This window comes from Dendrobium catenatum, unplaced genomic scaffold (assembly GCF_001605985.2).
Source record: "Dendrobium catenatum unplaced genomic scaffold, ASM160598v2 fragScaff_scaffold_883, whole genome shotgun sequence".
In the NCBI taxonomy this organism is placed as follows: domain Eukaryota; kingdom Viridiplantae; phylum Streptophyta; class Magnoliopsida; order Asparagales; family Orchidaceae; genus Dendrobium; species Dendrobium catenatum.
This window is the reverse complement of record NW_021319345.1, coordinates 444,532-514,331: the sequence shown is the minus strand read 5'-3', so window position 1 is coordinate 514,331 and position 69,800 is coordinate 444,532. Positions and strand designations below refer to the sequence as shown.

The 69,800-nt window shown below is 33.4% G+C and overlaps 5 protein-coding genes across 5 annotated transcripts; 3 read left to right on the top strand and 2 right to left on the bottom strand.

The window, feature by feature from the left end:
• Positions 1-8,802: 8,802 nt before the first annotated feature.
• LOC110104057 (lactoylglutathione lyase GLX1) lies at positions 8,803-13,259 on the bottom strand. Its single transcript, XM_020833003.2, has 8 exons — positions 13,090-13,259; positions 12,865-12,989; positions 12,622-12,686; positions 12,317-12,529; positions 10,455-10,502; positions 10,089-10,196; positions 9,829-9,981; positions 8,803-9,029 (listed from the first exon to the last, which is right to left on the bottom strand). The coding sequence occupies exons 1-8, from the start codon at positions 13,212-13,214 to the stop codon at positions 8,985-8,987; spliced, it is 882 nt and encodes a 293-aa protein (XP_020688662.1). The 5' UTR covers positions 13,215-13,259; the 3' UTR covers positions 8,803-8,984.
• A 6,772-nt stretch (positions 13,260-20,031) lies between these two features.
• On the top strand, positions 20,032-26,253 carry LOC110104055 (aminomethyltransferase, mitochondrial). The gene is made up of 3 exons (XM_020833000.2): positions 20,032-20,734; positions 22,018-22,136; positions 25,495-26,253. Exons 1-3 carry the CDS (start codon positions 20,174-20,176, stop codon positions 26,039-26,041), a joined length of 1,227 nt encoding a protein of 408 aa, XP_020688659.1. The 5' UTR covers positions 20,032-20,173; the 3' UTR covers positions 26,042-26,253.
• Positions 26,254-30,035: 3,782 nt separating this feature from the next.
• LOC110104058 (autophagy-related protein 8C) lies at positions 30,036-33,262 on the top strand. The gene is made up of 6 exons (XM_020833005.2): positions 30,036-30,194; positions 30,304-30,356; positions 31,564-31,619; positions 31,714-31,766; positions 32,737-32,855; positions 32,937-33,262. The coding sequence occupies exons 2-6, from the start codon at positions 30,320-30,322 to the stop codon at positions 33,032-33,034; spliced, it is 363 nt and encodes a 120-aa protein (XP_020688664.1). The 5' UTR covers positions 30,036-30,194; positions 30,304-30,319; the 3' UTR covers positions 33,035-33,262.
• An 8,331-nt stretch (positions 33,263-41,593) lies between these two features.
• LOC110104056 (protein translation factor SUI1 homolog 2) lies at positions 41,594-44,781 on the top strand. The gene is made up of 5 exons (XM_020833002.2): positions 41,594-41,755; positions 42,946-43,050; positions 43,414-43,619; positions 44,381-44,434; positions 44,527-44,781. Exons 2-5 carry the CDS (start codon positions 43,014-43,016, stop codon positions 44,569-44,571), a joined length of 342 nt encoding a protein of 113 aa, XP_020688661.1. The 5' UTR covers positions 41,594-41,755; positions 42,946-43,013; the 3' UTR covers positions 44,572-44,781.
• Positions 44,782-46,428: 1,647 nt separating this feature from the next.
• LOC110104059 (reactive Intermediate Deaminase A, chloroplastic) lies at positions 46,429-67,078 on the bottom strand. The gene is made up of 6 exons (XM_020833007.2): positions 66,844-67,078; positions 58,455-58,570; positions 58,291-58,335; positions 47,489-47,562; positions 47,352-47,401; positions 46,429-46,707 (listed from the first exon to the last, which is right to left on the bottom strand). The coding sequence occupies exons 1-6, from the start codon at positions 67,019-67,021 to the stop codon at positions 46,613-46,615; spliced, it is 558 nt and encodes a 185-aa protein (XP_020688666.1). The 5' UTR covers positions 67,022-67,078; the 3' UTR covers positions 46,429-46,612.
• Positions 67,079-69,800: the final 2,722 nt, after the last annotated feature.

The following is a 69,800-nucleotide window of genomic DNA, read 5'->3' as shown; positions in this document are numbered from 1 at the left end:
AGATTGCAATACAATTTTAAGGATGACCATGAATTCTTATCAAAATTTCATGTATCATCATAGTTGTAGAGCTCAAAGGTCATACCACCAACTAATTATTAAAAAATGCTATAATATTATTCTTTCATGGGAAAAGTATGCTCACCATAGTGGCAATTGTAAGCAATGTTAATAGGTCATTTATAATTCATCTTCCCATCATCCTCTGCATCACTTTAAAAAGGGAGTTATACCAACGATATTGATCAATAATAAGATTGCATACCCAACTAGCTATAGGGTTAACACAGGTGCATATTCATTTCTCCCAGCAGAGTAATATGGGATTTTGGAACACTACTATGTTTAATGGTAAGATTGCATACCCAATTTTTTATTGGGCGTATTTGCTAGATGCAACTTTAATTAATTTTAAACTTGTATAAAGATTTTGTTGTTATTTTTCAAGGCACCCTTAATATTCTTGTTTTAGATTTTGGTTCATGTCATTTCAGGCACTACTACTTATCTTAGGCTGTTTATTTACATTCTTAATGTTAAAGTTGTATTCTAATAGTTATACTATCAGACATTAGATGTTGATGTTGTATATCTCATTAACTTTAGTTTTATTCTGTTGTTCATCCTAACTTTGCTGCTTCAACATATGCTTTGACTTTTTCAACATCATGAGTAGTTGGTTTAAGATGCTTCTAAGAGGGAAAGGTGTATTTTTAACTTGTTTTTGTACAAGTTTGACAGGTACCTAACAGCTCTTGATAAGCACCCAGTGGTAACAAAGGCTTTGACATCTGCATTTCTTACTCTTATTGGGGATTTATCATGCCAGGTATTTTGATTTCCTTATATGTTTCTGTGTGAGAAATTGGCACTAGTGTCTTTTGCCCGAATCACAAATTGTGTTTCCTAGTTTTCATCATCATCATTTACCATAGTGTCTTGAGATTACTCATTGTTCTTCTCGTTGGTAATTTTTTATTTTGATATCAAACTTTATTGTCATTATTTGAATTTTTTTATAAAATTGTTCTATCCCATGAATATGGTGCTATTTCGGAATAAAGTGGTAGTGAGCATAACCATATGCTTGAAACTCTCACAAATGTAGTTTTGTGGAGGATTAGATGTACAATCTTTCTTTTAGATTTGCAGAGGGGATGCTTCCATATTGAGGATAGATGGGGTAATTTAGATCAAATCAATTAGCATGGTTCTTGTGTAAGACAAGGACCAAACATCTTTAATTAGTTTCACAAGTTAGAATAACATCAGAGCTAAACTTGAATTGATCGAACCACCTCTCAATGGTCTAGATTGGGTTGGTTTTCAGGTTTAATCTATTGGCTAAATTGGATTTACTGTGATATTCTTCCATATTACATTTATACCAATGTGTCTTATCATTATTAAGTTATTATAAGGTATGATAGATGACTCGTTCAGATTTTTCTCATTCTTGTTAGACATAGTCTTAGAAGTGTCATATTATGCATGTCTAAGTTTTGGCATTGCTATATATTATATGGTCATTCTCAGCTTGTTGGTTCATAAGGGTTGGATTTGCTCAAATATAGCAGCTATCAAACAACCTTTTGATAAGTATTGAAATACTTTAAAATGACAGATATCAAGAGTTGGGATCCCCTTTTGGTTAGTACCAATGCTCATCTTGTAAGAACTTTTGCTCTTCCTTGGCTTGGTCATCCTAATTTGTCAATCTATCTTATATGGCACTACCTTTCATAGACTCTCTCTCTCTCTCTTTCTCTCTCTCTTTTAGCATGAACATCATAAGCATTTTAAATATTTAGCATTGTTATGTAGAAGCTATTAATCAACTAGTATAAACATGCATCAAATGAATAGCATGACATGTAAAAGTTAATAATTTATCAGCCAATATTGCGACTTGAATTCTATTCGAAATTATAATAATCATCTTGAACATATGATCATATAAAATGTAATTGACTTGTTGATATAAACATAACTTGCTCAATATAAAACATAGTCTACTAACATACATACTCGGATCCAATTTAATCATAGGGATTAAAAGGCATTAAACTTTGGAATGCTTTGCTACTTATATTAGAGATAGAATCACATCGCCAACAATGAATGCGCTTTGAAATGGATTTATTTACTTCTATCACATCTAAATCTTTTACTTACAGCCTAATAAAAACATTGTTTTTCTCAATCTATATGAATTTTTAATTTAACACTCAAAACTAATTGAATAATTTAAAAATAATTACTCGTATACAATTTTTAGCCTATCAAACTTAATACAAATGCAATTCGTTGGAGAAATTATGGAAAATTAGAATTTTTAGTTTTTTACACAGAAGCAAGCCTTATATATATATATATATATATTAAATGTACATTAAAAAGTTTGGGGGAGGTGGCATGTGCCTCCCCCACAGTATAATATTTGCTACAATAAAATGTCCATGATTTTTTTAACTTAATCAAATAACATATATCAAATAAAGAAAAAAAATAGAATGATCCATTTTATTTAGAAGTTGTGCATAATAATTATAAATTTGATTGGAATATATTTCTCTCCAATATGTAAATCACAATATAGTTGACCAAATAAATTAAAAAACATCGTTTAAAAAGACTAATGACCAAAAGGTATAAAATAAAAAATGCATATTGACTTATTCCAATAGCAAACGATGATAAATCTATCCATGTTGTCTCGAATGAACTTTTGAATCAAAGAGATGGACAACCTATTTTTTGGTATATTATAGCAGATATGAATAACATGTATTTATGAAGAACATGTACGAGGAAGAAGAATTCAAGAAGTTAGTATCTTTCTTATAAATAGAATAGAGCTTGAGTTTCGGTTCTCTTTACTTACCCATTCATTTATATCATTGACATCCTTATGTGTATGAAAGAGCTTTGCATGCATGTAAAGCAAGATACCACATCGCTCATTCTATTAGCAATTAGATTCTCAATTTAGGATTGACTAGTATGCGACAATGTACAAGTGGTATCGGACTTCTTCCATCAACGACTCAAATCGGTACTACAAGAGTGCCTTTTCCAGTCCGTCTACATTTTTTTTTACTACACTTTATTTTCTAACTTCTCTCACCCACTCCAATTATTCAGAACTTCCTTTTTGAATTATTTGCAAACCTTATAATCAATGTCATTTATAATCAATGCCTATCTATATACCAGTGGTACTTCCCTTTATTACAACCAATATTTCATTAATTAAGTTTTACATATCAATTCCCTACTGCGTCACCGACTACTCATTAGTGGTCTTGTGCAGAATTGGAATAGCAACTTTATTTTCTATTGATTATTTATCTATTTGAGAAAAATCAATGAAAATCATCTACTATTTGTACTCTTATCTTAGAATAAATTTGATTGTAGAAATCACTTTTTGATTGTTAAAAAAGAAAAAAAAAATCTTGTTTTTTAAATTAAAATAACAATTTATTATATTTTCAACTTTTAATTTAGTTGCATATGCTAAAACCCCTTAATAATTTACTCCTCATTTTTGGAGTTTGTCATAAACTTCAATAGAGTCATCTACTGAAATAAAGCTAAGATAAGGTTAATGATGATTATATTCTGACATCCATATATTTTGCATCACATGAGAAATGATGGCCTGAATAGAGTAACGAATGGTAGAAAATATGCTAAATGGTTAGATAAAATTTGCATGGGGAGATTTAGAAGGAAATGAGTAAATGCAAGGTAATCTGGATAAAAGTTGTACAAAATGGTTTGTGAATAATAAGTCTAACACCTCTCAATATATATATGGATATAAAATGAGGAGTCATAAAAATGATCTTGAATAATTGGGATATGCTGAATATGATTATTATATTTTGACATCCATGTATTGACATGGAAAATAATGACCTTGAATGTACACCAGACTTCAAATGTAGCAACCAAAGGGATCTGCAACATATTGGAATTCCATTAATGAATATATCCTACTTAGCTCACATCTTCAAATTCAAATAATAGTCAATTGAAATCTGTAAGTGTTTCAATATAGTTTAGGGAGAACCAAACTGCCATATAACTAACCTTGTAAAAAACCAGTCAATACGCATCACTTCTGATGACTTCGATTGAGGATGAAATCTATGGACTTCTAAATTTATTTCAGTTTTAAAGCACTCTTATTGACCAGTTTTCTCATTCGCTAGTTGCTTTGAGTAGCAGCGTTATACTCATAATATAAAGAGGCACAACAAATGATTGGTGAAAGCTTTAAATAATTGAAGAGGGGAGTATAAGAAGTTTGGCACACATAGTAGGAGAAATTATTACGTGCGGTCGTTGGATGCCGTCCAGGGGCAAATCAGGACGTGCCATATATATCACTATTTTGCTCTACACTGGTGTTGTGTACCGGGTGATGTGGTGTATCCTGATTTGCCTTCGGATTGTCCGATAATTGCACGTAATAATTTCTTCATAGTAGGAGGTGAAACCTATTTAAAACCTTAATGGGAGAATGTCATGTGAAATATTATTTTCAATCGAAAATCTGACTATAACATTATCCTTGAATATTTATTTATAATAGAATATCCTATAATACAAGACTAATAACTAAACTAATCCTAAATTTTCATATGATTATACTGCCTGTGTCAATTAAAATCAAGATTAAACTACTAACAAAAGAAATATAATAATAATTCAATTAAACTACTATGACATTATAAATAATCCCTACTTATTCTATATATAAAATCGACCTTGTAATGAGACTATCAGGAAGACTGACTAAGCAGAAGAAGCCATTTATTTAATGAGAAATCTTTGATTAACTTATAAAGCGACTTCACGAATTTTATATAATGGTAAAAACTCTTATATTTGAGGGAAGCACTATGTGTAGTTCTTACATCTGATAAAGACTTGTATCTAGGTTAAACATTGTAGTTGATTAAAGATCTTGTATTTGAATAAAAAAGTTTATTTTTCTTTTAAAATCTTACATCTATAAGGGCCTTGATAAACTTTATATCTTGAACAATGTACTTGTAACTGAATGAAATATATTTTACTATTGTATTCTATGTATATCTTATAAAATATTGTATCTCATTAACAAAATATTTATTTTCTTTTTATAGTATTAATTAATAGGAGTGAGTTGAGGAACTTGGAGCTGTGGTGGGTGCTCGCATCCCCTAGAGTTGTAGTAAATCCCTTGATATTTTATATTATGTTGAAAATTTTGCCTCCACAAACAAATGCATAGTTATAATTTAATATTGATTATATGTAAAGATTAATTAGCAATAATTATGATAGTTACATATAATTAAAATATGATAAATAGAATAATATAATTATGATATTTACATATAATTAAAATATGATAAATAGATATCAATTATATTTATGGCAATGGCAGTTGCAGCGCCGTTGTTGCCCCGTCGCCACTGTCGCTGCCGTACGTTCGTGTCTGCCCGCGTTTGCTGCTGCTGGCGGTGTTGTCGAGCCGCTGCAGCTATCATTGTCGTTTTTGAGTCCGTGGGTCGGGTCAGGTCAGCCCTGTAACCCGCACGGGTCGGGTTCGGTTTGGCCTGTTTAGACCCTAGGTCAACTCGGGTTCAACCTGAACCCGACCTATCCCTTTGTAGAAAGACATTTTTATAGTATAATAATTATTAAAAATGATTGTCTTGTGAGATCATTGATAGCATATATTAAAAATGATATTGCAATGAATTTTGAGGTAGAATCAATAGTTGATGATTTTGATGCTATGAAGAAGCGTCGGACATAATTTAAGATGCTTTATCTTAATCATGGTTCTAATAAGATGACATTATCTGATACAGCCATTTTTCCTTTCAGGTTAATTGAAGCAGCTTTCTGACTGACCTACGATATATGCTTGCTATGTATGTGGCATATATTATTTACTTTTGCAAGAAGAGGAATATATTTGATGTCCTGTGGCCAGCCTTCTTCCTACTATTAACCTGCTGAAGTTACTGGAATTTTGCTGTTCTGTTGCATTTATTATGAACAAACGGATCATTCAGTTGGTGGACAAAAATATCTGTTTCTTTCGATTCATCCGAACTGGTATGTGCCTAATTGTTTCTCTTCACTCTTAAGGTATGCTACTAACTAATTAAACTCTATTCTCACTTCAACTTCTCAAACAGTCTTATTCATCACAATATTTGTTTTTTTTTTGTCCATATACATAATTAAAATAGATATTAATGCTTCGTTTGGGATGGTTTTTTTATTGCTTCTTAAAACAGCTTTTATATAGTAAGAAAGCCGTCCCAGATTTCGTTTGGGACAGCTTCTTTTTGTTGCTTTCTAAAACGGTTTTTAGTACAAAAATTTTGTACTAAAAAGTAGTTTTATGAAGTAGCAAATAAGCTGTCCCAAACGAAGCCTAAGTTTGATCTATAAGAGTAATTGAATGTCTTCATTGGCTTTCATTCCACTGAAAAGGATATAAATGCTATAATCCTACACGAGAAAAAGTATGTGTCTATTAATGTCACTTTCAATGAAAATAATTTTTATTTTATTGCCACTTATTATCTTAAGATAGAAATATCATTTACAAATGATGCATTTCTCATAGAAAATAATTATATTCCATATCTAAGCCACTCCTCTACAGATCAAGCTTATATCAAAACTAACTTCCAACTCAGAAATTACAAGTTTATTCAAGGAGAATGTTATCTTAATCGACAAAAGTTCAATCAATTGAATCAATCTGTGGCATTGAATTCATTGAGGGTTTTCTTATTGATTTTTAAAACAGTTTTTTTAGTACAAAGCTGATTTAAAAAGAAATATTCTATGAAGTTGATTTAGTACAAAGCTGATTTAGTACAAAGCTGTTTTTTTATTCTATGAAGTTCAATCAATTGAATCAATCTGTGGCATTGAATTCATTGAGGGTTTTCTTATTGATTTTTAAAACAATTTTTTAATATTTTTGTACAAAGCTGATAAAATATATATATATATATATATATATATAATTAAACACTCAATGAATTCTCTCAAAATCGTAATCCTATTTATTCTTGTAAAAACATCTTTTGAGTTAAGAGTGGAGTAAAGACCACAAAATTTTAAAATATCTTTATATTTCTTCCAATACTTTTATAAGAATATTTCACGTATACCATTTAAATTTTAAAATTTTTAAATTATTTAGAGCGAACTATTTAGACTTATTAAACATATTTTTAAAATAATCAACTCCGCTAAAAAAAAATTGTTGAATCCACAACTATTTAAATGCTTCGGGTAATTTTAAATTAATGGGAATATTTTGCAAAGTTTTTTCAACATTATCTACAATTTTATCTGAGCTTGTTTTGGAAATGTAATTTATATAATTATGAACTAATCTTTGTCACACTTAATCAAGTTGCTGACAGATTTACTATGAAAAAAACATCTTAATTATCGGCTAACAAGCTTTAGTAAAAATTATTTTTTATTAGATTCAGGCGTCAAGCTAGCTTAATTATAACCTGAAAATGGACGCATATAAAGGAGACACCTCCCTGCTAACTATCTGAAGTTACGAAATGTTGAGCAGGGCTTCTTGCAGCTGTGCGTTTGGAGAAATTAAAAAAAAAAAAAAACTGAAATGGCGATCGGCTTCAATGTAGAAGATGTGTGAGAGAAGAGCTGTCCGAATAGCGGAATTTGGCAAGGATGAAGAAGAAAAAAGCGTAATTTTCAGGTAATCGTAAGGGTAATTACGTATTTCTCATACCTTGAAATAGCGGGAAGCAGGGGAATGCGGGGGAAATATTATTAGGTGCGGAGTGCGCACCGTCCACACAAACATTGGATATCTAGCGGTACTCAGCGGTACCGAGTGCCGGTAACTAGCGCCGAACAATAGTTGTGCGGACGGTTCTTTCCGTCCGCACTCCGCACCTAATAATCTCTCAATGCGGGGGCTATTTTCGGACAAGAAAAGCAACTGCAATACGTGAAAATTTTAACAACGGAGCACGATCCCGTAACCTCAAACCACATTGTGGTTACGTTTCGAAACATACAGCAGGTAAAATTTGTCCCAAACGCATCCTTAATTGAGGTTACATATGTTACTGAACTTTTTTAATGCTTTACAAGATATGATTATAATCTAAATAGAGAAACAGCTAAAAAAACGAAAGAAAAAATGATATAATAAATTTTAAGAAGATACTATAGTTATTTAATTTTCAAAGGGTTTGAAGGTTCTACTTACAAAGAACAATTTCTAAATATTTATTTTCATATGTCGAAATTAATACATAATAATAATTATGTCTACACATATCGCCACATAAATCATATTAACATAAATTTAATAATAATTAAATATATTTTAAAAGTACTATAACAAAGTATCTATACACTATTAACCTCAATATATTTTGACAATTTAAAAAAAAAAATCTTTTACTTGAAATCACACCAAAATTTTGAAGTCCCAAAATATCCACCAAAGATTCATCAAAAGAACATAATGAGATTCACTATAGAAATTTCTCATGAGCAAGAAATTCACTAATTTTTATTAGATTTAAAGTAAAACAAACAAACCATCTAACAATGAATTTATGTGCTTTGTAACTTTTCTCAAATATAATGAATTTTTTTAGATTAAAATTACATAATATTTGAAACTTCTATCAAATATATTTATATTTACTTTAATATGTAAGAGCACCCCAAGTTTTAATGCCTAAACTAGTAATAATTTTGGTCAAACTCCAAAAATTCAGCCAAATCTAAGGATTGAAAAAACAGTAGTTCACAAAAAGAAGCAGCTTATAAGAGACAAACACAAACGATTCTTACAAAGTTGCAGAATATGAGCTTATTTGATAAGTCATCAAGCACACACCAGAATTATAAGAACAGTTACCGTAGCATTTTTGTTTATTGATTTTATGAACTCATTAGGCCTCGAGCTCCTTCAGAAAATCCGAATGATCCACAAAAACCTGAATTATAACATTCTATATGTTAGCATCGGTACTGTAAAACCTGCTGCAAAACAACTTTTATAAGACAAATTTTTAAAGAAAGAGAGGAAAATAAAGATTTTTTCGAAGTCTTTCCAATTCCAATAGTTGGGATAAGTGCAATGATAACAATGTTAATAGCGTAATTTTAAAAAATGGGGGGAAATGCTTCAATTGGCTAAAATAGAAAACCAGAATTCAGCCATAGGCAACAGTTTTGAAAATATTGCAATAAACACATGATATATAGCACAATGTTAGCAATTAACAATCTGATAGATCGGTCCAGCCGGTCCTACGGGACTCCTACGGGACTGGCTCGTTTGAAACGGCGGAAGTTCTCTGTCTCCTGTACACATGATTAGACCGCCCAAGTATGACAAACTGTTTAAAAAGTATTTTGAAGGGAGTTAGGAGGGAAATTTGAATGTAGAGACTATTTAGATATTTCCTTTTGGATTGTATGCATTAAAGAGTTTGTTTTCCTAGGCTTAGGGCATCTTGAATTTGGCGGGAAATTTGAGATCTCTTATGTTTTTGGGCTCTAGCGATGTCTAGAGATTTGGGAGAGATAGATCCTCCTCTCGAATAGAGGATCAATTATATCTTAGTATTTTCCCGTCTCCATTTCATCAAATAATACAAATTCTCTACTGTTTTTTCGGTTTTGCATGGATTTTTGTGGAGAAGTTTCGCTATTTTTCAAATATTGCAAGGAAATTCTTGATATCTACAAATGTTTCATATCAGAATCATGTAAACAGAATGAAGAACTCACCACTTTCCAGCCATCTGGATCGAGGAACGAGGTGACCTTGGTGTTAATTCCTGGAATTGGACCAGGTTGCCGGGTTATCTTTCCTCCAAGCTCTTTGGTCACCAACTCAACCACTTGAGCACTTTTATATACATCTTCAGTGCTAAGAGCAACCTGAAAAATGATTTAACAGAAGAAAAATATAATAAGAAATTCTGGAATTTGCAAACATATACTGGAATATGAATTTCTAAATCATAGAGCTAAAGATATAAATGTACCTGAGCATAAGCATTGCCTTTAGTGTACTCTGTCACATCATAATTGTATGTCAATTCAAGAACTGTGGTCTCATACTCATCAGCATAACCCATCATAGCAATGGTGTACTGAAATTCAATGCAAGAAGGAAGGGTCGTGATTGAATCATCAAAGAAATTGATTTAGGGGTGAAATATGATAAAGACAGTCATAATCTTCCCAACTATAGCAACCATTGATTAAGGCTTCGTTTGGAACAATTTTTTTAATGCTTCTTAAAGCGGCTTCCTAATATCAAAATTTAAACTTTTGTAATAAGAAGTTGTTTTAAGAAGCAGTAAGAGAGCCATCCCAAACGAAGCCTAAGAAGCATGAAAGTCACTTACCTTGTATGCTGCATTATCAGATTTCTTCAATAACTTCATCCCACAAGCCTGGTATGGTCATTTACAATATTAATTCAATTGAACTAAATAAATTTATAAAACTTGGCCAACAAACCACAGGAATGGTATTGCAGAAAAGTAAAGGAAATGTTACTCATAATAAAAAGAAATTCTAAAGTTGGCAAATTAATTTTATTTTCTTTTGTTTTTGTTGTCAAATTATTAGATGAGTTGTTTTAGATGGGAGGGATTGCTTATTAATGTTTTGTTAGACCAGTCCCCATTGGACCAGGCCAACCGGCCCTAGATAAGGGGACGGTTCAAATATATAGAAGGCGGACCAAAGGGGGTCTGCCTCCTTTGAATTAGCAGCCATTAGGGCTACCAACCATGGAAGGTGGGGCCCATGGGAATAATGGGCAATTAAGAGAGGGGAGGGGCGGCTAGGGTTAGAGAGGAGGGATTTGCTTTAAATAAATAAGAGATTAGGAGAATTAGGGCATGCATGATTATTGTTTTCTCTTGGAGTCTCTTAGTGGTTTTGGGCTCTAGATTCATCATCTAGAGATTGGAAGAGAACGATCCTCCTCTCGAATTGAGGATCAATTGTATCTTTGCTTGTTCTTGTTTTTGGTTTGATTCCTATAATACAATCTATTGCTTTTAGATTGTTTTCATTGGAGATTTTGAAGTTTTCTCGCTGTTTTCACCAATTATTATTAGGTTTGCTTTATATTTAGTATAGTGATTATTGTTAGGTTTGCTTGCGAACTCAAGTATTTCCCATTAGGGTTTTCCGAACTCAAGTATTTCCTATCATGCTTTATGACGAAGTAAACAATAATTTATGTGATGAATAATGATAAATTTGGATAATTTTAAAACAAAATATATTAAGGTACTTAATTTGGGGGTTTAGCTAAAATTGTTTGATTTAGTTATTGTTTTAAAATCATGAAATATGGGGATGAACTCATGCTCTTTAGTTTCAGTTCACCTCTTTTCTATATATTTTAACTAAGTACAAGAAAATCAATTAATTAATTTAACATAGATATATGTGTGTATATAGACTACAAGTGTTCTTGGGTATGTGGCAGCAGATTCTGCTTTTATGAATCTAATAATGGCTCTGGAGTCTGGATACAAGTCCTAAATCTCGAGGTCCGAGAATTTTAATTATTAAGAGATCAGTAGACCATTCAATGTTATGGTTATTTCCGCTTGACATTTGCTAGTATCGAGACTATATGCAATTGCCTTGGATTTTGAGTTTGTTGATTGGTGTCCTTGATACAAATCAACACCATGTGTTCATAATTGTTAGTCACATATGACAAAATGATATGTACCGTTGGAGAAATTATTCTGTGCGAACGTCGGACACAACTCCACATCCGGGAACGAATCAAGTGCAGCCATGTCAGTAATACCAAGCCGCGGTACCGCACAAAGGGGTGACATGGCACATTCTGGTTAGTCTCCGGACGGCATTCAACGTCCGCACATAATAATTTTTCGTACCGTTGAGTGAGTAAATAATTTTGTACTCCTGTTTTATGCTCTACATATATTATCTCCACCTAATAATTTCTCTAAAACAAGTGTAAGATGCAGGCACATGGAGAAAAGTAGAATGTCAATATAGTGCCAAGATATTGTTAAAATAAAATAAATCCAGAATGCATTTAATTTTGCAAGTGATGAACAATATTGGTTTTAAGAAGGATAACTAGACTTTCCAATGGAAACATCTGAAAGCACCTCTTCTGTAAATAGGCACAAATAACAACTAAAAAAGTTCATATTCTATGAAGTTTATCCTAAGCAAACATGCAGAAAAAAATATTTTAACATCATACCTTTTCATAAAACTGAATGGATCGATCAAGGTTCCCAACTCGCAGCATAACTTGGCAGAGAGGCTCAGGTGTGGGGCCCCTCTGAATTAGCTCAAAGATGTAGCCGTCTGGATCTTGAACAAAAGCAATTACAGTGGTTCCTCCCTTAACAGGACCTGGTTCACGTGTGATCTTGCCACCCTTGGCCCTGATATCCTCCACCAACTTGTAAATCTGGAACAACACCAAAATTTCTTCATAAATAATGCATATCTTGATTCAAATAAAAACTTTATATAAACATGACATGAACCATGTTGACATACATCTTCAGAGGCAATAGCAAAATGCCCAAATCCTGTGCCAATATCGTACTTATCTACTCCATAATCTATTTTTAAAAAAAAAATAGTAAGTAAAATGCAAGTAATAAATAACATACATCTAAGATTCAAATAAAAGAGTAAAAGATCGAGATTTCAGTAAGAGAAACATTGAAAATGAAAAAAGGTTTTTGAAGACAAATTATTTACACAGCAAGATTTCTTTAAAAAAATGATAAGCCATACTGTATGTCAATTCTACTACGAAATGGGAGTCTTCAGGACCAAATCCAAGAAAAGCATTTGAATATTTCTCTTCTGGAACATCTCTTTTCCTCAGTAATTTCATCCCAAAGCATTCAGTATAAAACCTAAGCAAACATCAAAGGTAAAAGTTATGGATTAACAAATACTAGTAGCTATACTCCAATACAAACTTATTAAGGTAACAATAATTGACGGAAAGCACACTTGATGGTTCGGTCCAAATCTCCAACACGATAAACAGCATGCAAGAATCTGCGCTTATCCTTTTTTGCCCATTCAAGCAAGCTTTCAATTTCGACACCCGTTTCAGTGACTTCCCCCGATGCCATCTCCAATTGCTCAAATTACAGTTCTGTCCACATGACAAGAAAACAGTTTATGATAATGTATTAAGAAATGCATAGGTTCATTTTCATGACAAAATGAATGATCAAACTCTCAGCTGTTGGAGTTTCACTACTACAATTGAAACTGAAAATCAGAAAATACAAAAGAAGCGATCAGAAATAGAAAAAAAATTATGGTAACAGTACCAATTTGAAGAGAAATTAATAGGTGTGGATGATGGATGTAGTGGAATACAAGAGTACATAGTTGTGTTTTTGGTGTGTATTTATAGCTATGTACTTCAGTATTCTGCACAGAGAAACCAAAAATGTCATCCACACCTAATAGTTTCTACAATTTGAGGAAGCTGTTAACTATGGTAGGTTTAATGATTTGTATAAGAAAATTGCCAACATACAAAAATGCTGAAGCAAGTCAGTTGGTTGTTCCTACACCATCCTTTGCCCAAAACATCCATTACTGATACACAATGGAATAATTCACCTCAAGTTTAAATAACTCACCTAGTTCTTTATAATCACACAACCAGAATAACTAAAAAAAGAATGTAAAGACACGAACAAGTGGATTCTTACAACTCTATCATAACCAAATTAGCACCATGAGCTTGAGTCAAGTCTAATTGGACTCGGCAAACATGGCTCCAAACCACAAACTTAAACCCATGGGCAAATATAACCACTAAAACATTGGTGTTCAATCACATGTAAATAATCCGATGTGGGACTATTTTAACTTACTCTACTTGCACTCTAAAATATCATGAATGTAATCAGTAAAGATCAAAACATTTCTAATAAAATTTTTTTGAAGGGAATCCTTCTGCTCCAAAAATCTGAATATTCCCTTGCATGGCTACAGTTTGAATTTCAATACAAATAAAGATTGATACATAAAACAACTGACCCAAAATAATTGGGATAAAGAAAATATTGATGTTGAGTAAATTGGTGTATCATATTACTATGCCAGCATATTAAAGATAATCTGAAAGAAGTAATAAATCTTAGCAATTTTTGCACTGTAATATGTGGAATGAAACAACAATCACCAATAAAACTCGACAGAAAAACAAAAGACGAAGGCACCATAACAAGTGAAATCAGTTTCCATATCTGAAAGGATTTAGGATCCTTTTTGCCATTTAACGCTCATAATCTTAAAAAAGGTTTTATACTTTTATCACATGCAAAGAAGGTCATTGACTGAACAGACTAAACTCAGCAGTCCATAGTAAATGATGATTTCAAATAATTAATGTTTCCCATCCTAAGCTTCCATGATACCTGGATTCAAACCCTACTTCACTATTATTCATTCAGAACTAGAAAAAACTAATGCATAACAATCGGCAAATCATAAACGGCTTAAAAATTCCATGTAAACCGACAACTTTCTGGCTCCCGTACCAAGCAAAACACTAAGAACAATATTCAATGAAGCATTAAAACAAAAACTAAGTGATCACAACAAAAAACTTCGGGTTCGGAACTAAAATGCCCTTTCACTGTTAAAAAACACAAGAGATTACGGTAAAACCCCTTGTTATGTTTGTTAAACCCTATACGAATCTATACCACAAAATCCTCGACGGAAACACTAGAAAGGGAACGAACAGTAACAAGACACTCATCAAATTTTCATCAGAGCCCACTCTGGCCAAAGATATACACGATCAAGTCATGATCGCGAGCAAAACAGAATCCATTCACTACAACAACTGATATGAATAGCAGAAATTCAGCATCTAATTAATCAATTAGATAGAATTGCGATCAGAATCAAATGAAAATATAGAGGAGAAGCATACCGAGTCGACAGCGTACTGCGAGAAAAAAAAGCCCTAGAAAAAGCTGTAGAGAAGCTCTCAAACCGCCGATGGCAAAGCGGTGTCATACCGCAATTTTCTCCATTTTTTTTATTTAATTTTTGGCGCTTTGTATTTGGATGGAAATTGCGTTGAACTGAACTAAGTTAGCTTAAGGGCCGTTTGGGAAATAAGTTTATAAAATTATTATTACATAAAACATTTTTTAAGTAAAAATATTTTAAAAATATGTATATAATCAAATAAAAATTTAGATTAAGATTTGAAATATAAAGCAATAAGAAAGTTATTCCAAACAAAACTTAGCTTTATCCAGATAACTTTCTTATTGATTTCTAAAGCAGTTTTTTAGTATAAAAAATTTTACTCCGATAAAGCATTTTAAAGAACTTTATTAAATGTGTTTAATTAATATTTAGCTTTATTTAAAAATAAAGAAAAGAAAAAAATATTTAGCTTAATTAACTAAATAAGAGATTGAATATAAATTTTTTACTGTTATTATTATTATTTTATTTTATTAATTATTATCTATAGTAGAATTTCCAAATGAAATTTATTTTCTTAATCACTTAATGACAAGGAAATTAACCCTAATTTGATTTTATATATTTAATTTAAAGAATATCTTTCTTTCAATTTACGATCATAAATTTATGCTTTTGATAAAGTAGAAGAGGACCACTTATCACTTTTTATTTATTGTAGTGATGTGAGGTTATTTTTTATTTTAAATTGGACTATTTAGAACCAATGAGTCAAATTAAACTTTGAAATTATAAATTTGAATTGAATTAACAATTAAAAATTTGTAGACAGATGTATTAATCATAAATAAGTTTGACATGTAAATTGCTAAATTTGTTTTATATTATTTTATTTGATAAAAAAAATAAATTTAAATTAATGTATATATATTCTTAAAATCAAACAAACCTATTTTTTTGATTTAATTATATATATTTTTAAAAAAATTAAGTGTCTTTGTCTTTGGATGAAAAAGGATTGAAGAGTAAAATGAAATAAATTGTAAAAGGAAAGAAATGTATTTGAAATTTTAGAGTTATTTAAATGAGTGTAAGATAAATACATGTTATTATTATTATTATTTTATTTGAAGTAAAATGAATGCAATGTGAAGCCCAAAGATACTAGTGGGCAAGTTTTTGAGCAGCAGCGGCTGACGTCTATCGAAGGGTGGCATAAGTGAATAACGAGCGACTAGTGGCAGTGGTAAGAGGCAACAACAATAACAGAATTTACGACGTATTTGAATCGATTAAATCTAACGATTTTCAGATACATCAAAATAAAAAATAGTTAGTGAATTCCAAATGCATGAACTTTTAATTCTAGACTTCTTTTACTTCAAATCATACACCATTATTTTTAAAATTTATACATTTGAAATACTTTACATCCTTTTATTTATAACCAAATGGCCCCTTTATAAAAAATTTCCACCCTCGCATGCATCACAATAAAAGGAATTGCGGCATATGATATATCAATAAATATTTTTATTAATTTAAAATAATTTTAATTTTTAAATATTAAAATATATATGCTTAAGCTCTTACAATAACATTTATAGGCTTTATTTGAGACGACTTTTTTAATACTTTATAAAATAGTTTTTAGTACAAAATTTTTTTTAAATATAAATTTTTGTTCTAAAAAGCTGCTTTTTAAAGTATTAAAAAAATATACCAAACAAAATCTTATTAGATTGGGAGATCTGTTGAGTTTGAAGCAATAAATGAGGGTAAAGAACCATTTATTTTGCAACCTTTACCATTTAATGTTCTCATAGTATATATGCAGAAATGAACAAGCTTTTGTTTAAGCGGCCTGTTAAAGCCCACTTATTCTGGGGCTTAATTGGGCCAGTCCAAACTTAACACTAAGTAAACATTGTCTATTGTGGGCCGTGTAAAGTTAGCCTGTACTGAAACTAATTCAAAAATGCAAGAGTCGATTTGAATCGTTTCTTAATGGGTTGTAAATCGAATATTTCTTTGAATAAAAGATGATAATTAACTTTTATTTTTTTAACCAAAATCCTTAATATGTATCTGAAACCAAACTGATCTAAAAATTTTTTTAACCTAAATAATCTATATCAGAGGCGGTGATGGTGTGGATAGCATTGTCAACGACTATAGATAGCAGTAGTGACGGGCTGCAAGTGTGTTGGCTACCAGTGACAAGTGGTGATGAGATATGGGAAAGTCAAGCTAGTTTATTCAAAAAATCACCGAGATTTGAATATTTCATAATTAAAATAAAAAGAACTAATTGATGAATTTCAAATTCATGAATAAAATACTTTGCATTGATTCTTTTCCAACTAAATAGCCAAATTTTCAAAATCCAAATAGTCAACATTATTTGTCATTTTTCCTATAAGTGGTAATTTTACTACAACCCATACTTTAGATGATAAGATATCTATATGAGATTATTTTATTAAATGCTAGAAAACAAATACTTTTTTCAACTTTACAATATAGCCTAGTGATATCTCATGTAACAATAATGCATGACGAGAGTCAAGAGATCTTATAATATTGATATTATATATATAGATAAGTAGTTTGTCTCAACACAATCATCTAGACCTTAAACATCTCTTCACGCATGTTCAAGTAATGTTACTACTGGTAGGTATGGTTTTATCGATGATTATTTAAGCATAGATTTGTATAGAGAAGAAGAAGCTCTTGAAAGACATGATGATGATGTGGAGAATAATGTTACATATGAGAGTTCTCCATTAATTTATTTGTATGCTTTTAATAATATTGAAACTAATGATGTATATTGGCAAAAAGAATATTTTCACATACACGAGCAAATCATTTAAGGAGTGAAATGTTGATGATTTGTGTGATTATCAAATGGGAATTCTATACATGACAAATGTTAGAGCTATTCCGCCTGCGAGTATTTAGTATGGACTTGACATTTCTATTTAAAAAATACAATGGAATATTGCTTTTTGCCATTGATATTAATGGATTTGTCATTTGCTATAATTGAGAGCAAAAATAATGATTCATGGATCAGCTTATTTAGAACATTAACTTATGTAATAGTGCCCATTTAGTTGCAAAGATGCAGAGGAAATGAAAATTATACAATAATGTTCGTTAATATCTAGAGTAGAACTCTATAATAGGTAATGCATAGGGAACTTTAACTTATACATATCCTTATTGCTGAGGGCAGCTAGAATATACGCGGGGCTAGAGTTATAATATTACATCTTAGCATTGTACGTATATCCAGCTCACGCATAGATAACACAATATTTTTTTGACGTGGAAAACCCCTGGAAAGGGGAAAAGCCACGGGGTCTGGCCTAGTCTTAAATTATTCACTAGTATTTGAGTAGATTATAGTTGGCTGACTTGTCTATGAGGGCAATCATATTACAAATTTCAACAGTATGGTTGAAATCTAATGACAAATGGGGACGAAAATTCGGTGTTACTTGGTGGCATGGCGGAAGTCCGACGTTACTTAGAAATTCGGGTGTCCGTTGTTAGTCTGGGTGGTTTGGCAGAACTTCAGCATCGGGCGATGGTCCGACAGATCTCTGGCCTCGGGCAGTGGTCCCAAAGAACTCTGGTGTTAGGCGGTGGATTGACAGAACTTTGGGCGTCAAGTGGTGGTTCGACGGAAGTCCTGGCATCAGGTGGTGGTCCGGTGGAAATATGGGCATCATGTGGTGGTCAAACGGAACTCCGGGCGGTGATTGAGGAGGCGAGGAGGCAAGAGCGATCTTTGATCTCTCTCTTGTTTCCTTAGGCTTAGGGTCCCCTTTTCAGGAAAAATGATGGATATATTTATATTGTATAGAGTGGCATGGCCCGTAAATTGGAGGAAGATCAAGCGCAAATGGGGAGTGGTTTGGATGGACGGCCGATATTGAATCCCTTAATTGTAGATTGTTCGCTAGACATTTGAAAGTCTTAATGATGTCAGAATTTTGTGATCTTGGGCTCGTTGGATTCGTCTCATCGAGCCGCTCAATTCGACTATAATAATATCACGTTTGGAAACCGTTTGGTAATCCAAATTGTGGTTCAAAATTTCCAACGATGCTTTGGGCCCTTGATTTGGACCCATTTGGGGTTGGATTGAGTCGAATTTGGTGTGGTTGGGTTCATATTTTTGTGACGTTCAATTTGATTGTAAGTTTGCTGAAATTGGAGTTTGGATGGTCCCAATTTTAATTTTGGAAGTTTCCAACTTGATTTTGACTTGAGATTCACGCTTGATCATGAATTTTTTTTTATGATGTATCACTTATTGATCACCTTATGAAGTTAAGATTCATAAATGAAAGTAGGAGGTGTTCCCTTACTCGAGTACAAAATGTGGCTATCTTTTTTATTTGAATATGAGCGTGCTTGAAGGCACCCATTGTAGTATCAATACATTGTAGCAATAGACCTAGGTGAACAAACCTAATTCACAGCTAGCAAACACTCAATGCCAATGCCATATGTAGAATAACACGAGTAATGTATGGATAATATATCAAGCTTCTAGATGCACGAAGGAACGACTAAGTGGGGCATCTTTTTCATCCACCAAACCATTATACTTGATCGGGTAGCAATGCTATTTCACATAAATATCGACACAAGCACTAGTGTTTTGTTATTTTAAACTTGCAATGTAAAATGATATGATATATTATGAATGCAATGTTTTACTATATATTTATGTTAGCTAAATACTTCAAAATGAGAATATTTTTCTACTTATATGTTGCATGTGCTATCATAGACATTACCAATATTATCATACACAAATATTTGTAAAACTTTTTACTAACATCAGTAAAGTAAATACATAAATTAAATAAAAAACATCAAAGATAAAAAAATTTATTAAAAAAAAACATGAAAAACAAATTTGAGGAGAGAGATAAGCTATCTTCAAGTCGCCACTCGCTCGCGATGGCCTATCTTCCCCTCGCGATCCCCACAACTTCTCCTCCACCCACCCGCCTACTCCCTCTAAGCCCTATATCAAATCAAAGAAGAAAGGAACCTTCTTTCCTTCGTCTACCCATTAGCCACCAACTCCGATTCCAAAATGCGCGGCGCCGCCCTCTGGCAGCTCGGCCAATCTCTCTCCCGTCGCCTTTCCAATTCCTCCAACCGCCCAAAACCCCGCTTTTTTGCCGCCGCCGCTGCCGAGCTTAAGAAAACCGCTCTCCACGACTTCCATGTCGAGAACGGTGGAAAGATGGTCCCATTTGCGGGATGGAGCATGCCGATCCAGTACAAGGATTCCATCATGGATTCCACCGTTAATTGCCGCGAGAACGGCGGCCTATTCGATGTCTCCCACATGTGCGGCCTTAGCGTCACCGGAAAGGACTCCGCGGCTTTCCTTGAACGCCTCGTGGTTGCCGATGTAGCGGGTCTCCGCCCCGGCACCGGCACGCTTACTGTTTTCACTAACGAGCGCGGTGGAGCCATTGACGACTCTGTTGTCACTAAGGTTCGGGAGGATCACATCTACCTTGTCGTGAACGCTGGGTGCCGTGATAAGGATCTTGCTCATATAGGGGAGCACTTGGAGGCGTTCAAGGCCAAGGGTGGCGACGTATCTTGGCACATTCATGACGAAAGGTCCCTGCTTGCCCTGCAGGTTTGTTCAGATCTGATCATCTGACTTATGCTGTTTTCCATTATGCTTCGCTATAGAGGATGATTTGGTTGGAAGAAATTAATTGATGAAAAATCAAATCCATTTTTTGTTTAGTCAATTTTCAAATTCATGATTCTCTAAGAATTTATTGTTTTTTTAGATTCAGTTGTGTAATTTCTGCAATGATTTTGTTCAAACACTAGGTTTTTTTTTTATAATTAATCCATCGAGCACTGGATTTCTCGCACAATAATAAATAGAATTTGGTTTATTAGTTTCATTAACCTCCTTGAAGATTAAGATTGAAATTTTATTAGTTTCTTCAGCGATTCGAAGAAAGAAGTTTCATCAATCTTCCAAGTTATTTATTGGATGCCAGGTATTGTTTGGGTTCCAACTCATTGCAAGAATGTTACTGAAACAGTTGGATTTGGCTTTCAGTAATGATTTTTTTTTTTTTTGTATCAAGCAATACACACAAAATAAGTAGAGGTAATTTCAAATCTAAATCATCTTAGTTATTCCAAAATTTGATAAATCATACACCAAGAAGAGGTCAGCTGTTTGTCAAGTGTTTAATCTTGGTTTTGAAAAGAATTTTCATAGCAATGTTAGGGTTTTGCAAAGAGTCTATTGGAAGGTGTGGGCGGCAGGAGAAATGGTGATTTGATGATTTGGGGAGGATTGGTGGTAACTTTTGATCCCAAGTTGAAACCATAGATAATATTGGTGAAATAGTGGGAGGATCGAAAGCTTTCTTGAACTCTACGAGTCACCTTCAATCTCTTATCTTCAGCTTTGTCTGAATCCTTATTTCATTTTCATTTGGATTTACCATTAGCGAAGAAGATAGAGAGAGAGTCGAGCTTTTCAAAAATCAATTTCAAAGATTTTGGTGAGATTAATTCCTTGTGGATTTGCAAGTTCATCTAACCAAGTGGCAGGATTTGACAAATTCATCCTTTTTGTAAAACATTATTAAAAAATTCAAGCAAGCAAATTGGCCTAGGAGTAGCACAAGCTTGATCTGACTTAATGCTCAGGCCGTAACCTATAGCCATTACTGTTTGATGAAATGCCTCAGTGCTTATTTCTCAATGTTTAAGTATACTATGGGAAATTATAATCTTTCAATTTTTAGCCGCTTTCTACTTGGTTAGATTATCTAGTGATGTGTTGCGTTAAGGATGGCATGATATGAAGATTATGGTACACTAGTTCATCTTCCTAATCCATTGATTTATATTTAAGCTCAGTTTGATTTGCTTTATTGGTAATCTCAGGGCCCACTTGCTGCACCAGTTCTTCAATTTTTGACAAAAGATGATTTAAGCAAAATGTATTTTGGGGAATTCAAGACATTGGACATCAATGGCTTCAAGTGCTTTCTTACAAGAACTGGGTATGCTTCTTAAACATAATTACATCTTATTTTATTATGTAAAAAAATAGAGAAAATTTACTCTTTTTTGAAATAGAATTGCTTACACCTAAAATAAATACAAGATCTAAGAATCAAACCTTCTGTATTTCACAAGAAAATTATGAATTCAGTTGAAGGCTTAGTTTTGAATTGAGTGATAACTACAATAAGGGCATCTCCAACCGAAAAACCCATTTTCCACTCCAAAATGCAGCAAAACTTCAAAATGTAGTAATTCATCACCAATTGAACGACATTTTCTCTTTTCTTTCGCGTGCTTCCTGCGAAGGTAACAATTTTCTCCTCTTTCTCGTGCTTTTTTCCTCTTTCGCGCGGTTCTTCAGCAAATCCCGTAGCTAATTTTTCGGCGTAGGTGAACAGTCCGACGCCAATATTGGCGTCCCATTGTTCACCTGCCGAAGTTTGACATGAGATTCGGAATTCGAATGGACCAAATGGCTGCAGTTCGGTTGGAGATGATCTAAACAAAGTATTTTTAGGAATCAAAGGGAATGGAAGTTGGGACTGATACACTGATACACTAGTATTAGAACTCATTTTCAATCTAAAATCTTAAACCGATGGACAAGATTACGGCAAAAAGCTTAGATTCCCATGCTGTACCAATTGGGCTCATTAAAATTGAGGCAGTTTTTTAAAATACCAGGAAAACAATTTTTATTTCCTTTTCAATGTGTGATTATTTTTCACTTTCATGTGCATCTCAATGATCTTCCAGCACATGAGTATTCTCCCCTTAGATCAAATGTAATTTTTTCAACATTATCAATATCTTGCAGTAAGAGACTACCAAACCATTTGAAGCCTGTGTTGGACTTGTTTTCTTTTAAACCTTGCTCAACCATATTAGATGTCAAATTTGATGGGAGAACATGAAACACTAATAAACTATAAAGTATAAGAGAATTGGGTTCAATTGTAATGGCATCAAACCTTGCCAAAAACTTGACATAAAGCGTCGATAATGATGTGGAAGGATGATGATTCTGAGCTCAAGGCTATTTAGATAAGCCGAGCGAAACCTTTAGTGGACGATATGCTAACTTGGGTGAATTAGTTATCAAGATAGCCTGACCAAATCTTATTTAACAAAACTAGAAACAGGTAAGAGCTAATCCATTCTAAATGATCAAGCGAGCCAAGCTTTAAAATGACTCAACCTTGGTATGAACTTATTAAGAGCTGAGGAATGGAGTCTTTGTAGATTAAAGGAATGAAACTAGGTTTTTGACTGAGACTCCAGCCTTATATAGTTATAAAAAGATTGTGTAATGCTAGTCATGTAAATAGATGGTCCTGCCCGGTCGAATGCTAATTATGATATATTTGATATATTTATAAGAGTTGAGCAGAGAAAGAGCAAAGCTTCACTAACTTCGAGCTCAACCCGTTTTGATTTGAGCCTAAAAATTGGGCTTGTTCTACTTGGTCTTGGGCGTCATTTTGGTTTGATTCTATATTTTGCGGGCCAATCGAGTCGAGCTCATGCTATTTCAATCCAATTGACATGCCTACAAGTTACTAGGATGACCAACTGAAACATATAAGATCAAACTAGAATCAACTGGACTAGGTAGACAATATTGACAGTTTAGCTTGAGTTCTAGAAGGACAGCACATTGGCCGTCAAGGTGAACATGAGAAACAAAATGTTACAACTAGTTCATTTTCAATTTCTACTCTAACATCGCATGATAGTAACCATTTCTTTTGTTTCTTTGCAGCTCCTTTTCAGATATTTGTGTTACATATTTATTGTGAAAAAAAGAGAGTTCTTTAATCTTTATAATTCATCTATCACATTATATAGACTATAAACTTAAAATCAAATCATTGAATGTGATTTTCAACATGAAAAATTACTCATTTATCAAGGTTCAATTTTTTACCATGCCTTTTACCAATTTGAATCATCATATATATTCTAAATATCATCAACAACACATAAACCATTCATCTAATTCTAAGTTATTTGAAAGCCTATGTGCTTTATAATTGCAATTATGTTCTCATGCATTGGAGATATTCGATGAAAATTTTTCGTCTTCCAATTAATGATATAATGATTTTTAAAGTCCTTGAAATCATTTGTGCCATTAGTTTTAATGAAATTAAAGATGATGATTTTGATTTTATGTTTTAAGCTCATAACATCAGCGCACTCAAATGGAAGGAAAATCATTCTCCTCCTTGGAAGAGAAGTGTCCATCCCATGTAAATGCATGAGCCTCTAAACATGGATTAATTATTCCGTGCGGACATCCATCGCCGTCCGGAGATCAACTAAAATGCGCCACTTCACCCCTTGCTCGGTATCACGGCTCAATACTGCTGATGTGGCGCATTCTGATTGATCTCCCAATAGCATTTTGTGTCCTGTCTCCTCATAAAATAATTTATCCTAAACATGACAGTGGCACTTAACTGAACGGCTTTGTTGTTGATCTTCTTGTGTCAAAATTATTTCCATTTTTGCCTTGTGTCTTTTGTATTATCTGATAAATATATATTTGGTTATTCATTTTCGTAGATGAATGTGAAAGGTATGTGATTGTTGCCAGGTGTGAATTACAATATTTTATGTTTATTGGCTGTAGGAATTGGTATTCTCCTATTCCAATGATTTTGAAATCTACTTCTCTACTGAGGCTTCACTGTAAACCAAAATTGGTTTTCCCTGATCAGGCATTGTTCCCAATTGCATCCGATCAATCTTATTTCAGTGCATTCTGAACTTTCTTTTTAAAGAACCATGCTTGGATCCAAAGTCTATTGATTTTGCTAAAAACGTGTTGAAAAGACCACGTCTTCTACCTGATGATATTAAATTTAGTAGTATGCTGATTATTAACCTGACATTTATGAGAGATTATTATGCGCGGAGTTCAAATACAGACAACCGTTCGGTTTTATGACTGTGAATAGTAAAAAAGCGCAGTTACTGTTTATCACTGTGTTTTTACTATTCATTCATGCTCTTTTACTATTTATTCATGCGCTTTTACTGTTCGCAGTCACAAAATCGGACTATTCTCTGAGTCCGGACTCCGCACATAATAATCTCTCGACATTTAGGGGCTCCTGACTCTATTTCTACTAGTTGTAGCATAAAGCTGCCTCCCAAATGGTGATTTTCATGATGGCATTTAGGCCATTGATGCTGGCTTGCTGAATATGCATAACATGGGAGAAGTGGCAACCTTTGTTTGTTTTTTTTTTCATAGCCCGCAACCTTTTTGAAGTTTTTTTTTTTTTTTTTTTTAGTGAAGTGAATTGACAATTTGAATAAACTAGGCTTTCTTCTCTACATTCGCAGCTACACTGGAGAAGATGGCTTTGAAATCTCAGTCCCTTCAGAGAACGCATTAGACCTCGCAAAAGCTATCCTAGAAAAGTCTGAAGGGAAGGTGAGGTTAACAGGCCTCGGTGCTCGTGACAGCCTGCGTCTCGAAGCTGGCCTCTGTCTGTATGGTAATGATATGGAACAACACACCACGCCAGTAGAAGCTGGCCTGAGCTGGGCAATTGGAAAGAGAAGAAGAGCAGAGGGCGGTTTCCTCGGCGCAGATGTGATCCTCAAACAACTTGAACAAGGACCTTCCATCAGAAGAGTCGGTTTCTTCTCCTCAGGCCCTCCTCCAAGAAGCCATAGTGAGATCCTAAGCTCAAATGGTGAAAAACTTGGTGAGATTACCAGTGGAGGTTTCAGCCCATGCTTGAAGAAGAACATTGCAATGGGCTATGTGAAGTCTGGTTCACATAAACCTGGAACTGAAGTGAAGATTGTTATACGTGGCAAATCGAATGATGCCGTTGTAACGAAGATGCCTTTTGTCGCAACGAAATACTACAAGCCTTCTTAATGGCACAAAGGTGCTCTCTTGTAGCCTCCTAAACTCTCTGCTGGATCTGCTCTGATTCATGAGTTCTGAATGCTGTAAACATACATGACATTCTTCATTTAAGTCTCTGAAGGCAGTTTGCTTCTGCTGTTTGTTTCCAATTTTTTGTATTGAACTATTCTGATGAGTTGGATATTAGTTTTTCACCATAGTTATATTATGTAAAAGTTTAATGGTGTGCGTGTAAATCTCCATAATAATATTATGGATTGTGCTAATTTTGAATGCTGGGGAGAGAATATATGTGTTTGATGGGAGTGGACACATTGAAGTCACTGGGTGGATGGCTAGATGGACATGGTCATTGTCGGGTCATCATCACATTAAGCTTAAGGGACATATTGCCACTTAAGAGGGTGTGTCATTACCCAACTAATTTATCATCATAACCACCATAAGGATTGAGATAATATATGTCCTTTTTTTGGGTGCTCTTTATTAGGGGTGTCAATTTCGGATCACGGGTCGGGCTTGGGTCAAACTCGGAATTTATCCGGCACTATTCGAGTCAACCTGAACCCGGCCTGTTTTTGCAAACAAGTTGATTTTTTGAACCCGAACTCGACCTGCTTCGAGTCCGGGTCAACCTGACACTACTCAAATGACCCGGGACTAACAAAAAACTTTTGGTTTTCTGGTCAAAAAATGGGTCAATCTCCGATTTTTGGGTCAAAATCAGATCAAAATGGGTCAATCTCGGATTTTCGGGTCAAAACTAATTTTTGGGTCGAAAGCAGTTCAAAATTGGGTCAATTTCGGGTTACTAGTTCAACCCAAACCTGACTTGATTTATAAAACTAGTCAGTTTTCTGAACCCAAACTCAACTATTTCGGGTCTGGGTTGACCACTTGACCCTAACCCAAAATTTGCAGGTCAAACTCGAGTCAGATTTTTGGGTTGTACCAAATATTGACACTCCTACCCTTTACAATCAATGTTAAGAGCTTTTGCTAGTGAATCGCGTATCCCCAAGGCAGACCCATCCTATAAGTTAAGGTGGCATGAGTAAAATAATTATGTGGAGGTTAGGCTTTATCATGTTAGTCACTCTCAAGGGGGTGCTTTTGAGAAAGCATTAGCATGACTTAACTCATTATACTCACATCATGACTACTAAAGTAGGAGTCATAAAAAGGTGAAGTTGCTTTGCGCTTTCATGATCATGAAAGGGAGGTGTACCCATCAAGATTATACCATATTTGGTGCCTTATTCACTTATCCCAAGTTAAGAGAACTATTAGGACCCTCCAGCCTTACTTCATTAGACTAACATGTATGAAACTTTTAGACTTGCAACCTACTAGTTGGTGGCTTAAAAGATAAATAATTTGAAAGTTAGCTATAAAATGTTGGAATTTCTTAATAAGTTATAAAATTACTTAGCTCTTGTTGATGTTGCTTGTGATAACAAGTTTTAAGCTTCATTTGGATTGACTTTTTTATTGCTTCGTAAAACGGGGCTTTAGTGAAAAAATTAATTTTTTTTTACTAAAATTCTATTTTAAGAAGCAATAAAAAAATCGTTCCAAACGAAGCCTTAGTTTGGAGAGCAATGACATCAATATCTCTATGGAATAAGTCATAGTATTTAATAGGATGAAGCGCTGAACATAGGGCTTTCCTTAATGGGAGAAGACCACCACCTAGTTTTGATGGAATTTATAGGATTTAAGAAATATGATTGAATCAATGATTGAGTAATCATTATGGCATTTGACATAGACAATAAGGTATATACAAAATAAAATTATATTTAATTTTTTTTTTTGGTTTATTTTGATAGTATTTTTCTATTGGAGGCAGTGTGATCTTTTGTGGTGTTCCATCCCTTACTAAGAATAGAGGAAGTGGAAAGTGGATGGTGAGCAACACATTCTTTAGTTTGACATAACCCTCAAGTATGCGCCTTTAAGTTTAGCATCGTTGTGCCAATATAAGGATTTTAAGAAATAGGAGGGAGTTTGATTGGCCACTGAGTTTTGTAGATAGTCTATACAGAGCATCACATGCCCTCCATACACAATCACTTATCATGGAAAAAGCAATCACTGTCATACAACAATTGAAGATTAGGAGAACTTCTAGGAGACATCATATCAAAACTAAGGGTTTGTTTGGGACAGCTTTCTAAATCAGAGTTTTAGTTAAAAAATTTCTTGAATTAGAATTTTTTGTAATAAAAAGTAGTTTTAGAAAGCAATGAGAAAACTGTCCCAAATGAAGCCTAAGTCATAATCTACAAGGGTTGATCATAGGCAAGTCATTGAGATTGGTTGGCTTAGAATGTCAATCGAGTCGAAAATCCCTTCAATCTATATTATTGATTTAGTATTCAAAATTAGGCTTTGTAGAGTTCATGAAATCAAAAATTTGAAGGAAAACTACATGGTGATAAGCATGCAACACAATGTGACTCTCTTAACAAGGTCTTGGCTGAGTCTTGTTGAATCAACCCATGCCAAAACCTCATTAGCTTCAAATAAGTTAGTTCAACTTGCTTGAAGCCCTATATATTCAAATGCACAAATTTGATGCTCATAAATTCCTTATGACATTTCTCTTGCATCAAGATTCATTTTAAATTAGGTAAGACTTTTTAGGATCTCAACACTGACAAAATAAATGCTAATATTGAAAACGCACATTAAAAATTATTGGAAAAAGTATTGGAAATGCTCTTAAATTATCTAATGAACAGCAAAGCAACAAATGATGGATATTTTTGAGGATTTGTAAATTATAAGAAATCAATCTTTAAACTAGATGTTTTACTTAGACCTTAAAATATTGGGAGAATTTAGCTCTATTTAATATTGTTGTATAGTATAAAACTATAGTGGGTATGTGTTACCCTTACAGAGTGAGAGTTAGTAGCTTTTGGTGACCGACCTGCTCTAAATAGGTCAATGACGAGCTACTTGTTCTGTGATAACCCTAAATTGGCTCTATGAGAACAATCTCCTATAGGCATGAGTGGATAAGGCCTGATGATCACTGAACGAGCTCATTTGTGGGTCCCACTAGGTGCAAGTTCCTCCATCATAACCCGCTGACTACCTGCTAAACACCTGCGAAGGCATATACAAGTATACAATATTGTCCCTCCCTTATTTATAAAGTAAACTTTCATTATTTATTTATAATTTATCTTATGTCATTTTTCGAATAAATTTCTATTAAAAAAATATAAAACATAGATCATCAAAAGGTCTTACAACATGTTCTCTACATTCCACCAATTTGGGCATCATGCAAGCAACATCTATCATCCAAAACAAATATGATTTTACAATCCATTATATAATAAATAGGGACAATTTTATAGTTAACACCAAAAATCATAATCATTCAATATTTTATTCCTCAAATTCTTACTTTAATGTTGAAAATCATAATTAAAAAAAATATTTTTTTGTTAAATTCCTTATCATTTAATTTTGGCAAGCTCATATCATTGCTATATTATTGGGGCAAATAATTACATCAGACATTATTAAACCCTTTTTTCTCTGATAATTAAGAAAAAAAGCAAAATATTGGATGCTTTCACATTTATTCCTTCAGCAATATTTCTCCATTATCATCATCGAAGTGGTCTATTACTCTATTAATTGAAATGCCATAAATAAATAAATAAAATGGTGCTTAAATTTAGGATTAAATTCACTAAAAAAATTAATTACCAAAATAAAGAATTATTTTATAAAGAAATTATTATTTAATTTTTGAATATTATTAACAACTTTGTATTTAAAATCTTAAATTTTAGTATATTTTAATTATATTTTATATTAATATTTTTTAAAAGAACTGTACCACGAGCTTACGAGTCTAATTGAGATTAGCTCAAATTTGACTTATTAACTCATCAAACTCAACTCACAAACAATTTGTCAAACCCGAGCTAACTCTTTAACCGAGTTGACTCACTTACACCTATAGCTACGCCTATATTTTACCGACGCCTCAGCCGCTTTACTTATACGGCTCCACGCTTTCCTTTCGTGTTCTAATAAGAAAGCCCTAATTCCTTCTCCATACCCACCACTAAGGATTACCCCGGAGGCAGGCGATCAATCATCCTCACTTGAGCAATCGTTTCTTTTTCTCGCGGTGCGCTCTAATCCCTCTCAGATCTTTATGTATCAATCGATCGATTTGGCTTGTATGTTTTCACGAATTAATTTTTTGAGATAAAAGATGATCTTTTTCGGATGTGCAGGCAAACGAAGAAATCCATGGCGAAGAGCTCTTTCAAGTTGGAACACCCTCTTGGTTTGATTCCCTCCTCTCTATCTCTCGCTCCTTTTAATCTAAAGTTTTCCGATTTGAAGTTAGGGTTTCTTTTACATCCTCTTACATGTTAAAATTTTCATGCTTAATTTTTATTTAGAAGGTTGAGTGCCGCCTCTATCATCTATGTGATTGGTTTGATGTTTTGATGATTTTATTTAGTGGCAGTCGTGGGACAGTTTGAGGAAGTAAGAAAATTTCTCAGGTTACGATGTCGTGGAAGCTTGCAGGTGTCCCTGGCCGGTTCTTGATGCAGATACCCATCTTTTATATGTATTGAGTAGGATTTTCCATTGATAAGAATATATTATTGGAGGATGATTGACATGAGAAAATCTAGCACCATCAAGTATGGTATATTTCAATATGTCATAAAGCACAATAATTGGTGGGTAGCGAGTAATTGCTTGTTTTGAATGTCACAAAAGAGAAATTTTTAGTTGCTTATGGATATTTCATTTAGGGGATGTTAGAATTTAAGCAAGCATTAGCTTAAGTCCTTTCAAAAGAATGTTGGGGATTTTCAAATCCTCGTTCTCAGCCCCATTATTGGTCAAATCTAGGATTTTTTAAATTCCACCATTCACCGGCTTCAAGGGATATAAGGATTTCTCCACCGAGAAATTTTAAATACTGAAACAAATAGCCAAACATATTAGTAGTATTTAACAAGATTTAACATTTGTAATGCCAAACAGTTTTCAGATTTTATTGCTCTCACGGTTTACTATACATAGATTTACATGATTTACTAAATTCTACTTGTAGCCAAATAGCCCCTAATTACTTCGTATAAAGTGAATATTTTTTAATATGCGAGCAGCTGTAAATGACGGGAACTTATTAGTTTGGTTGTTCTTGAACTTGTATGCCAAGATCAAGTGAAACGACGGAACTAGTGGCAATATGGTGTTGGTTTTCATATCACATGAATTGACATTCTACAAGTCGGAATTTTTGCTTACTTGCAGACAGAAAATATATAATAAATTTCATTGTTTTCCTCAATGTTCTTTCCAACTTCAAGCAACCAAATGAACCTTTACTTGTATTTGTAGGGGGTTTAGCAATTGCATGCATCCATAACAATGCTCCTTTTATATTTTTTTAAAGTGATCGTCTGCCTTATATTGCATCGGTTAAATTTTTGAGTTCACCCTCCTGACTTTATCTGTATCATGGATTTCAGAGAGGAGACAAGCTGAGGCAGCTCGCATTAGGGAGAAGTATCCTGATAGAATTCCTGTAATGTGCTGTGATTTTTTTGTCTACATCTGATTTGGCGTATTCTGTTCTGATTATTTTACTTACTCTTTTTTCTTTTTTTTTTTAAATGAAGGTGATTGTTGAGAAGGCTGAGAGGAGTGACATACCAGACATTGACAAGAAGAAGTCAGTAAAACATATTCCTTTTTGTATGCTTGGAATTCAATTTAGTTTTTTTTTTTCCATCCTTTTTTCATTAACCTTTACTAATTTGCATTTCCTTACAATTGATATCATCATAATTTTTCAATTTTTTACCAAAACATAAGTTTAAAACTGCCTAAATTATGCTATTCTGCTTTTAAATGTTCTTATTTTCACAAAGGTCAGGAAAGCATGTTTGGTTGTATTTATTTCTTTTCTTACTTTTTTAAAAATTTCCATTGATGCAAAGAGATTGATTTCAAGTTGTCTTTATGTTCCTTAATGCCAGATAACGCTAAAGGTGAGCTTACAGGTATGCATAGCAGCATGGCTATGACTATCTGAGGCTAAAATGTAAATCTTTTTAGCTGATTGAAGGAAATTTATTATTCGTTTTGATTAGAGAGAGTTGCCTTGGATGGTTTGGTCACATTAAACAGAGGTCTTCCAATGACCCGGTTAGGAAAGTTGAGGTATTAGATTTGACTTATATAAGAAAGGTAACGGTAGACCTAAAAAGACTTGGTTAGAATATATTAGAAATGATTTTTTTCTATAAGATTTAACTGAGAATTTGACTTTTAACAGTACAATGACGAAAAAGGATTCATGTAGCTGACCCCACATAGTGGGACAAAGGCTTGATGTTATTTTTGTTGTTGTTTGATTTACAAATTGATTACAATTAAAATGTAGTGAGATTTGGTGTTTACTAGTTTTGCTGAGAATGTTTCAAACAATCATTAGAAGTGGTCAGAACCGTGGAGAGCAAAGTAGCCTAAACTTCTTGCCAAAGAAAGATATCCTCGCCTGTTGCGTCAAAATGATTGTTTCATTTTCATTGCAAATAACCTTTTTTACCCTTTTTTTTTTTAACTTTTCAATTCAACGCTCCTTCTTGGAGAACTGTTTCAATTGTCTTTCTTCCATTAACTTTGATTTTGATGCTTAGGTACTTAGTTCCTGCTGACCTTACTGTGGGACAGTTTGTTTATGTTGTTCGGAAGAGGATTAAGCTAAGTGCAGAAAAGGCCATCTTCATTTTTGTGAAGAACACCCTTCCTCCTACAGGTCAGTCTCTGATCAAGAAATATGCTAAGGTTTGTATGTTGGATTAATTTACAAATCACCCATTTTATTTTGTTAATGTAGCTGCTATGATGTCTGCAATCTATGAAGAGAACAAAGATGAAGATGGCTTCCTCTACATGACTTACAGTGGTGAAAACACCTTCGGTTCTGCCTTCTAAGCCATCGTGAAGATCTCTCTATGAGACCACAAAAATAAATGTGTACATTCCCACTTATCTCATCTCTCTTTCCATTTGCTCTCCATCTTCCAGTTATGATGTCTCCCTGCAATATTTTCCTGGTTCTGCTTTTATCCTGATTGTGTAATGGCCTAAGTTCTTCAAAACTTTCCCATGAAATACTTATATTAATAGTATCTGGCAATTATTGATCATGGTTGTGTTGTATACATTGGTTGTAAAGTTAAGTAGGTGTTTGGTTTTAAAATTCTTTGAGTTCTATGCTATGATCTTGATCCTGGGAAGATAAAATGGTGGCATAGATCGCCTTCCAAATTTCTTCAGTTTATTGTTGTAAAAACGCAATTTTTAATTTTTAGAATTTGGTTTGGGATTGTTTTTTTACTGCTTTCTACAGCAGCTTTGAGTACAAAAAAATTTTAAAAGCTGCAGAAAAGTAGTAGCCGAAAGCTAAGCTTAAATCTTTGAGTATTATAGTGTTTATTTTTTTCTTAATTTTTTTGGCATGTTCAAGATTTATCTGTAATTTCTTGAAATTGTTATGATTTCCTTTGAAATCCAATTTATAAAAAATCCATGAAATTGAATTGCGGTTGATGAGAAAATTTTTTTATGGCAAAATAATAACCTAATATTAGGGGTGTCAATGGTACGAATCCAAAAATTGACCTGGATTCGATTTGAAAATTTTGAATTCTGGTTTAAGTTTTCGGCCCGATTGAAATATCAAGTTGGGTTCGAGTTAACCCCTGAATTTTATTGTAGCTAATTTGATCTGTTTGTCGCCGCCGATATCTTGGCTGCTCATCTAGCTTCACACTTGTCATGCTCACCCTCATTGCTAGCCCCAAATATTAGTCTATTGCACTTAATTGGGTTAGCGGGTTGGTTGGGTCAGGTTGGGTTTTGATCAGATATGTTAAAAGCATGTCAATTTTGGATTTTACTTGAATAAAATTTGTTTTGACACCTCTACCTAATATTATAGTTTTTTTTATTCTTGGAATGGGGGTATATATCCGTTATCACCCTCTTAGGAGGCGCTTGACAGCGTAAGTGATCCCTCGGCTGACGTAAAAGAGGCACCCACCCCAGAAATTTTTTGGCCCACACTTGATTGAGTCCCACTTAAGAGGCGCTGTCGCTCGAGGGGATTCGAGCACGGGATGGGGGTACCCAATCACACTGGTCCACCAATCAAGTTAAGCATGGGTGGGTAATATTATATTTCTTTAAATAAATAAACAGAATTTTGAGAATGTATATTTGAATTAAATGTTGTATTTTGAAGGGAAAAAAAAAGCAGAGCTCCACAAATAACTTTTTGCCATGAAACCTTATGTTATTATGCCAGCTTTCCCAACCACCAACTTTCCTTCTCAAGAATCTCAATTTCCCATAAAATAAAGTTTTTTTTTTTTTCTTTTGGGCAGACAAACCTATGGTTGTTATTTAAGACACGAAAACCTATTGTACTGTTAATGGTACAACTAAATTAATTTTAGGTCAAGTATGATTTATAACTAGAAAGGGTCGAGTGGGTTAGTCGGGTCAAATCAAATCAATTCAAGTCACAAATGATTCAGGAATTGGGGGGTTAACCTCTTTGATTTGAGTTTAGATTTAAGTAAAAAAAATATTCAGATTAGACTGAGCAGTTTTGGTTGATTTTTTAATGCATGAATATTTAATGAAAAAAGGATTTTGGTAGCATTAATCATTTTGTTCGTACACTAAGGCGAATTATTAGGAAATTATTTTTGTCAAATTAGAGTAATCTCTATTGTGGATAGGAATTATTCAATTATAAAAATCTTTCATGAATAATTTAAAATTAGTTATTAAACTGGTTTTTGGAGTAAATCAGGAATAGAAAATTTAAATTAAATCGAGTCTTTATGTCTAATATTATAATTATTGTGTGCTAGAATGTTAATGGATGTAGAGAGTGCGAGAAGGAACGAGAAAAGGTTTAACATATTGGCATCATATGACAACCATACAGATAAAAAAGGGTTGCAAGATGTAACATCACAAACTCTTAACTATCGAGATATTATCCGTTTTGACCTAAGAGCCTCACGATTTTGTCATGTTGGTGTAACTTCTTAGTAGGTTATCCATCTCAGAATTAATCCGGGATGAGCATGCTTAAATGCGGAGTTTCTTACAAAAATTTCAGTCATTACACCAAAATGCACCTCGATGTTTAAGAGTTCAGCTTCTTTTACTTTAGAGGTTTCACAATCTCCCTCATTTAAGTAACTGATACCCTCGTCAGCATTTTTATCCCAGAGTTATTTACCATGCATTTATGATTCTAGAGGTGCCCCTACAAGTTCAAGTGGTGGCTCCCATCATTTAGCATTTTGTTCCATACAGGATTTAAGAGGTGGCTCACATGACGTAACACTTTGTCTTGTATGACACTTAGTTCCCATCTTTCGTTTGTTATATTGCTTTGGTATTATTTGTAACAGTACACTCTTAACTATCGAGATATTTTCCGCTTTGGCCTAAGAGGTTCACAGTTTGTTGTAACTTCCCAGTAGTTCACTCATCTCATAATTGCTCCGGAATGAGCACGCTTAACTGCAGTGTTTCTTACGAAAATTCTAATCATTACACCAAAAGACATCTCTATTTTTAAGAGTTTAGCTTTTTTTGTTTAAGAAATTTCACACGTGATACTTCAAAATTTTTACGTAACAATTTCAGATAAGAGAAAAACTATGGGGTTTGGTCCAATTAATTAATTAACTAGTATTTGTGAGCTATTTCAAATGATGTTTTTCACATAATTGGGAAAAGGTGTTGATAAAATATAGTATTTTTATCATGAGTTTGTCTCATTCGATTTGAATTGAATTATAAATTTGTTAAAATTGAACTGTGGATGCTTCTGAATTTAATTTAAGAAGTTTTAATTTTAAATATAAATTGAGATTCATGTCCAATTAAGTCAAATTTTAATGGCATATTTATATAAACATACTAAGATTTAATTTATCTTAATTAAATTTATAATTTGGCCCTATTTTTTCAGAAATAAATAAATAAATAAAAACTTACTTTTAGCAAAGTAGTTTTACCCACCGCCCATAGCCGTGGCTATTAATGACCACCGCTCCTCTTCTTTAATTCCACATTAAATATTTATTTATTTCTTATTTAAAGTCACATTTAAATTAATACAACTGAACAATTCCCATTAATGGCAAGAAATATAAATATTGTAATATTTCAAAAAAGAGTTTAATTCCATGTGATTAAATTCGATGAAGCTAAAAACTAAATAAATAAATATGATAAATTAAATATGAACATTAAATGATAAATAGTAGCATTTTAGTAGTGATCGTAGAAAGAAAGGGTACATTTGCAAAAAAAAAATGCAAGAAAAAAATATTTCTGGGGTTTCTTATGTAAAGATGTATTAACAAGTGCAAAATATTTATTTAACAGGATATTATATGTGAGTATAAAGATAACTTTTTCTTAAGACAATTTAATAATCTCGCAATTTATGTTAAATATGTGATTATTTTGACTAAATATCATGCACTTATAATTAATTTTTAGAAGAGAATTATTGATAAGTTTTTTTCTATATAAAATATGCATTTGCATTTAGTTGTGTGAAATTATTTAATTTGGTCTGAGTAAAAATATAATAATAATGGTGTCACATGAAATTAATTTTATTATTTAGAGATGTAAAAATCATTTTTTTTATTTTTTAAAAATTAAATAATTATAACCAATATATATATATATAAAATTTATGAGGGACACATGCCCTCTCATGAAGAAATTATTACGTGCAGAGTCTGAATAAAGAGTTACATTCGAGCATATGAGTATACACATTATGTACTCACTGTATACACTCACAGTCCGGACGTAGAATCACGTTAAGACTCCGCAAGTAATAAGTGTACACCGCAGTCTGGACATAGAATTATGTCCAGACTCCGCACGTAATAATTTCTCCCTCTCATGACCTTACTAAAGGAAAAGAGATTTTGAGCCGAACAATGCATTAAATGAAATAAACTTTGGGGATTTACATATTTAGCTCTCAAAATTTTAGCATTAAAATATTTAGCACCTAAATTCAACTATTTACTTAGATAACACTCAAAAAAAAAAAAAAAAAAAAAAAAAAAAAAAAACAAACATAAAATGATCTTCTATGTTATCTTTCACGCTTTTGAACTTGTTGCCTTCGCCACTTGCCAGTGAATTCTCCTCGCCTTTCACACACGTCAATCTTTTCATCCTCCTACAAGAGCCACAATCCTTCCTCGATAATATCTCCTAGCAAGATTAGCACGTGTCACAAACTATCTTCTCCTTCAAACTTCGTGTCCCATTGATACATTCGCGACGAATTCCTCTCACTACTTATGTTTCATACATCAATTGTCTCATCGATGCCTCTGACCTCAACCTCCTAGCAAGATTAGCACGTGTCATGAACTATCTTCTCCTTCAAACTTCATGTCCCATTTATACCTTCGCCAATGAATTCCTATCACAACTTATCTTTCACACATCATTAATCTCATCGATACCTTCGACATCTACCTCCTATGAGGTGATCCCAACGAGATATTGTCACGACTTCCTTTTGTCCAACGAGATTGGAGTGATTTTGATCAACTTCATTGAGAAAGTGCTATAGAATGTAAATATTTATATTCATAAAATGACTCAAAATCAGAACTAATTACCAAATTAAACACAATCTAGTTTTTTAATTATAAATATATAACCACATCTGCAATACAATTTTACTTTTTTTCAACTTTGATTTTCTTAATTATGACTAAAAAGTAACCAGTCTGTAAAGTTTAACTCTCCCCTGCTTCTGCAACCAATCAATGTCTCTCACCATCTCCCCAACTGTCTTCAAATTAGCTTTGTTCTTGCAATTTTTAATGCTTGCTTTAATCACAAGTCCGCATTCAGCTTTTAATCTTTTTTCTTCTATATAAGAAGAAAGAATCGCTTCATTTTGAATCACTGAGAAGAATTAGCGGCCATGGATTCTTATAGGAAATGGCTTTCTGTCTTTCTTCTGATTTTCAGTTTAGCTCACCATTTCATCACCACCGCGTCAGCCCACTACAGCCACCGCAAATTTGGCGGCGGCGCCGGTAGTGGCGGGGGTTTTGGTGCTGGATTTGGTGGCGGTGCAGGTGGGGGAGCGGGTGGTGGAATTGGAGGAGGTGGAGGTGGAGGTTTTGGAGGGGGTGGTACTCTTTAAGAGGTCAATTTATTGTTGTCTCAATGTTTTTAGGCCCTATTTGAGATCTTTCTTAGTATTTTATTTTATTTATATTTAACATAAAAAATTTCTATTTAATATTAAAAAAATATTATTTTTTATTTTAATTGAATATAAAAAAAAATTAATTGATATATCATTGATGACACAATCAATGATCACATAATAGGCTTCATTTGGTCAACATCTTACTACTTTTAAAATATTTTTTTAGTACAAAAATTTTTTACTATAAAATTATTTTAAAAATAATAAAAAAATTGTCCCAAACGAAAGCAAATAGTATCTTCAATTTTTTTTATCTAAAATTTTGGAAGCAATGATCATCAATGCATCATGATCACTATCTCTAGTGCGAGGAAGTTAATCGAGTCGGTCTAAGAGTGAGATCATTCAAATAATTCTTAATAAGGGCATGACACAATCAAGTTCACCCATTAAGTATAAGAATAAGTAATAAATTTTATTTGGGATGACTTTCTTACTTTTTTTAAAATAATTTTTTAGTACAAAATTAAAAATTTATTTTGAAAAGCTGCTTTAAAAAGCAATAAGAAAGCTGTCACAAACGAAGTCATATTCTAACATATTTTGTATCGCTAAAAAAGATACCAAGGCGCTATTTGGGATGTCGTTCTTATTATTTTGCTTTTCAGATCACAACCATAGATTCTATTTAGCATTGCTTTTTCACTGCTTTCATAAAGTTTTTGTGCTAAGAATCTGCTTTATGTAGCAGCTTTCAAAAATATTATATACTCCACAATAATTTTATAATCATCTTTATAAAAAATTTAAGTCATACATGAAGAAATAAAAGTTCTTAAACATAAACAAACATGCAAAAGGTCCAAAGTCCACTTAAAGAAATGCAAATTTAGTAGCCAGCAATCAACATCTACTAGAATGAACAAAACTGGATCTTTTATGTTATTACAAAATGAAAACATATTAACATCAAAACTCATTGGAAAGATGCAACGTAAATAATTGGAACTTTGGAAGCACAAACAACAAAAGAATGTCAAATTACATCACTTATAGACTTTGGCTTCGTTTAAGACGGCTTTCTTACTGCTTCATAAAGTAATTTTTTAGTACAAAAATTAAAATTTTATATTAAAAAGCTATTTTATGAAGCAGAAAGAAAGTCGTCCCAAACGAAGCCTTCTGATAGGAAGTACTTGAGTTCGCAAGTAACTCTAAGGGAAATACTTGAGTTCGCAAGCAAACATAACCACAATAGGTGAAAAACAATGAGAAAATTGTTGATTACGGCAAAAAATAGCAACTGTACAATAGGTCTCTGGGGAAACCAGAATAAAACTGAAAGAAAAAACGAAGAATTCCATTAGTAGATGCATGAAAATAGCAAACGATGCAAGTTTCTTCAATTTGTGAGGAAGAAACAGCTCTCCAAATATCTAACCAAGCCTAGAGCCCAAAAGAACCAACCCTAGATCCCAAATCTGATTTCAAATTCAAGATACCCCCAAATTCTAACATGAAAGACTAATTAAAGCAAAAGAAAAATTACATAATCCCTAACAACCCCTTATTCAAAATTTCCCTTCTAACCCTTGTTCAAATTCAATCCTTGGTCTTCATTATTATTTATTTATTAATAAAACTCAAATGACCATGAACAACACCTTAGTATTGCACTAAAATATCTCTTGAAATCACAAATTCTATATAAAATTCAAGGAATGGGAATTATGCAAAGAAATTCTAAGCTTCCCCAACCACACCATAAGTAAAGAAGGAACCACAAACGAGAGCTTCATGGAACAAGCTAGAAATTGTAAAAGATTTATAGAAAGATTCACTTGCCTTGCCTTTTGCCTTCAGAAATTTGACAAGAAAGATAGTTGATTTACAAAAAATAATAATAATAATTTGTGATAAAGAGTTATTGTATTACTTGAGTGTAATTTATTATATTTATCCAAAGAAGAGTTACTATTTTACTTATATTAATAGAATGCAACATTTTTTTTTAGCTATGAGACTTGACATAAATCTATAAATATGGGGTTAAAGGGAGAGCACAACATTAATATCATCATGATTAGATCTCAAATTATCTATAATACCTTTTTTTCATTGACATAGCCTCAAAAAAGCTTTCTAATGCTTGAAAAAGTCTCCTAATCCTCAACAGAGCTAACCTCATATAATTAAGAGCTTTATGAGACCGCTGACACAATAATGTCAACGCTTGTTGTTGCTAACAAAATTTTAGTCTATCATTATTAGTAACCCCAACATACATCATCATCAAAAAAATTGATATATGTCATTAACAACAATATCAAATTCCACCCAATTAGATGCTTATCAAATACAATAACCTTCACACCCATCCTCGCCACTAAAACAAATATATATTATCAACAACAAAGTTATTTTTTGCAGTCAGTGACAGGGCCAACAATTGTTGTCAACATCAGTGTTGGTGATCATTATGAACATCAATGTTGATGTTCGTGATAACGAACATCCCCGATGTCCTCATCATTGAAAAATCACATACTCAACCAACTCCAAACCTATTATCCTTATCATAATTGAAACTCATTATCAACACAAATGCTAATATCTGGTATCACCAACAAAGCAAATATGTGTAAGCATCAACAACTCCAACCCCCATCATCTCCTCTAAGGTTGACGCTTACTGTTAACACCAAAACAGACACACATCGTTGATAATAACTCCGATGTACCCATTTGTCAATAACCCTGATGATGAGCATTATCAACAAAGCCAATACCCGTCATTGATGCTAAGGCCAATACCCACATCGCCACGTAGACCATGTCGCACCATCTCCAACAAGGCAAACACCCACCATCAAGACTAATATCAACACATACAATTGCTACCAATATTAACTATAACGTGATCATTATCGCCTCATAGTGTCTTATATTTTTATCATAGAAATAATATTTTATTGCTGATATATATTAATTAATAATTTCAACAGAGTTAAATTTATAATTTTTCACTTCTCAAAAATTTTTATAATATATTTGATTTTTATTCATTATACATATCATAAATTCTCTAAATATTCTATCACATGTGAAGAATATGAGAATTTGTGCTAGTCTTAAGATATTATTTTCACGCCTAACATTTTAGCCACCGAAAGCGGACGGCTCCGATCGAACCAAATATCAGCAAGCGGTAGGATGGGGACAACAACCGACTCAAAAGTCTTTTAAAGCTTGCTCTTTACACCGTACATCAATCGGAAAAGAGGGAGTCGAGAATCGGGAGATCGATTCGAGAGGGATTTGATAGCTCGATCCGATTCTCTCTCTTTCTCCAAGCAATTCGTTGGTGGATTTGGAAATCGTTGCTCCTACGGGATCTTCTTGATTTCATCTAGATCTGGGTAAGCTCTCATGGCTGATATTTTGATTTTGCTTTATTTTATTACTAATCAGGATTTGAGATCGATATTGGTATTTGATTTGATCATCGGATGGTGTGTGCGGTCTTGATTTCTTCTTGTATTGGTTTGGGATTGGCGTAATTCAATCATGTTGTCCGGTGACTTCGATTTTAGGGTTCGTTCTTCGATCTGTAGGGTTTCATATTGATTAGGGTTGTTGGTATGAATAATCTTGTTGTTTTGTCTTTTGATATTTTCCAAAGATCTTCTTTTTTCCTTCCTTTAGGGTTTGTTTAGTAATTAGTATCCTTTTTTAGCAGGATTAAGCAAAGTTTAGCTTAAATACTGCCAAACACTATTTTAGATATTTTAAATTCTTTTTTATAAATCTACTTTCAGCCCATTATTGAATAAATTTTGGAATTTTGTTTTTTAAATCCCACCATTCACAGAATTTACTGGATTTATGGATTTATACCTCTCATAAATCTCCAATCCTGATATAAATTGTGAAATAGTATATCAGGATTTAACATCATCTGTCATTCCAAATAGTTTTAAGGTTTTAATCTCTCAAGATTTACTAAAACTGAGCTAACTGGATTTACTAAATACTACTTGTAGTCAAACATCCTCTTTACTCTTTCTATCGCTACAGTTTCATCTCAGTTGATCACTGATTACTTTGCCTGCAGCTCTCGACGCGGAAAGGGGACCGTTGTTACAATAGTCTGGAGTGTTAAGTTCATAGAAATAGTATAATCATAACATAAATCGAATTATTATGCTTCCAAGGTGGAAAGATTGAAACTTTATATGGTTCCATGCAATCTAGCATATGTTGACCTCAAGCTTTGTTCTTAGCTTGAATATAAAATAATGACCGTCAAAAGAAAAAAAAAAAACCGAAAAGGTTTAGATCCTCTACTACGATTTTATGTTTTCTGAGCAGGCCGCTGTAATGAAGTTAGGAACTTGCATGAAAGTGGTAACAGTCATATTTTGACATGTCTATATATTGATTATGTTTCTTTTATGTGTGATATTAATTTTTTATACAGCATTTGCTCGTCCACTTTAATTTCGTGGACCATTTGATGTTTCATTCTATTTCTTTCTTATTGTTTTGTGCGCTAAGTTTAAGTAAATGTTTATGTACATGGTATTATTGACAAGTTAAAATCTCGCAGTTGCTAGTGCTTGTGAGGGAAAATTTTATTTCTGTTGCTTCCCATCTATACTCCAAAAAGCAAGGTTCATGTCTGATCTCGACGCTCAGATTCCTACTACCTTTGGTATGCTCCCTACCTGGTGCTTTTAGTCTGCTCTTTTTGAACTGTGAAGCTCAAATTTAAGCAAATTTTTGCGTTTTGACTCTAGGTAATATTATTCTGAGTTAAATTATTGTAAATTATTTTGATACTCCCCACTTAGTAAAGTTTCAAAACTATGTTATCTGAGGCTGGTTGTCTTATAATGGAAGCCAAATAATCTTTTTCTGATAAGATAGTGGATATTGAAATCACGTTTTGTTTTAATACCTTGTCATAGTTTTCTTATCGTAGATAGTTAACAAAAGTATGATGGAAAAACCATTTGTACCTATAATTAATAACTTATTTTGTTTTGACTTATGGTTGTAAATATTTTTGGGGCAGATCCTTTTGCTGAGGCTAATGCTGATAATGCTGGTGCTGGGTCAAAGGAGTACGTGCACATTCGTGTTCAGCAGCGTAATGGGAGGAAAAGCCTGACAACTGTTCAGGGGTTGAAGAAAGAGTACAGTAAATCTAAGATCTTAAAAGACCTGAAGAAAGAATTCTGTTGTAATGGTACTGTTGTGGATGATTCAGAGCTTGGACAGGTATATGTTTCATGGGTTTTCTTTTGGCTCATTTCTTTGTTTGTGTAAGCTGGTGCCTTTGTTTGGTTTGGTTTGGTAGTGATGTAAAGGAATCTAAGGCTTCGTTTGGGGTGGCTTTCTTACTGCTTCTTAATGTAGATTTTTAGTAGAAAAATTTTATTTTTTATTCTAAAAAATTGCTTTAAGAAGCAGTAAGAAAGCCGTCTCAAATGAAGCCTAAGTATAAACTAGCTGTGACTCTATTCGGTTAAGCTTGTTAATTATCATGCTAAATATGAATGAGCTAAAGTTTGCAATAGTCTAGCTAAGAAAATCATGTTCAAATTCAGCTTGTTTACTTAATGCATGAGTTGAATATGTATAAATTTTGTGCTAAACATGAGATATTCAATAACCTAAAGGTTTTTTTAGCATCCCTACTTTAGAGCTCTGATAATTAAAGTGGTATGTATGTAAATCTCCCATCTTTAGGGAAATTTACATACATACCATTTTATTTCATGCTATTTACATATCTAACATTCAAAATATTAATATTACATGCCTACCACCCATATACAACTTTAATATCAAATATACCACTCCTATAATTCATTTTTACCATTCATACAATCTTATAAACTTTAATATTTCATTCCATGCAACCGAATTTGTTCTATGGGTGGTAGGCATGCAATATTAATGTTTTAGGTGTTAGATATGTCATAAAATAAAATGGTATGCATGTAAATCTCCCTAATCTTGAATATTGTCCCAAACAGGTCATTCAACTCCAAGGTGATCAGAGGAAGAATGTCTCCGCCTTTCTCATTCAGGTACTCGCAACTGACATCTCAATTACTCGTATGATTTTCATGTTTAGGTTGTGGTCATAATTATTCATTTACCTTTCTATTTTATTGGGCAGGCTGGTATTGTGAAAAAAGATCAAATCAAGATTCATGGTTTCTAAGTAGCTTGGTTTGTCTGTTACATGTTTAGTAGGTCATCACTGTTTGCTTAAGAACTTCTGGGATTTTAATCCTGTCTATATATGTATGTCATATGCAAACTTCTTTAATTTCATGCACTTTGCTTTGTCGTGTGTTGTGAGACGATATAGTCCTTTGATGTTAATGACAATCTGCTTAAATAATAAGTCTGCCTGTGTTCTGTTAACTAATTTCTTCTGGTTTTGAATTGTGGTGAAGTAATTGTTTTGTGTACGGCCTCTGGCCTTTTGATATTATTGATCTATTCCCAAGTTGCAGAAATCTTCATGAAATATCTAGAATGGAAGAATGGAATTGTTTGGTGCTTCAAGAGAGGAAATGACAGGTGGTTGATGAGTTGGTTAATGTTCTTATAGAAAAAGTTCAGGAAATTTTCTTATAGTTGTTCATGTTATTTGGTTACTTGTTTTACTAAACTTTGGAAGAATGAAAATAATGTGAAAATTTTTAGTGTTCTGGATAAATTGTTCTGTAGAAGTTGTTCTTGTGAATTTTGTCTGATTGAGGAGAGTACCTCATTGCATTGTGTTTTTTTAATAAACTTTGAGCATTGACACTGCAGTAGCTGTTGATCTTCTGATTGGGTTCACCCAATCAGTAGTAGGCAGCTGATATGGGATCTATCTTTGAGCCTGACTTAATGGTACCATGGTTTAATGCCAAACTAGTGTTTGATAGTAGAAACTTTCTGATGAGGTTGGATGGATATGATTTCTAAGGCTTCTTTTGGATGACTTTCTTACTATATTTTTTAAAATAAATTTTTAGTATAAAAATTTTAATTTAAAAAGGAATAAGAAAGCCATCCAAAACGAAGTTAAGTGTGGAACTTTGTTGTGGATCTTTTAGGGTATACAATCAACTTTACATTTAAATATTTAAGATATAGTAGTTTTCTATTGATTTAAGATTTTTTTATTGCTTTATAAAACATTTTTTTTAAATACAAATTTTTATTTAAAAATATTGCAATAAAAAAATTATCTCAAACAAAATTTAATCAATCAACAAAGACAACATTAGTCAGAGTTGGGAGAAATTATTCTGTGCAGAATCCGGATAAAAAGTTTTATTCTCCAAGTGGAAAGTTCTCATGTGGATAATGAGTGTACATAGTATATATATATTATGTATAATTTTATGCACAGTTTGGTTAATTTTTTTATACAATGTATACAATCACTATGTACATTCATAGCCCGGACTTCGCACAAAATAATTTCTCCAGAGTTAAAGCCTAAAATTTTGAAAATAAATTATTTCAGGATATTTCAACCAACTTAAATTTGATTAGGCTATCTTTTGTAATCATTAAAATTATTTTGAAATAAATATAATATAATATTTACTTAATTAAACATATATCACATACATATAATGATTAAAAAAAATCAATCAGATAAAATCTATATCAGAATATTATTGTTCTAGATCTGTTTAAAATCAAGATTTCAGTTTCACAGTCTATATTAAAAAAAATCATTAAATACATATTGACAAAAAGATTAGGGAGATTCCTCTACAATAGTAACAGAAATAAGAAAAACACCAAAAAGATTAAACAATGTATTTGCACATGTTTTTCATGAGTAATTATTCTGTGCTGACGCCGAACGCCGAACGTCATCCGGAGACGAACTAAAATAAGTCATGTCACTCCTGTGCTTGGTACTGTTGACGTGTCACATTCTGGTTGGTCTTCAGACGACGTTCAACATCCGATCTCCGCACAGAATAATTTCTCACAATTCAAACACAAATTAAGTTTCTGGATTGGAAAAATTAGTAGCCAATTGTCCCAAACTTTCCACAGCTGATTTCAAAATACGATCAAATTAGCATATGGGCAGACATGCCACAGTCTACGGAATTGTAGGGCAACTAATACAGTAAAAGGGAAGTGATTTCAGAATAATAAGTTTCTGGATAGATTCCAAGGTCTAAATGAGTCAAAAAATGCTGAGTTATTTAATGGATTCCAGCAACTTGGAGTGAGTAAATTTACAGTGCTGCTATGCACTCAATTTCAATCCTTGCATCCAGTGGCAACGCTGCAACTTCATAGGTAGAGCGAGCAGGTGCTGGGGCTGAGAAATCTGGAAGCAGGATAATCATAAGAATATCATTCTCTTGTGCTCCATCGACAAGAAAGTTTTGATAAAAACTGTTATATTGTGGGAAAAATTATTCTGTGCGGACGCCGAACGCAATTTACCGTTTGGATACTAACTAGAATGCGCCACATCACAGTTCCGAGCGGTACCGAGCAGTACCGAGCTAGGTATCGAGCAGGGGGTCACATGGCGCATTCTGGTTGATCTCTGAAAGGCGTTCGGCATTCGCACAGAATAATTTCTCATATAGTGGAGCCTAATTTTGATCATATGAAGAAAAAACAGCTCTAAAGATTTAATCTCTAAGTTGTTTCATTAAGGGTATTGTAGAGATTTTGCCACATTCTCAACTAACGTAATTTTTTTTTCTTTATGAAAGGAGGATGTTGTCTTTTTTAGGAATTCTAAGAACTAAAACTGTAAATACTCCACAATAAAAATCACAGTGAAATCTATAGCGGACAATAATGTTTAATAATCAATGTGTAAGCTTGATTTAAATTCGTGATTTGTTTTGTAAATTGATTTTTTTTTTCCAATCTTCGTTTTCAGTGAGTGAATCAGGTTCTGCCTATTTTCCAAAAAAAAATGAAAATCAAAGATAATAAATAATCTGACAAACTCACATTTGGAATAAATCTCATTAACTTTTTTAAAATCCTTCAGATCAGCCAACCTGTCAAAGAACAAAAGTTATGATGAGCAGACAATAAATTTCTTGAATGTAATCATGCTTGTCGGAGAAAAAAAGTAAATCTGCTACATGATTGTCGTTTTAACGACAGAGGAATAGCTGGCACCACTGGCTTTAAGTATTTCTCCCATGTTCTTCAGAACCTGCAAAAACAGCAGACAGGAGCATTTATTGAGGGCCTTCATCGATTGATTTTGACATTCAAAAAGGGAAAATAGCATTGCAAACTCAGCATAAAATCATGTTCTAATACTTGAGTGTTACATGCAATAGAGAGATTTCAACCATGAGTTGACATGCTAATAGGTTTATGTGGGACACAATAAGGCGTGTGAGCCAAACACACTAATCACAAGGAGTAGAAGATAAAGTGAGAAATTTAAGAATATAGAAGCAATATGAGAGATCATTTTTAAATTAGCCATCGTACATTTTGTGGAGAAACCAAAGCTGATTGTGCTCAATGATGCACTGTTTAAGGTCTTCAATTGAACAAGCAACATAATGCACTACAAGCATGAAGCCATTGTAAGGAAATAAATGCATTAATTGTAATCATTTAATTAGTTGTCTTACAAGTCAATATTCTGTAAGAAAAAAGTGGCTTGGAAATTTAATTTGTTTTATTCTGATAGGAAATGCTAGAGTTCGCAAGTAATCCTAATGGGAATATTTGAGTTCGCAAGCGAGAAAGTAAGAATAATTTGGGTGGAAGCAATCAAAATCAGTAGATAATTTTATAGAAATCAAAGCAAAGCAAGAATGAAACAAAGATATAATTGATCCTCAATTTGAGAGGAGGATCGTTCAATCCCAATCTCTAGACGAGAAGCCTAGAGCCCAAGACACCAAAGAGAACTTCAAGAGAAATAATAATCATGCATCCCTTAATCCTAGCCTCTCATGTTCTTTAAATACCATCCTTCCTAATATAAATTAATTTCAAATTGCCCTCCTCTTGCTTAAACCGCCCTCTCTCTCTCTCCTATGCCGCCCAAGATGTGAGGACCACATGCTTAGGCGGTGGGGTTTAGAGGAGGCAGCTTAGTCCGCCTCCTATACGTCTAAACAGGCCCCTCCTGGGCTAGTTTGGGCTGAACCGTAACATATTCATCCAATGGATATCTATATACAAAGATGGCTTAAAAATAATTGAAAACTATGCAATTTTTAAGAAGTAATTACAATATTTAAAATTAAAAAAAAACTTATTTAGTCCAGGCTAACAATCCACCACTTGCCGACTTCCATTTTTTACATTTAGGGAGCAATTCATGGTACTCCACTTTTCTTGTTCGACATACAAATTTGTAGCCCCTTGCAACCATTTAATTCTACCATCTAGGTTACAATTCATTGTGTTCCATCTTCCCAGTTTAGCCCATGAATTCATGGCTCATTGATGTCCTTGTTTGCATATTAATCTGTGATGCATTATCTCTCTTATTTAGCAACCCATAACTATTGATTCAAGGTAATTTCAACACCCCCTCAAACTGAATGGTAGAGAAATATCATTCTTAATTTACATAAGATATTTTTGAATGCAGGGTTAAAAAGTCTTTTGGTAAATATGCCATCAAGTTGGCCACATATTGGGATATATAGAGTGCAAATAAACCCAGTTTTTTTTTTATATAAATACAATGCCTATCCACCTCCATATGTTTGGTTCAATCATATACTAGATTGTAGGCAATGTTAATAGCAAACTTGTTATCACAATATATCATCAAAGGTCATTTTTATTTGATCTTTAAATCTTATGATATATTTTTAATCCATAAGAATTCACATGAATTGAGTAGTCATTTTGAATTTTGATTCAACACTTGACCTCACGAAAAGGTACATAATGTGAAACGAGTATATGCATAAAAAGGTTGGAGTAGCTCTAGTGCCAGATAAGATTAGAAAGAGTCGCCTTAGATTATATGGTCACATAAAACATCGGCATTCCTATGACCCTGTTGGAGAGTAGATGTATTAGATCTAGCCAAAGTTAATAAAAATAAATGTTGACTTAAGAAGACTTGGTTAGAAAGTATTAAAAATGATCTTTTTGTTGGATTAAATAAAAATTTAACTTTTAATAGGACAAGATGAAGAAAAAGGATTCATGTAGCCGATACCGCATAGTGTGTTGTTGTTGATGTACCTAACCTCGAGACCATATGTTATTCCTTGCTTCTCAATGTTACAAGATTTCTATCTAGCATTATACAATTTCCTGAAGTAGATGTCCTATCCACCAATCCCACATGGTCATCATTAATATAACCTTTAATTTGTAAAGTCTTAATTTTTTATAAAGAATCTCATTTCTAGAGTTTGCTTTTAAATTCATAAGACCCCCAATAAATAGCTTGAGAGCTAGATTCATTAGGTTTATACATAAATTGACTTATAAAACTTAACATAAAAGCAATGTGCAAACGGGTGCGCAAAAGTTAAATAAATTTTCCACTAATCTTGGATATTGTTCAATATCAGCTTATGGTTTTCATCTGTCTAGTTTTTTACTTGATTCAATTGAAGTTTTACATGATTTACAACCAATCATTTTGGTTTCTCTCAAAATATATATAACATAATTTTGTTGAGAGATGAAAATTCCTTTTGCTAAAAATGTCGTTGTCATGTCCCAATCACTAATAAAAAGTCCTGAGTTGCGTTAGGCAATTGACAGCTAGCATAAAACTTGTTTAACAAGCATGGCATGAATCTTTTAATGCATTGTACTAATGAGTAATGATTGGGAGTTCCTTAGAGGTGATGCATTGTATGGCTTGAACATATCGAATGTAACGACTCGACGCCCAGGTACAATGTTAAAAAAAAGAAAGAGTTTTCACATTATGAACGAATGTGTGCAAAGAAGTTAGTTTACAAAACAAGAATTAGAATAAAAACTTAGAATATAGGTTCTCTTATAGGAAAATTAATGAAATTAATAGATGTTATGATTCATAGGAAGATAAATATTTTATATATTCAGAAAGCTAAATGGGTTGAAAAAAAAAGCTAAGGAGAAAGAGTAGTACTATAAATGATGTAGGTGTAACTATACATAAGAGTTTGAAATATAGTATTATAAAAATTAATAGAATTTGAGATAAAATTATATCTTTAAAGATTATTTTATGCTTAGATTATTAAAAATATAAGCGCTTATGCTCTTCAAATAGATTTGAATATATGCTCAAAATTAAAATTTTAAATGGCTTAGAAGAATTAATACAAATGATGCACTTGAGGAAAGAGTTTTTATTGGAGAATATCTAAATGAACATATTGGTAAAGTAGTAGAGGATTTTAAAAGCATTCATGATGACTGTGAGTTTGGAGCAACTAATAATAGTAGGACCACACTTGCTTATGCTCTAGCTTATGATTTTATAAAATAGTAGAGGATTTTAAAAGCATTCATGATGACTGTGAGTTTGAAGCAACTAATAATAGTAGGACCACACTAGCTTATGCTCTAGCTTATGATTTTGTAATTGTTAATATCTTATTAAAAAAAAGAGGAGCGTCTCATCACTTATAAGAATGAACATAGTAAAACTCATATTAATTATTTTTTATAAAAAATAAGGGATTTTTACATACATAACACCTAATACTAATTACATATCTAACACTCAAACTACACTATTTACATACATAACACTTAAATACTATTAATTTCATCTAAAATACAACTCCGTTAACTCTTGTTAAAATCCCTACCGCGACCTTGCCTTTTGAGATTGAACCCTCGCCTCTTCTTCATTTGAGAGCCTGCACTTTTGTATTTGATCCCACACCTCTTCTTCGGTTGAGAAGGTACTCAAGCGTCTCCACTCTCCTTCTCTTTAGGTTTGCTATTCGTCTTCTCCATTTCTTCGTTGTTGTCGTGTGATGTGCTTCGGATGGAATTGCTCTAAGTTTCTCCACTTTTGATGACGATGTTGTTGCTAGATTGGAAGTCATGACGATAGATTGCCGGCAATGTAACAACATTTTCTCCCCTTTCTCGGCAGAGAAAGATGAGGGCATCATCTTTTAATGGATACTTGATGTTTTCTCATTAGGTCAGTAGCGATTAACAGCTGAAATTTCTAATCTCTCCATATCTTAATGCAAATTTATATCCAAAGGGTATCAGTGTTACCTTGCTCAAGTCAGGGATACAAATAAGTTAAAGAGTTAAAGGATATACTTGTAGTCAAAGAATATCAAGAGGTGTTTCTGGATGATTTGTCAGGATTGGCATCATAAAGAGAGATAGACTTCACTATTAATTTGTTATCAGATTCAGAACCAGTGGTAAGGGCATTCTATAGAATGGCAGTTAGCTAAAAAGCCAACTATAGGAATTGTTAGATAAAGGGTTTATCGGGCCAAATTCCTTGCCATGGGGAGCTCCAATATTGTTTGTAAAGAAAGATGGGAACTTCATAATGTGCATAAATTACAGGGAATTGAATAAGCTTAATGTTAAAAACAAATATCCATTACCCGAAATTGATGACCTATTTGATCAACTAGAGGGAGCTATTATTTCTTTAAAATTGATTTGCATTATGGTTATCATCATCTTTGTATTAAGGAGGAGGATATAGCTAAAATTGCTTTCAGAATCAGATATGGTCATTATGAGTTTGTAGTAATTCCATTTGGAGTGACGAATGCTCCAATTGTATTTATGGACTTGATCAATAAAATTTTTTCAAACTATTTCTGGACATCTTTGTGATTGTGTTTATAGATGATAATTTGATTTATTCAAGGGATGAAGAAAGTCATTTCAATCATCTGCATGCAGTGTTGCAAACACATAAGGAGAACAAATTATATCTAGATTGTATTATAGGAATCCAAAATAGTAGATTGTATTATAGGAATCAAACCAAAAGTAAGAACAAGAAAATATACAATTGATCCTCAATTCAAGAGGAGGATCGTTCTCTCCCAATCTCCAGACGATAAATCTAGAGCACAAGACACCAAGAAGAACCCTCACAAAAACACAATAACATAACATAATCCTAACCCTCATCTCCCTCCCATACTTAAGGCATACAATTAAAACAAAAAGACAAAAAGACCAAAAGGCCCTTGTCGCTCCCTCCTTTGATTCCAAAATTGAATTTGAAATCAAGTGGACCCCACCAAATCACCCTCTCTCCCCCTCTTGCCGCCGACCCTTCTTAGGGGCCGGTTGGACCGGTCCACTAGGGGCCGGTCTAACACTATACCACCAAAAAAATTTAAAGCCAGCCGGGTAGTTCGATTTTTTAAGAGCCGTGTTGTATACAAATTTGATGTTATCTTGTCAAATAATGTCTATACAATATAAGCAAATGTAACAACTACAATTTAATTGTGACATAAATAGTAATACTGAAATGATGGAAAAATGTTTTTTAATAGATGAAAAAATGAAGAGGCTTCAGATATACAAAAAAACCAACTTGATTAATCATATAAATCAAAGACATCTAAGAATATGAACACCTTCAAATAAGTATAAGATTGATAGGTTCTAAAAATAGCTCTAGTTTAATTCCAATCATATGACGAGGATGTTAAAACTAGTGTTTCTATGGTTTTTGCACAACAAAGATTAGGTGGGATAATGGTCCTTCTAGCTCCTAAGCCACTGAACTGCAATAAAATTTGTGTTGACTTTCCAACCAAGCTTCATGAAATGCATCTAGTCAACAATAATCTTAGGGTTCCAAAATAAATATGACATTTCACTTCAGATCATCCTTGGCACCAATTTTAATGCATCATCCAATTTAAATCCCAATGACAAATCTCAGGACCTAAGGCCTCTATCAATGCATCAATTATAGCACAAGGTATGATGTTCAATATAGATCTTAAGTATGTCATTATTTGGTTCTCTATCATTCGATTAATCGACGGACTAAAATACCCCCCTATTGATACGGTAATATTAAGGCATTTTGATATGGTATAAAACTCGAAAGCAAGGTAGCTCATCTATCCAACGTAAGTTTTGCCGACACGCCACTAAGCACCTAGAAATACCACCTACTTGGATGACATTTCTTTTTGCAAGTAAATGCCCATTTTGAACTCTCTCTTTCTGCTTGGATGAGACCTCTCTCTGAGCTCTCATTCTTTCATCAAAAAGTTTTCATTCTTTCATCATGAAGTAGAAATTGTGATAAATTAATTTTAGATTAGTATCTTCAAGTTCAGCCACTAATTTGGGTCTCAAAGGGTCTTCTCAAAAATAAAATCCCCAATTCTATATATTAACCTCTTGTTTTTACTTATTGTGTACAGGATATACTATTAGGCCACAAATTGACCCATCTATCCAAATTCTACCAAATTTCAAATTCATTCCTAACACGCAATAAAGATCTGATGTAGACACACAAAAAGAAATTGACGCAATGGATAGAACTTAAAACAAACTTTATTAAAATAAAAGCAGACAACTAAAACTTGACAAACACAACAAGAAATACTAGGAGATTTTAAAGAAATAAAAAATGACGCTATCCTCAGACAACCGTCAGAGCGGGTTCCTGGCATGCATCGAATAGTAGATTAAATAAAGAAGTGCATAAGACTAGCAAACCGATGGTCCACCACTGCAAGACTGTCCCAAATGCTTCCAAATCAACCAAGACACGACACCCTAAAGTTGCTTCACTGTTGAGAAGAAGGATACAGATGGAGTGGCACTTGCGGAGAGACGAAGAGGTTAGAAGCCCGAGAAGAAAGGGTGGAAAGAGCCCGCAGGATTTCCCACACCGAAAATTCTCATCTCCTGATGAGAACGTATCAGCAACTCGTTCATAAAGCTCCAAGTTTTTTTTTTTAGATCAGCAGCATCAATCCAGGTACAGTCAGTCAATGGTCGATGGTTCCATTTGACCAGGAACTTTTTATGCTCTCCATGCCTCGTCTTAACAGCTTTCACATCAATAACATATTCGATTTGATCTTCAGGCTTTACCAAAGGAGCAGAGAGTAGTAAAATTTCAATATCTACAAAATCGTCAGTATTTCCTTCATACAAAGACAGGTCAGAAACATTAAAAACAGGTGAAGTGCCAACAGTATTTGGTAAATCCAAGAGGTATGCATTTGTACCCAGAAAACGAAGTGTTTCATGATCAGTATTTAAAACAAATTCTCTTTGAACCAAGTAACATATCCAGAAGTTTAAAGCTTACACAATAGCATAGAACTCCAAATCATAAGTAGAATACTTAGACTTAGACTCAGTCAGTTTTTCACTAAAGTAAGCAACATGTTTTTCTTTTTGACTAAGCATTGCCCCCATACCAATATGAGAGGCATCGCAATCAACTTCAAAAATGATTTCAAAATTTGGCAATTTAAGAATGGGAGCTTGACTCATTTTTGTTTTAATAATTTCAAGTGTCCACCTAAAAATCCCTTTTTTAAAACAATCAGTAATAGGAGTAATAACAGTACTGAAGTTCTTAACGAATCGACGATAAAAAGATGCTAAACCATGAAACCCTCTTACCTCTCTGATATTCTTAAGAACAAGCCAACTTCTTATTGCCTCGATTTTCACAGGATCTACTTTGATTCCTCTAGCAGATACAATGTAACCCAAAAATGTCAAACTCGAAGTCATAAAAGAGCATTTCTTTGAATTGATGTACAGCTTTTGTTCTCTCAAAGTTTTCAGAATCTCTTTAACATGAAAAAGGTGTTCAGATGGATGAATGTCATAAATCAGAATATCATCAAAATATACAACCACAAACTTCCCAATAAAAGATCGTAAAACATGATTCATTGTTCGCATGAAAGTACTCGGAGCGTTAGACAAACCAAAAGGCATAGCAAGCCATTCATATAAGCCCTTTTGATTTTAAAAGCAATTTTTCATTCATCTCCAGGTCTAATTCTTATTTGATGATACCCACTTTTCAAATCAATTTTTGAGAAAATTTTAGCACCACTTAACATATCCAGCATGTCATCCAATCTAGGAATTGGAAATCGGTATTTGATGGTTATTTTATTTATAGCTCGGTTATCTACACACATTCTCCAAGTTTCATCTTTTTTAGGAGTAAGTAAAGCAGGCACAGCACAAGGACTCAGACTTTCTTGGATTAAACCTTTTTCCAGCAGTTCAGATACTTGTTTAGAAAGTTCTTGATGTTCATTTGGACTCATTCTATAATGTGAACGATTAGGTAATGTAGCTCCAGGAATCAAATCAATATGATGTTGAATGTCTCTCATCGGGGGTAATCCAGCTGGTCATCAAGTATCAAATCAGAAAATTCATCAAGCAATAGTTGTATTTCCTTAGGAATCTCAAAATATAAATCATACTCTTTTCCAAATAACAGATATACATCAGATTTTGTTAATTCGTTCGTGTTCAAAAGCATTTCAGAATTGAAAGACTTGACAGGTTTCTTGTTCTTTGTTACCGGATCAGGAATATTTTTTTTGTGGAAAGAGTGTGAATTCTTTGTTATCTTTAATGAAAGAATATGTATTCTTTTCTCCATTGTGGATGGTTTTATGATCATACTGCCAGGGACGACCTAAAAGGATGTGACATACTTCCAAAGGCACAACATCACAAACAATTTGATCTTTATAAGTTCCTGCAATCGTTAAGTTCACAGTGCATTGTTTATTTATAGGAACCTCACTTTCCTTTTTGAACCAAGATATTTTATATGACTTATCAAGAGGTTTTGTTTTCAGCTTTAGTTTCTTTACCATATATTGTGAAACAAAGTTCCCTGAACTTCCACTATCAATCATTAAAGTGCAAACTTTTCCTTCGACAGTACAGATAGTTCTAAAAATGTTCCTCCTAAGCCATTTATCTTCCTTTTCAGTTTGAGCAGTTAAGACTTGTCGAATTACTAACAATGGTTCTCCTTCATCACCTTCTAAGTCAAATTTTTCTAACTCAGCATCATTTTCAGATTCTATTTCATCTTCTTCCTCTTCTTCCTCTTCTTCTATTTCATTTTCTCCTTCTATGAAATTAGTTCGTGGAGGATTATTCTTTCTGCAAGTAGCTGACAAGTGACCATATAACCCACATTTGTAACAAGGTCCAATTTGCTTAGATTGTTCAGACGGTTTATTTTCTGCTACTCCTTTTCCTTTTTTCTGATTTTGACTTTCAACAGTTTTAACTTTTGCACTCGAAGTCCCCACAGAAGTTTGAGTTTTAGTCTCACTCATTTGCCTTCGTTTATATGTTTCAGTAATTTTATTGCTTCCCCTCAAATGTTGTTTTTCAATTTTCAAAAACATTCGATAAGCTTCATCTAATTTAACCACATGATGTAAATTGAGTTGATTCTGAATTGTCCATTTTAGCCTATTGAGGTATCTTGTTACAGTTTTTTCTTCAGATTCATCCAAATCATTTCTTGCTTGCAACTTGTAAAAGTTTTCAGTGTATTCTTCTACAGTTTGATTACCTTGTCGCAAATTATTAAACTCCTGAAAAATAGTTATCGAGTGATCAGAAGGTAAAAATTTTCCTTTCATCTTTTCTTTCATTCTATCCCATGTTTGAATTTTTTCTTTGCCTCTTCTTAGTCTGTTGTTTTGTAAATTTTTCCACCACGTTAATGCATGTCCCGTTAGTTTCAAGCTTGCAAATTTAACTTTTCGGTTATCCGGAATTTCTTTTCAATCAAAAAATTGATCCAATTTTTCTACCCATTCTATGAATTGTTCAGGTTGCAATTTTCCTTCAAAATTATGAACGTCGATTTTAATTCCATGATCCCAATTTCTTTGTCGCCTATTTCGATTTCTAGGTTCTTCCTCTTCACTCCCAGAAGATATTATACTAGGATTAACGTTAGCTTGATTGACATTTAGATTAGCAACGGCTTCAGCTATTGTATTAATTTGATGTTGCAAATCATTCAATTGTTGCATCATTTGTTGCCAACCCCCTTGTTCATTAGCCATTTTTTTTTGACACGAAAGAGAAAGACTCCTAAAAACCAAAACAAAGACGAACTTGCTCTGATGTCAAATTGATGTAAACAAGGGATATAGGGAGTCTATATCACTTGAATACAAAAAAAAACACACAAGAAAGAAAACTGACAAAAGAGTAGAACTTAAAACAAACTTTGTTAAATAAACTTAAACGACCCAAAACTTGACAATCACAACAAAAGATGTTAGGAGAAATAAAGAAACTAAAAAAGACGCTATCCTCAGACAACCGTCAGAGCGGGTTCAGGGACCATCACGGAAGAAGGAGCCCAGCCGTGAGATCCCAAAAGGTAAAGCATCCCAATATAAATTCTTATGCATAGAAGACATCTCCCAATAAATATAAGCCATGGATTCCCAAGAGACAAGAAGAAAGGGGAAGGGGAAGGGACAAGGCCACTCCAAAAGTAAACTTCATAATGAGGTACCTTTTTGAGAATTAAAGAGCTACTAAACTTCAGCTCAAGCAACTTAAAGGACAAGCTCAAAACCGAATGCTCCAAAACAGCCAACCCGTGAACCACCAGCAGCCAAGGACCAATCGAGCCAGCAAACCAAAGGCCTACCAAGCCATATGCACTACCTACCATGATCATTGGATGCTTTCCCATCATTGGATAGCTAAAAAAGAAAAGAAAACAAAATATACTATTGTTCAAATAAAATAAAAAGTACAGAAATTCTTGATAGCATCAAGATCAAATCCAAGTAATGTTGGAATGTGGCACATACCAAATGTAGAAATACCACCCTTCCAAATTAAACTACAGCTTTAGCTTTTTTTCTCTAACAAAATATTAATTCTAGTTTGAAATAGTTGCTACTAAGGAAATTCATAAGTAAATGCCAATCGAATCACTTACCTGCTCAGTTTGTTCCTCTATGCTATCGGACACAAATTTTCCAGTCTGCATATCAAATTAAAATTATATTAACAAAATGAAACACCAACACATCCAATATAAATGGTAACATGCAATCACCAGCATATTAGAAAAAGACAAGTCCTATGAAATAGGTAACAAACCTCAGGGATAAGGCCCAGAACACCAGAGACAAAAAGGAAATTATTTGCTTTAATAGCCTGCGAATATGGTCCCAGAGCTGCAGGAGCCTTTTCTGTCTTAATAGCTTCTTTTGTCTCTGATAACAAGGATGAAAATAGTCATTAGTACTTGCAGAATAAGGAACAAATTACTACATCATAACAAAATAAGAAAGTATCTCATGAGAAATTTTGTTCAGAAGTTAATTAAATCAAGGTAAATATTCATAGAGTTTTGGCCATTGGGACTAAACTGCCATATTTTCATAATAAACAATGCAAGAAGAGGAAACTTCTAAGCAGCAAACTCAGAACGGAAGCACGTCTCGATAGCAAAGAATTGGGGCTAAACTGCAATCTTTTTCGTGATCAACAATGCAAGAAGAGGAAACTGGCTACAAGCTTGGAAGGGAAGGATAATACCTCCATATAAATTCAATATTAAAGCAATTAAAATTAGCACTATACAGAAGAAAAATAAATACAAAATAATTCTTTCAACCCCGATTCTTTAGAAATATCAGATATTTAATGTCATTGCATCATAATGCATGGTTTCCAAAAGAGAAGAAATTAACTTACTAATCAATAAATTAGAGAGATGCAGGACAAGTCATCTATCTTAAAACTTAGGCATGAGTCATTGCATTGTCAATTTAGTCAATATTATTTAATGTGTTATGTTAATTAATAGTAATTAAAAAAGTTTCATTCCTTATTTACGGCAACCGTTTTCCTTTTTTTCCTATTTTCAAGGATAGTTTTGCATTTGAATAAAGGCAATTATTATAAATAATGTCTTGGGCCAGGCAATGCAGATGGTATACCTTGGAATAAGAAAAGAGCTTTCTTCAAGCATTAACTACATTAAAAAATTTCTCCCACTTGTTTCAAGCCGTGAAGCTTGTTTTTCTCTCTCTAGCTCTTCCATCTTTTCATGTTTCATTCATTCCTTCTCTAATTTATTTTTCTCTTTACAACCATGATTATTCCTCTATACCAGATTCTTCCCTTCTAAGCAATCAAAATATATAAGTATACGACAATCTCCACTTATATCACCCGTTGTCCTCAATGGGTATCAAATAGAAAGTTCCTAAATCCAAAAAAACTCTCAATAAAAGAATCTACATTAAGGTGCATTTAGATCACGGAATCACTTTCTAGTCTCTTTATATCATCTGCTTTTCCACACATTGATCGCAAATTCCTATGCACAACATAACCCATAGTCCTTCTAGAATAAAAAAAACATTCCTAAGAAAAACTAGACCTAAACCCAGGCCAAAACAGTTCAAAAACCACAAAGTTGTGCTTGCAGCAGTCCAAGATCTTTATTATTTTTCATTAAAAAAAAACAAGAGTACCAATCATTCTTATCCCCTTCACACATTTTTCACCACCGACCCTGATCCTTTTTTCCATTTTTTCTCCTCAACTTTCTACATAATCTTCACTTTGAAATTAAAATTCAATTTCAAAATCATCTTTAGAAAGTCCTCCTTAACTTCCTCAATCTGTAACAAAATCCTCAATAAACCTAACAGTCCATCCTTACCCATTTAAACAAATAAATAATCATGTAATTTTTGTTTTTCATTAAAAATGTCACTCCCCACAATCCAAGAGGACTCCTCCCTCCTCTGACCCACCTTGTAAATCATACCTACCTTCTCTAAATCATAAAAAAAATCAATTACTAACCCAATCTAAAACAAATTTTATCTTAGTTTGAGATGAGGGTCTCTAATAAGCTTTCTCTAAATCTAGGATGTTAGGGTTTTATGTTCAGACACCATAAATTACTGGTTTAACACTTGATTATTAGAACAAGTTAGGTACTTAAAATAACACTTTTTGTAGAGTTTTAGGTGAAATAGGCATATTAGACCCTTGAAAGAAAAATATAGACATCAAAATCTCTTCCAAGATCAAGCATGGAAAATTAGACTATATGAGGAATATAAAAGGCATTTTTTTAATGTAATTACAGATATCTAATAGAAAGGAAAATTCAAAACTAGAATAAAACTAGTCTTAAGAGATCTTCCTTTTTTGGTAAATGGATTCCTTCTGTTATTAATTCCTCCTTGCTAGCAATATCCTTCCTTGTTCTACTTATACTTTCATTTCTTATTTTTCTTCTTCTTTGCATTGTTGCAAACAATTCCATGAACCCTAAGGGGTCAGGTAGAGAGAATTAAGAGAAGAGAGGGAGCTTCTGGGTAGAGAGAGATAAAGAGAGAATAGTGTTGGAATGGTTTTAGTGTGGGGAGAAATGGTACGACTGAAAATGTGACTAAATTTTCCTTTTTTTTAAGCATTTACTGAATGAATGAAGAACGATTACATGGGCTATTATTTACAGAAGAAAGATTAATACATAATAAGATAAAAAGAAATCTTAACTAACCACAAGTCAAGCTAATTCGAGGATATTCTATGTTATTCCGCATAATGTTAGTGCTCGACCCCATTGCTTAAGATGTTGAGGATAATATTTACTTAAACTCCTTATCATAATTTAAACGAGTGCTTATCTTCTTTTTATGCACAATTCAAAGTTCCCTTTTAGATGTACCTAGCCACGGACTAAGTGAAGAGAGATAAAAGGAGGTTGATCTTATTTAAGTGCTCCCATGCAGACTAGCTTTCCATGCAAGAAAAGATTCTTGCATGCATGATTTTTATTTTCATTGGAGAGATCTCAATCATTGCTCCTTGAAACTTCAATTTGCTCCAACCAATGGATATGTGAGCCTCCTCCTATTGTTCTCGTGTCACCTTTATATGCTTTGCTTCCATGAGTTTGTAGAAATGCTTCTTCTCCATACCTTGCCTAGGTTGACAAAGTGGATGCATGTTCTAACCTTGGTGCTCATGTTGTACCTTTTTGATATCCTCCTGTTTCTTTGGAAACTATTGGGATGATAGTTGTTGTGCTAATTTATAGCAGAACAATTGGATTATAACTATGGCAAATGATGTTAACTCTCTTGGCTTGCTTGGCCAACTTTATATCCCTCAATGGTGAAATCGACCTATAAATTATAAAGCTATTCTGATGAGGAAATCCACCGGAGATTTCGACGTACTTACCATCGACGAAATTGTAAATCGACGGCTACGATTCATAGTCTCTATTTATGATGTTTTAGTGTATTTCTTTTATTTATTTTTCAGTTTTTCACTTGTACCCCTATGAGGGGCTTGTGTCATGTTGTAGCCTGAGGTCATTTGTGTCTTTTACATTTTGTGCTTTGGAGGCCTATATATGAAGGCCTAGTCATTGTATTTTTTTTCAAATGAATGATAATTCCACTTTCTTGTTTGATCTCTTGGTGAGTTCTTGAGAGGAGAAATCCTAGGCGAGGGTGAGAGCAATACCCGTCAACCTTGGTAGATTCCGAGGTTCGTGGCTCTTTGATTTCTTCTTTCTCTTTACCTTCATACCAATTCCCTTCTTCCACCAACCGGCATCCCCTTCATGTTTCCCCATCCCCTCCCTAAACCGAACCCCCTTCCAATGCCGCCGGCCTCCCTTGGCCGCCCCAACTGCCGACCACCACCCACCCATCCGCCGGCCTTCACCCCTCCACCCACCCCTCTCCACAAGCCACACCGTCGGCTCCTCACATTATCACCTAATTTGAATTTCAAATTTCAAATTGTCTTTAATTACTTTCCTTAAATACACCTTTGCTATTTAGGAAAGTATGTTTATTTGAATTCAATCAACTTTTGAATTTCAAATACCTTCCTATTATTCAAAACCCCAATCAGATTCTGAAACTGAAATCAGATTTGATTTCAATCAAATTAATTCCTTTGGGTCCACATACGTTGAATCTAGACATGCTCCCTCCCTCCTCCTATGGCCGGCCCTCCTTCCCCTTGTTTTCTCTCTCCAATTAAACCCAACACCCCAATTAATAATCCCACAATTCCCTCCTAAAACCGCCGCCCCCCATAGCTTTAATTTGGATTATTTTGAATTCAAATTAAACTCTATCCCTCCCATTAGAAAATCTGAAATTAAACTCAGAATTTTCGAAGTTAATTCTCCACCATTCAACCAATCCAAATCGCCTCCACCTCACCATACCCAAGTCGCCCTTCTCCTCTACCAAGCCCCTTCCCTCTCCTCTCCTTCTTACCCGCCAATTACCACCACCCACCGCCCCTTTTCACCTCTTCCAACCAACGGCCTCACCAAGGAACACCACCTAAACACTCTCCCGCTCATGAGTGGCGGATCCGGAAGCCGACCACAGCTTCGTTTACAACTCTTAAGGGCAACTCGACATCATTCAATCGACGTTCTTTGATCCCGGATTTGGATCCGAAAACACCGTCAAAGAATACATGGAGCGTATTCTCTTTATGTTAGGGAAGCCATCGACGAGCAACAACCGACTGGCCAGTGGAAGATCACCGGACGACCACCCGTCTCTCCAACTCCGGCCAACTTCCCGTTGATCGACTCCACTGGCATCCTCTATCTTTCAGTGGCATCACTCGGATTGCTGACATTCCTCCTCCATTAACCCTACTTTCAACGAGCGATCGAGAGGAAAACTCTAAGGTGAAAGATCTATCTGTTAAGTGACGTATTATCGTTAACCGCATATTTGTTTACTATTTTATTATTATTATTTCGGATCGTCCTGCTAATCTAACGTATAACCGCATACTTGAAACAAGTCGATAACCACGAAAATTGAAAATCTTAACTTAGTGAAACATTAATACTATAATTTCATTACTAAGACAAGTTTCTTATTAAAATCGTGCAATTCTCTTGATTGTTTCACATCATATTCCTTTATTTGTAAGCATGTATTTTTGGTCACCTCTATAATGCAAATATTTTTATCTTATAAATATGCACAGAAGGCATCCAAGAGTACAACGTCATAGTTGACTTCATGAATAATTGGCTAATAAAGACAAATTATACATCAAAGATCTCTAGCTTAAGCAGAATGTTCCTTGGTTTTCAAGGAAGAGGTCATAGGTTCAAATTAGGCATATGACTTTTTTAAAATAAATATTCACTAATTCATTGGCTTTATGCCCACTTTATCTATAATTGACATTGTGAGTTATTTGTAATTAGCATTGTGCCCTACTTTTAATTAATAAAAAATGTATGATATTAGCATTTCTTAACTATCCTAAACACTATCAATTTTAATCCAACCTAGAGCATAAAGACTTGAGCATAGATTAGCATGTAACCCTAATTTTGAAGTAGACATTCTAAACTTCAACAATTTTTCCACTTCCACAGTAAACAATTTTTTCAATTAGATAAGACTTTGCCTCCCTTGGTTTGTTGGTTAGGAGTTTGACTTCCAACTAAGAGGTATCAAGTCTCACTTATCCCCCCTCCCCCCAAATAACAAAAAAAGACTTTGCCCAAATATTCAAGTGAGAGAATTTGTTGGCTTCCTTGTAATTTTCGTGAGCTTGATTAAAAATTTCAAGCATTATTTTGTATATATACAAAAAAATTATTCAAAAAAAAAAAAGTTTTCTATATCGTTTCAAATGTGTAGAAACATGTGTAGTTCAAACAATGCACACTATTTATGAGAAATACTCATTTATATTCTCATTTTGGCCTTTCAACAATGAAACCTAAATAAATTTGATCTTATTTTAATAAGTATTAATCCATGTTTTTATAATAAACTTCATAATTTATATAATACACATGCCTATCAAATATGTTTTAAAAATCTCAAATATTTTACAGACAAATGTCGCAAGCCATTAATGTTAGTAATTTAACTACCTTTATAGTTGGTAGGTTTGCCACCATTTTAATATTTGTAGAGCCTTTTTGGTTCTCTCTCTTTTTCACTTCTTTTCATAATATTATCCAAAAAACTCTACCTGAGCAACTTCAGAACTTTTGGTGGGTGGTAGGGCCTATTTCCTTTCATTCCTTGAGCTTCTCACCACTTGCATAGTTGTTTTGCTTTCATCCTTTGTTGTTGTTGTTGATCGAGTTCTTCTCTTCAACTACAATAGTTCTTAAACTTCTTATGAGAGATTTCACACGCAAAAAAACTTTAACCCAGCATCCTTTACGAAACTTGGCTACAAATGTCATGAAAATAGCATTTCATCCGGGAAAATTTCAAGGTAATTGCTCTCCCAACTTTACAGTATTATATTGCATTGCATTGATTATTCAAATATTTGTTTTAATTGTTTCCATTTGATCTACTTATCAATCAATTAGTTTACGTAACACTTAAAGCCAATGCCATGCCAAACTTAAAAGGTCATGATTCTTGAACTATCAACATTCAGCTGCAAATGTGAATGTGGTGATATTTTAAGATGAGCAAAAAAATTTAAATTGTGTATGATTTGACTTAAACATGGAACAGTAAGATTCTAGATGCTCCAAACAATAACATAAACCAAAATGCCATATGATGGACTTTAATATTTTGCATCAACTTTGAATGTATTTTGATTCATTGGTAGAAAGTGGATTGATTTGCTTCGTCATCCTCATCCCAAGATAGAATCTCTGAGATGCCATCATCAACTTCTTCATGGAACATTTCCCTATTGTCTTTTATATAACCTAGTGATCAAAGAAGTTGGCTAGTAGGCTTTCTAGTTTATTTAACCTACTTGCAAGTTTTCCTTGGTAATGGATGCTTCTATTCATGTTTTTGTGGGCTTATTGAAGTCAAGGGGTTCTAGGTTGAAGGGAAAAATCCAAAAAACCTACAAAAAAAGATCTAAGCACTGATATCATAAGAGATTGACTTGAGATGAGGCTTAGCGTGACCATTCTCTCAATGGATGTTATAGGTCTAGCATTTGGCTATTTAAACAAGTTAGGCTTGGGGAAGGCCAATAGGACAGTCTTTGGTTAAATAGATGTAGTAGGTCCTTGCAAGAGAAATCTTGATATGGAAATCCTTCTGGGCTTGACCAAATTAGTTTGTTGGGATTACGTGAGAGATGGAGTTGATGGCATATAGGTGTAAATAAGAAGAACTAATCAGAAATTAGAACAACACTAGTCCTACTAACAAATGAGAGATCATCCACTTCTTGTCATTGTCCTTATTGATTTTCCTTCTATTATTGACTCCCCCTTGCTAGCAACTCCCTTCCTCCCACTTCTAGTTCTTCATAATATTTTCCTTCATCTTGCTTTGTGTTTTTGCAAATAATAGCTTTATCCCTTAAATGCCTGGGTAGAGCGAGTATTGAGAGGAGAAAAAGAGCTCCCCTAAAAGAGGCAAGGGGATTTGTTTATTTTTAAAAAGAAAGGAGAGGAGTGGCGACAATTTGGGAGATGAATTTGCCTCTTTATTTTAATTTCATGCAATTGCATTAATGAAAATCAATTAAATTGGCTACTGGTAATAGAATTAAAAAATAGTTACTGAAATAATAATTAAAGACTAACTATCCACTAATCTAGCTAATTAGAGAATATTACTGCTTATTCCAAGGAAGTATGTTGGTTGATTTTTTCTTAGGCTCTCGAGGAAAATGTTGAACTTAAATTCCTCTTTATCCTCACTAAGAAACTTAACCTTCTCCTCCCAATTATGGATTGAATGTGGAGAGATTTCTTGTTGTCCTATTTTGATTTTCTGGTCCTAATTTTATCTAGTAAGAATCCAACAAAATTTTGATAAAATCAATTACAAGTCAATCTAGAACATGAATCTAGACATCAAACTTGAAGCCAGATGATTTTTAATCACACAACTTTCACAACATGGCATGAGAATCAAACGTAGTAAACTCATTAAGCTAAGATTCCAAGAAACTTCCCCAAAGATAAACACATTAGAACAGACAAATGCAGCATTGAGACTTAAATCCCTAGCAATGTCATAAATTACAAAACCATCTTTTAAAGTAACCGCTGAATGATTTAATCCAAAATTCTTGATTCCAAGGTGCAACTTTAGCCTAGTAAAGTAATATATTGTGGCTCTAAAGAGTCCTCTGAAAAAAGAAAATGCGTGTTCAAATGGAAAAACATCCGAGTATTAATGATTAAACGACGACGGATTTGAAAACAAACTATGAAAAATTTTGTCCATCATTTGATGAAAAGAGCGCGGATTAAACATTAATCCAGATTTCAGAAACAGACATTCTAAGGTAGGGTTTTCGAATCAAGAATATCACACTCGTTTGCGAAATTATTGTAAGCGGGAGATTGTGATTATTGTAAGCGGGAGATTTCACAAACAAAAAAATCGGCACGAACTCCCTTCACTTCCCCACCTTGCCCGCACCGAGAAGTATCTACGAACTACTCAATAACAATAAAGTTAAATTACAGGAAATGTTTGGAACAAGGAGAGGATCATACCGGCGGCCATGGAGAAGGCCGCACTAGCGCAAGCGAAAGGTTTGGAAAAAGAGGTGGAGGAGGACCTTGCCCCGACAAACGAGGCGCAGCAGATGCCTGCAGCAAGCGGCACGTGGCGGCGTAGCTGGCGGACGTCGATCGCCGGTGACGATATGTACCTAGCAGCACACCACGCCATATCTTCACTTGCTGCCGGCCAAGAAAGTCTTTTTTTAATGTGAGTTTTGCACCTGATATTTTTTTATTTTTAATTTAACTTTATTTTTCACAATCTCCTCTATTTTTTTCTTTTCAAAATACATCTAAATTTTTATTTCAGATAAAAATATGCACATTTTGTAAAAAAAAAAAAAAATTCTAATTGTGAATTTTAGAACAAAATAATCATATCATTTCTTTTCCTAACACCATTTGATTAGTCTTTAGTAAAGTTTCAAGACAAAATAAGAATTTGTTTGGGACGACTTTATTGATGCTTCTTAAAGCAGTTTTCTAGTACAAATATTTTAATTTTTATACTGAAAAGCTACTTTAAAAAGCAGCAAAAAAGTCATATCAAACGAAGCTCAAGTCTTCATATATGATTATATGTTCAAGATTAATGAATTTTATACTTTATATTATTTAAATTTGAATATGTCATTCTAAATCTAAATTGTTTATAACTACGTTATATATCAATTTATGTATCACAAACATATTTGAATCATCTTCAAATATTGTCACAATATTATTCAAAATTTATATGTATTTATTCGAAGATTATTCGAATAAATGAGAATTATCCACAAATAAAATAGCAACTCACTCACTGTCTAATATAGAATTGAGTTTTTTAATGATTTGATCATGTAGCCATGCATATTAAATTCTCAATATGTGAAATCATAAGGAGTTGGTCCAATGTTTGGTTGGAGGAGCAATCACCTTCATCATGATTAGATAATGGATTTATAAGTAGTATGGTGTCTTGATCCTCATCAATCATACATAAGCTGAAAATGTTGTTGTGAGCTCACTAGAGTTTATTCTTTGTGTACATATTAGAGGGGAAATGAGGGGGATTGAATGGTCAGGGCTTATGAACTATTATAAGGAAGGGGCCAACAACCAATTTAATATGGAAACCATGTTATTATTGTATGAAACTTAAGCCAAAACCCACAAAATCCATGAAAATTGATGCATTGCAACTTTTCATTATGCTATAGGTGTGGCTAGCCAACTCGAGGCATGCGTCTTAAGACATTGTACTATTCAATGATTGGTTAGTATGGAATAATTCAAAATTTCATGAAAAGAGCTTTGATTTGCTACAATCATTTGATTAGTGTTTAAGGATGGATATAATGCAATCAAATAGATTGTTGGTTGATAATGGTATACTTAAATTGGCTTGGACAAGGAACCTTGGATAGTTCAATTGAGTTTGGATTAATCTTAGGTTGACCCAATTTGGCTAATATGGGTTATGCCAATTGGTAAAGCCATTCTAGTTGGGACTTTGATGGTAGTGATGACATTTTTTTTATAGAAAAACCTATGAATCTTCGGCTTAATGTCCAAGAAAGTGCTTAGGAGTTTTCATTGAAATGGTAATGGGTTTGAAGGGTCATGGTGATGGGAATACTAAGATTAGTCCGAGCTAGGCAAAATTGAAATATGAATTTGTATGTTGGGTTTTTTGTTGATGTAATTAGTTATAAAACACTTGGGAACACTTAGATACAATTTTGGACAAGTGATATAGAGGTAGATGGTAAGATTTTCTGAAGTTTATATTGTAACAAATATCATGTAATAATAATATGTCATAGTTTGTTTGATTTGGTTGAGAGCTATAAGGAAAGCTTTTTTGTGATCTAATGGATTGGATTGGGCGGTGGCTAGTTTCAGAGGGGCTTAGAATGTGGGGGAAGATGTTAGGGTTATTTTGGAGCTAATAATTGAGAAAAGAGAGCAACAAAACTTAAAAATAAAAGCTAACTACCTTATCTCACCAAAATAAAAGATAATCTTGAAGCTACCAAGCTACAAGCAAAAGATAAAAGAGATTATTCACTTAAATAATTTCATCACACATCAGCTCATTTTATAAGTAACAAATGAACCTTAAATTTCTTAATTTTAGACAAATAGTTGAAAGAAAATAAGGAGGGATTCACTATTTGATAAAATGGGGAGATTTCCAACATTTTTATTAATACATTTCATTTTTTGTGCTCCTTGACTAAGCCAGCATGTCAGACATTATTTTAAGGATATTTTAAAAAATAAAAAATACATTCAAATATTTATAACATTTAGGGTATTGATAGCTTGTGATAGGTTGACTATGATAAGTCAATTGGGGTCTCCTAAGCCTATAAAGCCCAAATCAAATGATCTAGTTGCTTTAATATGTCTTTGGTTTGGGATTTGGTTATATATGTTCTACAAATTATATATTGGGTTATATTAGGTTAACATGAGATACTAAGCTAGTTTATGTTTAAATGTGTTTTAGGACTTAGTTAGACCACTAGGGGCTTGAGTTTCATATTATGGTAATATAATCCATATTTAATTAGGCTTATAGTAGGCTAATTGCTTCCTTTGAAGGGCGTTGGGTCATGTAACACCTTATGTTAGTCCTTGGTTAATTTAAATGCTAAATTTAACTAGAGCAATCCATAATGAATATTCGAATAGAATTGAGATCAAATTAGGTGGGTTAATTTTAAGCTAGGGTCATATTTGGTTGGTTTAAGCTTGGATTAGCAAGTTATGTGTCAATCACATAATGCATTGTGTCATAAAAGGCTAAATAATTTCTTTGAGTTAGGATAGTTGATAACCTTTTGTAGTTTAATCAGGCAAAAACAAAGTCATGGTCCATAACATATGGGTTGAATCCATAGAGTTTTAGAGAAAAGGGAAAAGATGGGGGGGGGGGGATCTTTCGTCTCTCTTTATCT

Bases quoted from the DNA above. Each gene is read 5' to 3' on its own strand.
- LOC110104058 (XM_020833005.2), top strand. From the start codon at position 30,320: ATGGCGAAGAGCTCTTTCAAGTTGGAACACCCTCTTG. The intron at 30,357-31,563 runs GTTTGATTCCCT...CATGGATTTCAG, and splicing joins CAAGTTGGAACACCCTCTTG to AGAGGAGACAAGCTGAGGCA. The intron at 31,620-31,713 runs GTAATGTGCTGT...TTTTAAATGAAG, and splicing joins AGTATCCTGATAGAATTCCT to GTGATTGTTGAGAAGGCTGA.
- LOC110104055 (XM_020833000.2), top strand. From the start codon at position 20,174: ATGCGCGGCGCCGCCCTCTGGCAGCTCGGCCAATCTCTCTCCCGTCGC. The intron at 20,735-22,017 runs GTTTGTTCAGAT...TGGTAATCTCAG, and splicing joins GGTCCCTGCTTGCCCTGCAG to GGCCCACTTGCTGCACCAGT. The intron at 22,137-25,494 runs GTATGCTTCTTA...CTACATTCGCAG, and splicing joins TGCTTTCTTACAAGAACTGG to CTACACTGGAGAAGATGGCT.
- LOC110104059 (XM_020833007.2), bottom strand. From the start codon at position 67,021: ATGGCGTGGTGTGCTGCTAGGTACATATCGTCACCGGCGATCGACGTC. The intron at 58,571-66,843 runs GTATGATCCTCT...CCTTGTTATCAG, and splicing joins GGCCTTCTCCATGGCCGCCG to AGACAAAAGAAGCTATTAAG. The intron at 58,336-58,454 runs GTTTGTTACCTA...TTTGATATGCAG, and splicing joins TTCTGGGCCTTATCCCTGAG to ACTGGAAAATTTGTGTCCGA.
- LOC110104056 (XM_020833002.2), top strand. From the start codon at position 43,014: ATGTCTGATCTCGACGCTCAGATTCCTACTACCTTTG. The intron at 43,051-43,413 runs GTATGCTCCCTA...TTTTTGGGGCAG, and splicing joins TCAGATTCCTACTACCTTTG to ATCCTTTTGCTGAGGCTAAT. The intron at 43,620-44,380 runs GTATATGTTTCA...TGTCCCAAACAG, and splicing joins ATGATTCAGAGCTTGGACAG to GTCATTCAACTCCAAGGTGA.
- LOC110104057 (XM_020833003.2), bottom strand. From the start codon at position 13,214: ATGGCATCGGGGGAAGTCACTGAAACGGGTGTCGAAATTGAAAGCTTG. The intron at 12,687-12,864 runs GTATGGCTTATC...TTTTAAAAATAG, and splicing joins CGTAGTAGAATTGACATACA to ATTATGGAGTAGATAAGTAC. The intron at 9,030-9,828 runs GTGAGTTCTTCA...GTTATAATTCAG, and splicing joins ATCCAGATGGCTGGAAAGTG to GTTTTTGTGGATCATTCGGA.